A 72089-nucleotide genomic window follows, 5' to 3' on the forward strand; every position below is an offset into this window, starting at 1 on the left:
GAGAATTAATTATGCATTTCATCAGCGTGATGGATACCGCACGTTCAACTCAAAACTATATTTCCCCCGAGAACAGAGAGGAGTCTGCTCGTTCCTTCAGTTAATCCTCAGAGAAATGCTGTCAGTTCTCACTCTCAGAACATGAAACTTTTCTGACATAAAATAGAAAAACAGTGATAGGACTTTCTCAGTACGATGGCTAGTGTAGGTGGCTTTTAGTCAGCTTGAGTGCTGAACAATGTGAAGACAAATCTCAAGAATGGTGCATTATGACTGTGAGTAAATGGACAACAAAATACTCAGAAATCACACCTCAATTTTGAAATCCACCCTCAACGGTTCAAATAACATCATAACTGTTATGATGTCTTGTGCTATGCATAGATGTTTTGATCCTGCATTCATGGAAAAAGGGTGTAAAAAGTATTATACATCCGCTTGGAGGAGGCACACATGCACCGTAGATCGCCATCTGTAGTGGCTACACAGACGAGTCTGTTGACCAGTCCGTTGGGTGACAACAAACTGGGAGTACAAGGATGTTCGCACAGACATACACCCTCTGATGACAAAATTTATGCCATACAGACGCCAGCAGATCCTTGCATACTTGTGGACGTGGGAATGTAACACTCCCTTAATGGGAAAATTCACTTGAATGCCTCCTCAAGTCTGAACAAGGACTCAGAAAGACTTGACGAGTTGTTTCATGTCATAAACGCAGAAATGCGATAGTAAATGTTTGGTTCAGTTGATAACTTTTTATGAGAAAAAACTATTACCATTAATCCCAATAACAAGAGAGGTAAAGCAATATTTTAGTGTTTTTAGGAAATGTACAAAGTCACTTTGAAAGATAAAGCTTCAAATGGTTTTAGCACACTTGAACAGCAACATAAATTTTCACGATGATGCTAGTCTCAGCAAATCCATCAGCTAGATGCTACAAATACAACAACCCTAACCTACCCATTGTAGTGTCCATGTTGTTCACACATTATGTCTTAATAACTCTCCAGTATAACAGAACTAGAACTAGATGGTACTCAACTTGTTGTGCTCAAAGTGCCCTGCAAAAAAGAGAAAAGTTTTAAAAAATGATCAGCAGTTTCTCCTTCCAGAAATCACGACCCAGTTACCCAAGTTAATCCACGGACCCTGTTGAGAGCAGTTTGATCTTTCTACTGAACTAAACCTGCCAAGTGTATCACCACACAGAAAGAAGCATTGATCTACATATGGATTAGAGACTTGTGCTCACGATGGTGCAGGGTGTAAACATTAATGGTGTCATCCACAGCTGAGCTGCAACGTTAGAACCACCGAGTTAGCTGGCATGGTGATACGGTTGGTGGCTGTAGTTCTGTTGAAAGAAAATAAATTCCTCCATAAAATTGTTCACAGCGGGGTCTGCAGAGTAACCGGGTCATGATTTCTGAAAAGAGACATTGCTGCTGAGTTTTTTAAATGCACTTTTTGTCACTTCGAGCACCAGAAGCCGAGTGCCATTTAGTTCCATTATGTTCGAGAGAAGGCGGACATCTCTATAGCTGATATCTCCAAAACTCTGCAACTCACACAAAAACAATCTGGATGGATAAAGAGGAATACAGGTGGGAGGAAAAGAATTTTAGAATTTTATGTCCCTCCACGAGTGGACGAATGACTTCCCAACTCTCCAATCTGAGAGCCCGACCCTGCATGTTGTAATGTTGAAACGAGGATGTTTAACCTGCTCGAGTCTGTTGTTTCTGCAGCCTGGGGGAGTTTGACAGATTTGTCATTTCTCTCGAGGTAGTTTGTGATTTTGTATTATGTGTTAAAGCTAAATGGCACGATGACTTCCAAACTGTTATACTGTACAAACTGGCTAATCAAACTATTTACACTCTTGAGATCATTTCAGTGTTGCTCGACTCAACACTGTTGTTCTCCTGGCAGCTGTGTTGTATCATTTGCTAAAAACAAGTCTGAGTTGTCACCCTTCTTCTTACACTGGCCCTAATCTGCCATATAAATAGACTCCACACACTCTTCTGAGTAAAAATGGCACTCCCCTGTTATTTTTTACATTTTTATATTACATCTTGGAGTGTGTTATTGCACATAGTTTCAGATGGAAAATAGGTAGAGTTATATATATTTGGTAATCACTTTAACACATCATTATGGTTTGAAGTGTGGTGTGAACTGCATGGTAGTGTATGGGATTAATGCTGTTGCTATAGTTACCTTCATGTTAATAAAGTTGCGAAATGGAAAGGAGCTGCCGGTTCCAGAAGTAATTTTCCCCTCTCTAAATTCACATTCAATTTTTTTTTTTCTTTCGATGATATTCTCAATATTTCTCAACATAGAAGTACAGGCGTCTCCTGGAAAATTACACCATCCCTCAGGTTTATGTGATGGTGACCAGTTTTAATTCTCTGAACTTTATTTCTGAGAAAATGTTTTGTCTGTTAGTTGGATATATATGATGATACTCTGCCTCTGTTGTTAAGTGGAAGAAGCACGAATATGAGCTGCAGCAAAGTCGATGCATTGTTGCAGGTAGCAGTGGTGGGTAGAGTACTTAAAAGCTATACTCATGTAGTACAAATACAATTAAAAGTGAAAAATACCATTTAAAAAACCTACCCAAGTACAATTAAAGAACCTCTTGGTTAATAATTTATTAAAAGTACAAGTTATTCTTTATTTTTCTTTTAGTTAACAATGACGTTAACTGCTTCTTGCAAAAACGTAGAACATTATGCATGAAAAATGACCACAGCTAACTTGAGCTAGCTACATTTTCACCTACGGTATGTGCAACTTTTCAATGTGCTTGTGGAGGTTAGAGGAGTTTTTAAAAGCAGAGATTTTGGTGGAAAGTGTCCATGGTTTTACATTTAATCCCTAAGATATAAATGGAAAATGTGGCAAAGTGAAATTTGGTTACTGTCTCAAAAATATAATGAGTGATAATAAAGGTATTGTTTTATTTTTACTCATCTCTGTTACTTATAACTAACCTACTCCTGTGCAGTTTGCAAGAAAACACTGAGTCAGTGTTGTAAAATTGACACCGAATCTAAAACTGAATAAGTTTATGAGACAGATTTTATGATCAGTTTTCTCCAAAATGCACTTTTACAGTCGCAGGGAATTCCTCACCTAATGTTTTTTTATGTTTATGTTTTGCAGCTTTGATTATTCTTTCCCAAAGAAGCCGCTGTTTTCTTACACAGTTGTTCATCTTTTGTTCAGATGATGCACTCGGGAGATTTTTCTATTCATCCAAGCTGTAGAAGTGCTCCAGACTTCATATAATTTAATTTAGAAAGGTGCTTTAACTGATGTTTGAGGTGACAGTTCTAACAGACAACTGCAGCCAATTGCAAACAAGTAATTTTAACGTAATTTCTGGTAAATTTAGAGTTAATTTAAACACTGTTGGGGAACTTAACACATTATATTGGAGCTAACCCACATACATCATGTATGTAAACACTTATTTTCAAAGTATCAAGCTGATAAATATAGACATAAAGTTAAGTATAAGTACCTCAAAACTGTATTTAAACACATTACTTAATCTATTGCTCTTAATTACTTCCCACTTTGAGCTATATATTTTATGAACCACTTTAAACGTTTATGTGAACAAAGCATTACCGTCTGGTTCCAGGAGATTTCCCCAGCTGCCCAGCAGAGCAGAGTTAGTGCTCATTTGTGGCAGATTCCTGGAGGATCTATCTCACGAGTGATCAGCCAGCAGCTGGTCCACAGTTGGCTGTCGGCCATCGGTCGGCTGTCTGAACCGTTGGATCTAAGATTACTACAAACAGCTACAAACATATCGATAAACAGTGATGCATGAAGCTGTAGTTGAGCATTTCCGGACAAACTGACCAGGATTTATGTTAGTCCTCATGCACATCATCATTTATCAGGTGAAGATGTTTGTTTTCGCTTGGATCTCTTCTTAAGAATAATGTTTTCACTTCCAAAATGATTCTTCCTGGAGGGATGGGGTTCTAGCCAGAACCATTTGTTTTTGAAGAACCCCTTTTTGAAGACAGGGTTTGTTAAGTGTTCCACAAATAAATGTTTTTATCCAAAGAACACTATTTTGGAAGAAAGAGTTGTTTGAGGATTGATAAAAGCACAAGTGTTAAAAGATCCTCAACCTCAAATATTCAAATGTTCAAATCCGTGTTTCAAAAGTGTTTTTAAATGTGGACTCAAGTGTATGTGAGACCCACTTCCTTATCTGTGGAATATAATATGGTTCTTTGTGGAACCCTCAGGAAACAAGAGGGTTAAAGGTGAAACCCTGACAAAATGGGTACTTTTAGATCCCTCTTTGTATCTTCTAAATGGAAACCTCTATAATGTAAACGGGTTGTTGGTAGAAACCTCTGGGTGGGTTCTAGATGAAACCCTTGTAATATAAAAGGTGTTTTGGTAGAACCCCCATGATGGGTACTAGTTAGCACCCTTAGAAGGTGTAAAGGTTCTTGATAGAAACCCAGTCGGGGTTCTAGGTGGACGTATAACTCTTGGTTGGGTTCTATGTAGAACCCCCTGAATGGGCTCCACGTGGCACTTTTATAAAAGTTTCTACCAGGAATCAAAAAGGGTTCTCCTATAGGTTTTTCTCACCAACAACCAACCTGCCCCCGTTCTGGTTCAAGCACCAAATTGGGAACCATTTTGAGCATCTCCACCAAATATAATTTGGTACCTGAAAAGTCAGTTCCCTAATGTAACCAAGAAAAAAAGCAGGTTTTCCTTGGGAACCAAAGTGAGCATGTATCATTCTACAAGTTGTCGTGCATTGTGCAATGCTATTGACGACATCCTTGATTACTGTGGTTCCACTCAGTTCTGGTGGAAATGTGAACTGGTTCACTAGGTCCAAGAATCTTGAGTGGAACTGGCTTTAGAACCAGAGCTAATTTGGTGGAAAGCGAGCCTCTGGGAGAGGGTTCTGGGTGGAACCATTTCACCCTATAAGGGTTCTCTGCATGTAGTACCTCTCTGGGTGGAACATTTCACAGATGGTCGGAGGTGTAACTCTTTATGTTGCATTTCTTCGTAGAGCCTCGCCTGGAACGGGCTCCAAAAAGGGTTCTCCAATGGGGACAAGCCAAATAACCCTATATGTTTCTTGTTAGCACCTTTATTTCTAAGATTGTGGATTGAACCCTCCATAGAAGGGGTCCCTTTAGAACCTCTCAATAGATGCCTTGGGTGAAACCCTTAACAGATGATTCTAGGTATAACCCTTTATGTTGGGTTCTATATAAAACCCCCTGAATGGGCTCCAGTTGGAGCCTTTATAAATGGTTCTACCAGGAAGCCAAAAGGGTTTTTTCTCCTTGAGGCAGACAGAAGAACCCTATATGGTTCTAGTTAGTACCTTTATTTCTAAGAGTGCAAGTCTATGTAACTTTGTGTTGTGACCCAATTTCTTTTCCCCTCGATCAGCCCGGGCGGTTGACAAATGCACGGTCTCATGTGGAGGAGGCAGACACTGGGAGAAGTCGCTGATGTTTCCTGTCGAATAGAGAGATCCACCTCAGGCGGCGTCAGCTTCGTCCTTATTTGTCATAAGTGTCCGCTGTTTCCCATGGCTAAAGACAAAGGCCAAAGAACGTATGAGGAACATGCATTTTTAATGTGACATTCTCATCAAATTCACCACAGTGGACTGAGCAGAATGCCAATGACGCTTTATTCTTCTTCCAATTACAGCGAGGCGATGCAACAATATGAATGTAAGCCGTGAAGGGCACGTCTGCCTCTAACATGACGAAGTCTGAACAGTTCATCTCTTGTGAGTCCGAACTTGTGAGTTTTATATTGACATTGGTGCAGTGTTTTATTAAGAAATTCTTTTTCAAAGACGTATTCAGAAGCATTAATCAGAAGAGCACAATAGCAGGAAAATGTTGAGAAAAGCAGTGCATGCCTGTGTAGAATCATCAGTTTAATGTCAGAGCCACATTATCCTCCCTTTGTGCCCCCTGTCAAGAAAATGATGTCTCCACTGATGGTGAATAATACAGGACATAAGTGAGCAGTATATCACCATTATAGCTTACATTATTTATACAACATGACATCCTGGTGAATGCTGATTTGACCAGACTCACCTTTATCTTGTTGCAAATATGCTGACCATTACTCTGTGCCCGTTATTTGACAGCCCTGAAATGTCACCGGAGACTGAGAGATAGTTGGATTCACTGGAAGAGGAAAGAGTGCGAGAATGTAAATAATTCTTGCCGGCACCAAACCGTAGCTTTCATCCGTGATGTTCTTTTGCGGTAGTCGGTCCACACTCCATCATTATAATGAGGGAGGCTCAATTAGACAAGGTCTACAATGGGGGTTTTAAATGTCACAGTGCAGGTCCTGACATTTCTCTGTTTGATATGGAATCAGAATGGGAGCGCCGGAGTTCACAGAGAGAACTAATCTCAACTTCCCAAATAACAAATTCAACCCTGTCACAAAGCGGCGAGGGAAGGCTGGCGCAGCCACTTTGGAGACATTTACACCCAACAATGCTAGCTCGCCCCTCTCAGAGCGCTCTAATTATTGAATTGAATGTATTAGCATTGTTCAGGTTTGTAATTAGCCCTTGGAGGTTAGCATGTTTACGAGACGCATGTAATGAAGGCTCTTTGGGTATTTTATCTAAAAGGTTATTTGGTCGTCAAATCAAATCTGATTAAAGAATGACAAACTTTAAACTTGTGGTAATTGGAGTGACCAAAATTACCAGCAGGGATGTAGCGGAGGGTAAATACATGTAGACACAGTTTATTCTCAAACAGTGTGCCCCATGTTAGCGTTACGTAAGCATACTTTACACTAGAGCGCTAAAACCCTCTCGCAGTTCTAAATTGAGAGTTGTATCCTCGTGTTAAGAGAAAATATACATATGACATTATCTGAAACCTGCTGCATCGAGGGGGAACTTTTCTATTTTGTTCATTTTGGAGGCCCCTGTGAACAAAATGGCATTATTTCCATCGCCATAACCACTAAATACGCCGTCAAAAACAAATACATCTGAATTAAAGTCAGTGGCGAGTGCAAAACTTGGCCTGGTTTTAGTAAATGCTGTGCAACATGGACCTGTAGCGAGTTGAATTTTAGACATTTCACCCATGTCTCACTCATTTCCATTGTTAGATCATCAGGACAAGTCCAGGGGAGAAATTAATAAATTACTGCATAATCACACTCTTTTGGGACAGGTTTTTTTTTTTTCAACTGACAGCTCACACCTCCTATTATAATATTCCTCTGCAAGCTAACAAAGCAAGCTAATGGAAAAGTGTGATTTGCTGGATTAACGGGTCACCCTGGATCACATTAGACAGGATAAATTTATGCATACGCCCCTGAGTTCAAGATGACTATTCAAAACTATTAGTGCAGGGAGAGATTTTTAATATAAGAAACTGACTCAAAAATGAATTTCAGACTTTTTTTTTTTTTTTTTGGCAATAAAGGCCTGAAGAATTAACACAGAGCCCTATATGAAAAGTCAATTATTATCACTCATTATTTGTGTGTTTTTCCCTGTTGTTTGTTGTTGTATACATCTGTTAATATAATTTCCTATCACCAGCTGGCGTTTAATATAGTTTTATAAATGATGTTGCAAACAGCATGACTGCTCCATGCGTCAATGCATAGAGCTACGTTCACAAACATCAAACAGCAGGGAAAAGGAGACAAATAATAACCTCATCAGCATTCTGTAGAATTAAATCTTGGGTAATTGTTTTTTTCTGTTTAAGTGAGCCGAAAGTCCTGTTATTAGTAGTTTAACCACCCGTTTTTATACTTCTCTAAAAGCCTACTGTAGTTTAAATTACCATGAATGTCACTCAATAGCCTGTCAACTCCCCCAGCATTACAGTGGCTACAGGAAACTACTGTGTTGACTTCAGAGGCCCCTGTGGACAAAAGTGGCAGGGTAACCGGTTAAAAACTCCTTTGCACTGCTGCAGTCAACACTTTTGAAGTGAAGGGGTTTTATATTTTAAGCGAGTGGACAAAGGGTTAAAGAGAGAGGAGACAGACGTAGGGGAGAAAACTCTGGATGTAATATTGGAGACAGTGAAAAATGGAGAAAGTAGAGAAGGTGTAACTGATTCAGGGTCCAAGAAGAAGATGAAAGAGGCAAAGAGAGAGAAACTGATTCAGAACCAACCCTGGAGTCAGGTGATGGAGAGACCAATTGTGTGGGACAAAAAAAAAAAAAAAAAACTTCTATAACTTGTAGTTTTTAGAGCGTGATCTAGATCCAACTAAATTCAAAAGGCAAGATTGAATCCTGTTATAAAATGTAGATGGATCTTTTGATAGAAGGACTAACACTACTCGACCTCCATATTTTTTGAATGATTATTTTCTTATGCTGACAGAGGCCTGTTTATGTCAAAAGAAAGAAAGAAAGCAGCAAAAGTGTTTTAGTTATGATCATTTGAGCAGTACATGTGTGAGTGTGTGTTTTCATATAGCCTGAGTCAAACTGTCACTTTATATGATTTTGCTTCAACAAATCCACATCTTTCTTTTTATTTTAATTCTGTTATATCCGAAGCATTGATCTATTATTAAGGCCGTACAGATTGTGACTGTGTCAAGACTGTTATTTGACACAACAGATTCTATTTAGATTTATCGCACATAGTCTAAAGTGCATTGTGTGTGTGCGTTCAAGGCGTGTCCAACTCCACTTTGCAATTTAAGTGGCACATTATCTGGGCTCAAAGAGAGGGGTTCTGTTTATTCCCTTGAATTAATCACTGCAGGTGGGTGAAATAGGGTGACGCATCACCCCATTAAGAGAGATGCTGTGTGTACATTTATGTACGAGGCACAGCAGCATGACGATGTTACCACAGTTACTGTTGAAAACAGCCTCAACACTCATACATCAGTGTAAAGAAATCATCTGGAAGGCTTGCACAGCTCGACATTATTTAAAAGATGGTTTAATGATCAGAGAGGCTGCTTTCAGTGATTTTAAACATCTCCATTTATGCAGTAATGTCACTGCTCCATTAATAATTGAGCGGCAAAAGAAAAATCTGTAGTTATAAACTTGACAGCACAGAAGAAACTCTCCAGAAGAAACAGAGGAAATAAACTTTTATAGAGAGCTCTGATGGAAGTCAGGATTTATATGGCTGCTTTATTCCAAACAATTTCACTGTAGGAACTTTGACTGCATGTGAGATATTTGGGTTTTGCAGAATAACACAGGACATTAATTGACATGAGAGCTGGAGTTACAGCTGCTGTGCCTTGTGCATGAATGCACACAGCATCTCTCTTAATGAGGAGACACTTCATCCTATTTCACCCACCTGCAATGCTATTAATCAGAATGTTCATTTTTATGACCCAGAGATGAACTATAATGCCCTAGAGTAGATGCATCGTGAACCTTATGGCACATTTCACTGAATAATGTGCCCTTTAAATATAGGAAATAGGAAAATACTGCGGCTTTGACTTTAGACTAGCTTATGGTTGGTTAATGGTGCAATTGCTTTCTGCTGCCATTCGGCATAAAAATGACAACTGCATCGGTTTGAAAACAGAAATGACAACTGTGATTTACACTGAGAGGAAGGTCTTGGTCTCATCTTGTTTTGGACATATTTTAACTCTGTCTTGTTGCCGTCTAGGACAAAGAGGACTCAGAATTTACAAAGTCATAATCTTGATCTTGGTCTCAATACCTCACAGTCTTGGTCTTGACTTTAGGTGGTCTTGATCTTTTGAAAGGTCCATCTTTTCATCCATCTTGGTCCTCAAGTCCCATTGTAGCTGCATTAACATAGGGTTAAACTACCCTTTATGTACAGCTGTAGCCCTGATTACAAGCACTTGCAAACAACCGAGTGAATGTGGAGGACAAAAAACATCTTGAGTGATTTTGCATACTGGGAGTCATGACAGGTCAATTTTTAGATGTGACCATATCGGGACCAGGCATGCAGGGACAACATGCTGCCTCGGCTTGAATGTCAAAAAACAGACTGTTGCCTTCCTATCACTAGCAGAAATAGTGGCCGTACAGTGGATAAATTACCATCCGCGCCATGCTCCAGCTCGACTCTAATAAGCACCGGATTGTTCACGAAAATGGGGAGAAAAAACCAGAGAGGGTGAAAAGATAGAAATCCATTTGTAAGTCTGGGCTGTGACTATTTGCATGGCGATGAAGGCCCCGAGTGTTCTGCAGTGTTCAGATGTGAGTCCCAGACAATAGAGCCTGTGTTTGTTCTTCTCCAGGAAGTTTGAGAAGGGCAGAAAAGGGGAGAGAAGAAGAAGAAAAGGGGAGGTCGTCAGCAGAGGGGATTACGCATTGTGAGAACCACGCGTATTCGCTTCTGCTATTGTGGTGACTGAATTGCTTTCCAGTACCAGGGTATTTAGTCAAGCAGATTGTGTTTCTTTACGCCCCGCGATGATCTCTCTTGACAACGGTTGGTGACAAGTGGCTTTAGGGGACGGCAGCATCACACAAACAGGTGGGTGTGTTGGTGGTCGCTATACATCCCATAAGTGGTGATCTTTTATCAGGCAATAATTAGATGCATTTTTATGTATTATCCAGGAAAGGATGTATAGAGGAATACAAAGAGTAAAGAGGTTTTCAATATAAAAACAGCACCAGAAAGGCTGAAATTACAAAAAACGCAATCACGTCTACATGAGTCCAGGGGTTCTTTGTATTTCTCACAGCAAGAAATGTTTTTGCATCTTTTAAGACGACTGCTGGATTTTTCATAGTGTTGTGCCTTTTGAAAGAACTGACGATGATGTTTGAAATTGCTAAAGACTCGCTTTAAAGTGTATTTAATGAAGTGTAACAAAGTGATGTAGCTGTGTCAAGGTTTTTTTTTTTTGTTTTTTTTTTTTAGGAAAAGTTTATTTAACAAATAATAAACACTTTTTGCGCCCTGTTGAGGAGCTGTAACTACTATAGTGTGACACTAACTTTCAGGGCTGTTCACCTTTGGAAACTGAGTGTTAAAAATTTCCTTCAAATGTGGCTTTATCAAATAATGAATTGACAACTGCCATGACCTTTCTTGAGGTGGGTCACTTCTTAGCGTGGTAACATTTGTGACATTTATCCATTATCCATTATTTTGTTCAAGTGCAGTATTTATCTGTAACTGCAGAACATCCTCAGTATATGAGCAGAAAGCCTTGGCAAAACAATGAAGTGGAATAGAAACTGTCAACATGACAGGGCATCACAATGTCTTTTCATAACAAAGGCCCACAGACACTTGAACTGAAAAGAGGAGTCAACATTGCAGCGTAGTAATCGTGTGCTCAACTTGGGTTCTGCTTTTAAAATAAGTAATTTTTGTTACCGGCCGAGATGGTCTTGTGGGTAATTTGTGTATGTGACATTGTCCAACATGTTTGTTGTGGAAAATATCAATGAGTCTTTTCTGGTGTGTCAAAGAAGTACCATGACTTTAGAGGTAGTTATGCTGCTTTAGGTCACGTGCATTCAAATTAATTCTTGAATCGGTTAGAGTTAGGGTTACAGTGGCACACTGCCTCTGTGTGCTGTTATAGAGATAACTACCCAAGACAGCCTAAACTCGGGTGGAGCACATGATGACATGATGTCATGATGATGTAATATTATATACATTTTTTGGCCCCCATGTTTAACCCTAGTCAGCACCCATGGCGTAGTAGTAGTTTGAATTTTCTGAAGTGAGGCTGTATGAGGTGAGGGTCATACTGCCCTGAGGTTGGAGAAGCAGCAGGAGAAAACTAAGCAATGTATCGCTGTGGAGAGGGTCAGCAGCAAAACGTGTTGAACCACCTAAAAAAATCAAGATCGGTTTAAGTGTACGCTATATTCAGAATAATTTCACTACTTTATCTTGCCGTGAGCCAGCTTTTTCTCAAGAGGAAACAGCTGTTATGTAAACCAAATATCTCTCTCTCCAAAGCAACCAAGCTCCTTCAGCAAAAACAATCATTTTACCTCGCAGAACACACAAGTTGCTGGTCTACCACCACCTTGGTCGGTTAATTAGTTTGTGTAATTGTGTGACTTCTGAGTTTTTAAGGCTTAGTTCGTACTCATGGAAGTCAAACAACAACACAAACAAACAAAACGATTAAGGCAGTGGTAGACCAACAACTGGTATTCTGCAAAATGAAATTACTGATTTTGCCTCTGGAGTTTGGTGGGTTTGGCTTATATAACGAGAGTTTTCCATCAGAAAAGGTTGTCTGACGGCAAGATAAAGTTGGGAAGATATTCTAAATATAGCGTACATTTGAACTGATTTTTCTTTTTTTTTTTAGGTAGGACTTTTTTTTAGGTTGCTGAAATACATTTTGCTTCTGACTCTGTCCAAAACAGTACATTGCTTATCTTCCTACACCAGTGCTCCTGCTGCTTCTTCAAACTGGGGGCATGTTGACTGTCATCTCCTACATGCAATACACTGCACTACACTATAGATAAGTACCTCATACATCCCCACTTCAAAAAATCCAAAACAGTCTCTTTAAGATGATCGTCTGCTTTCAGTATGTTGTCCATGTCTGATACTTCTTTGAAGCTTAATTTAAAACTTTGTCAGAAACTTTTATCGCCATAATTAAGTCTTTATAGATAAACTCCTTTAGTTTAAAAATCCACTCATCTCTTTTTTTTATTCTGGAGCATCAGTTAATTGTTTTTAATGAAAAAGAAAGAAGACAAATTATAGGATGTAGTCCTATCTGATAAATGTCAGTGGAAATTCGTGACACTTGCTAAACAGTGATGATTTCCACTTGCGCACGCAATAAAATCAAACAAATTACTCACACGAAGGCTTGACACTCCCCTGTTGTTCTCCCTCAGTCTCTGGACTCATTTGAGGTCCTGATTTAGGAAACATAAACTACATGTCAGCGTTATTGTTTTATGGAGCTGAACAGTAAACAACAAGTCCCATGATGAGCTCCCACATGACCAATTAAGGACATTTTGTCTTGGAAGGGTGAACTTAAAGACGTGAGGCTTAGCAGATGGATTTGTCTTCAAGATTGCAAATAGCTGCGGTTAAATGAGAAGTGTGAGCCTACAGTTTATTTACGCCCATTGTCACTTATTCAAACATAATTTCATATTTTTTTCTGTCTTTTTTCAATTATCCTACATAAGACCAAGACAGAAGATTGATGCATAAAAAACAACATAATTAATGCTAATATAAAGTTAGTGTCACGTAGCACTTAACGTTGGCAGCGCGTACTGATATTGATTGTGTCATCCACAATGTCAAGTAGGAGCTGCTTTCTCTTTATTGCCGCATTTCAACATTTGCGTTGGCACATTAGACACATTTTAACATCATCCAGGAACCATTTCTACAACAGAGCGACATTTTATTAGCTAGAACACATCACCATATAGGAAAATAATGTGACGGTCTCAGCGCATCTAGTGCTTAACATTGTGAGACTGCAGCTCATTGTCATTCTGTCATGTGGCAGACTAGCGTACTGTACATACAGGCTACAGGAAGTCTGCTGGAAATGGGAAGAAGGCCTATTAGAGGTAATGAATGGTTGTCAACCTCAGGGCACTCTGCATGTACTGCGTGTCAGTAAAAATGAGAATTTCTTTTGAAAGGAGAAAAGTGACCATGGAGTTCAGTGGTGTTTCTTATATGTTTTTTTAGCTTCTCTTGATTTTTTTCTCATGACTTAAACCCCATGTAAATGATAAAAGATGGATCGGTATTATAAAAACGCTTATATTGAGCAACATTTTATCATTTTAATCCTTAAAAGGGCAAGCACATATAAATATTTTAGAAAACTCATTCTTGAGAATTGGGACAAAACTGTATTTTGAGGGTTTTTTGATTTTTACTCTGTAATTATGCTTGGAAAACCTTTAAAAAATACTTCTTACTATGACTGTACCATGAAATTAAAAAAATGGGACATTTTGTCAACTCTGTCAGACCAAGTTGATGTCTACATTTAATTAAAAAAATGTAATCACTATGGCGCGTATCTTTTAAAAGATATTTTTAGCAGTTTAGCGTAATTGAAGAGTAATAATCAAAGCCCACTCAGTGTACAGTTTTGCCCAAATGGTCAAGAATGAGTGTGTGATTGTCTCTGTTTTATACCTTTATCCTCCAGGATACAAACATTCAGTGTCTGATAATCCAAGCTATGTAAATGTAATTTATTATTTTTCAACAAGAACATTGGGATCATCCTTGGAAAAGGAAAATAAACAGAAAAAAATAGCACCTGTCTTTGACACTATGTATGATGTCATTTTGGATTTTTGATGCAAATTATGAGTATATTTTTGAATGTTGTCATGAAGTCACATGACCTGCATCTTGACCCTCCTCCCCCTCAGTATTTTTATGTTATAAAGTGCAGCCACCTAATGTCCCCCCCTCCCACAGCCTGTCAAATAACTGCATCTCCCAGGATACAAAAACCATCAGACTTTGGCAGCAGGGTCATCATTATTATCAAGCACAATCAAGATACCTGTCACACATGGACTTGCTCCCTAATGCCTTTGCTATTTACAGACATGGGGCTGGCATACCCATTATTTCCCCTGAATTTCATCACTTATTTCTAGAAAGGTCCATCTTGTTAAATTGGCACCTAAACATCTGTTGACCTGTGCACTATTCCAGCCACATCAGTGGTAGGCTGATACCCCCAGGAAGATTTTTAGGCAGACTCCTTGGCATGTTGGCAGCTGAGCAGTTGCTCAGAGTAACATCATTGAGGGCTGTTGTCTAGCTTTGGCTCAAGGCGTTCGGTTCGGGCGCGTGCTTGGCAGCCCTACGAAAGACCATAACAGCTCACGATTCACTGGCCACTAATTGGAATGTCACTCCGCAATGCTCGGAGATATGAATACGGCCCGTAAAGACATACATAAGCACAAACACGTACTTTCATTCACGTGCTGTATTGAAATTGAATTTCAGAAATGAAAGCCTGCATCAGTAATTGATTTTACCAGCTCATTACAAATGGGTCTTGACGGCTAATTTACTTTTACAAGATTAAACATGAACATGAGCTCTTAAGGCATTAATACTGCAACTACTCGAAGTGCTGAAACAACTTCCCACGGTATATACGGTATGTTTTAAATTTCCACCGGGACCCCCAAAAAAACGCATGCACTTGTGTTCCTGTGCAGCACTTTGGATTAAAGCGTCCACATGGTGGGACTGTATTTGTTATGTGCTGATATTACTGTGTCAAAAAGCTCTATTAAAATGGTTCAGAATTATGGCTGTTGTGACTTCTAGCCTTTAATAACATCTGATCCCACTGAGGGCTGATGTACGGTTTGCTGCTTGACTGGAGAGCAGTAAAGTTTGGTTCAGGGTTTCACGTCTGGACAAATAATTTGTGCTGCCTTTCAAAGTAAACGACCATAAGACAGAAAAGCAAAAGAATGTCCCCGGGTTTTGAGCCAAACACACCTACGCTGATACACAAAGATAATATAGGGGAGACCGGGGGCAATTGTAACACACTCAGTACCTCCAATCACACCCAAGCTAGAGTGTTGACACTCCCTCTGCACGTGCTCAGTAGGATTCTCTCTCTGCCTGTGTTAAAGGAGCAGGGTCATTTCACTTCAGCAGAAGTTACTTTTTGGACATACAGAACTTTTCTTCTGCTGTCCAAAGTTTAGATGACGGTGAATTTGAACTCACATCAATGTTATCTCGAGGTTACTGGTTAAGTTAACATGAACTAATTATAGTAATATATGTCTTGCTAGTATGTAAGACTTTATCCACGCCGCAAGATCAGGAGCAATTCTGCTACATGCAAGTAGGAACCAATGTAAGCACCTTGTTTCTCTTAATCAGTTTGAACATTAAATATCTTATCTTTGTCATGTATTAATGGGTCAAAATGTTTTTGCAAATCATTGCATTCTGTTTTTATTTACATTTTACACAGCATTCCAACAACTGTGAAATTCGTAGTTAAAATTAAATCTAGTTGCCACTGAAATAGTTGGCTACTCTTCTGCAAAAATATAAATATATTTGGCTTAGAATGTATATTATGCCTGACATCTAACAGAACTAGAACCATATAATATTAATAGGTACTACGGCAATAATGTGATTACTTTGACGTGCGCTTTTATTTGACATACAGTGGGTTAATATTACTTTTCACAGTCTCATTAGTTAAAATATATAAATTATGTTATTGATTAGTTTTAAAGATAACTAGTGTATTTCAAGTAGTGTGGGAATTATGAAGGAAAATGTAAAAAAAACAATGTTACAATTGCCCCCGGTCTCCCCTTCATATAATTTCAAAGGGAAAATTGATCAAGAGGAGGTCGCCAAGTCAAACATGCCATGTGTTCACCCTCAGTATCACGGGATGACAAAGCCGTGATGTGAGTGTTTTTGACATGTGGAGTTGAGATGACAGTGGATGTTCATGGTTGCTAGGAGAAACAAAAGACACCAAAGGCAAGCTGAAGTCTGTTAACTTGGGCGGGGTTGCCAGTTCAAGCTATTTTATTTGTGTTGTCCTAACTAATTTGCTGTCTAGGCTGACTTTTCATTGTCCTTACACTCTCGACCCTGATCTCGGTGCACATTATAATTGGTGCATCGATTCGACTCATACTTTGTCAGAGGCATGTGTGTCTCTGTTTTCCATGTCCAGGGAGACATTGATCTAATTAGAAGTCTTCATTAGTCAGCGCCAGAGTGCAGTGTCATGCTTAAGGAATGATGTTCAGGCCCTGCACCCCCCAATGAAACACAATGCAGGGCCTTGTCTGAATTCAAAACAGAGGGCTGTTTTCAGCCGCCCGTGCAGGACAGCAGGATGCAAGTCAAAAAAAAAAAAGAAAAAAGAAACAGAGTTCAAACAAAGGGTTTGTCTTTCTCTTGTAAAATGCAATCTGGCTTTCTGCTCGAATTTGTTATACATTGTAATTGTTGACGTGCAATGGATTTGACGTATCTGTTCAGATAGTCAACAAAGGATCATGTCAAAATACAGCTCATAGAGAACAGTTGTTCCCAACCTTTTTTTTTTTTTTAAATCAGACACTGTCAGATCAACTCAGCGCCCCCTCACTGACACCAGCTGCCACGCTGAATTGATTTTAAACTGGATTTTATATAAAAGGGGATATTGTTACCCTGCAATGATATTTTCATTCAATTTGACTTTTGTGGTTTGGTAAACTTTGCATCTGCACTATAATCACTACAGCGGCTGATGCTGCAGTTTAGCTAACGTTACCTAATTAAACCCAAAATGGTTAGAGTTAACGTTTGTTAAACATAATGGATAAATGGTTGAGATAGTTAACATTAGCTACAGTAAGTGTACTGGAAGTACTTAAGATAATAACTAATTCAAATTTCAACCATTTAGGCTACTTTTTACTCTAATTTAACTGTTTATCTATTTTAGCTATCTCTTTCAGTCATTTTTCCATTAGCCTGCATTTGCCTAAGTAGCTTTCAGCACACTTGCTAGCTAGTTTTCTAGTGGTACAGCTTTTAGATATATTTAAAATATTAGGCCTACATTCTCAGGAACAAGTTTGCCTGGTTAGATTAGAACAGCGTGTAAACTCTTCAAGTTAGATTTGCCTATCAGCCAGAGCCACAGTCTTTAAATGTAACTTTTTAATTACAAAAAAGTCCAAATACTTCACATGTATTTAAAGCTTTGTGTAATTAAACACTACTCTGCTACAGATTTCAGTTTCCCCATTTTGTAATCTCTGTGCGCTGTTTGAAATTTCTCACTGCAGCCATTAATTAAATTGTTACCTTTTATTTCAGAGACATGAGCTTGCATACAAACCACATCATAACAAGATGGGATACTGCACTGCCGGGATCATGAATTATTATGCTGTCGAATGAAGGCTTGGTAGCACCGGACCAGTGATACCTGATAACTGCATCTCCTGTCCACTAACCATGGGAAGTACAGAGGAAATGCACCGATGGACAGTAAAAATGAGCATGCCGGGTGTTTTGGCCATGGTGACGGTCTTTTCTATGATTCCTGGCGGGGTGCTGAGCGATATAAGAGGTACTCAGGGTCTGGAAGCCCAACAATTGGCCCAGGGGTCCACTCATCTGCACCGTCGCCTGAAGAGAGGCTGGATCTGGAAACAGCTGTTTGTCCCCGAGGAAGATCCCACTCCTCGCGTTATTGGCAAGGTACCGCTTCAGATTGAATGTCCTCCATGTCCTTGATACGGTACTTCCCTTTGAAAATGCATGTTTTCTGGTTACCTCTGAGAAAATTGTTTAAAAACATCGAGCTTTCATTTCTCCCCTCCTCTTTTCTGTAGCTCAAATCCGACTCTGACCGGGGCGAGTTTTCCATCAAGTACATATTATCAGGAGAGGGCGCCGGAGACGTGTTTGAGATAGATGAGTATTCTGGAGACATCCGGACACTGAAGAAGCTGGACCGTGAAGAAAAGGCCTTCTATGTCCTTCAAGCCCAGGCTATCAACAGGAGGTCTAATGAACCAGAGGAACCCCAGTCAGAGTTCATCATCAAGGTGCAGGACATCAATGACAATGTCCCCCAGTTCCAGAACGAACCATATGTGTCCAGCATCCCTGAGATGTGTGAAGTCGGTATGTTTCACAATGGGAAAGCACTGACGCTAACAGTAAGAATTGAAAGTGCAGGCGCACAGAATCGAATTTAAAGGGTCAGTTCATCAAAATCTATCAGATCAGTTCAACAAAATCCCCAATCCACAAAATACATATTACATCACTTACATTAAGCAGCACAGTAGCCATGCAGTTGGTACGGTTTTACCCAGAAAACAGTTTAACACCGGTTTTGATAAGAGATGGTGATGTTGATTTTTTAAACTCATGCAAGCTGTGGGTGGAAAAGTCAGTCTGTTGGGTCAACAGCTCCATATCTGTTCCCCGTAAGAGATATTTAATTAATTATTTGTGAATCACTTTGGTGATCACCTGACTTTTCAGCCATCCCCATCATCAGGTCAAATTTTAATTTTGTCCACATGGTTATAAACTCATGACAGTCTCATCAACCTCACCTGCACCTTTCTGTTAATTAGCAAATGTTAGCATGTCATCACACTAAAGACCCTAAGCCTATATCAGAACCCTATAGGCCACCTGCTAAAGGGACACCCCAAAAACTTGGTATTTCACCCGGGGGCTGCACCTTATGTCAAGACTGTCGTGTGCCTGCATTTTCATTCGCTCTCATTGGGTCATCTCTTCACTTTTTGCATAAGCTAGCAAAAATGTAACCTAAACTTAATGCCTAATTGTAACTTTTCACTTTTTTGTCATCATGGATTTATGTTGATAGAGCTGAATTTTTACTCTTTGAAATTCGGCAAGGCTGCAACCGCATTCAGACTTTCCTGCTGACATTTAGATGCACAAAATTATGTCCAACAACACGTACTCAGAGGGGCGATATGTATTCTGATATCAGTGTGTTAGTATGTGCATCAATAGATAACGAAATGAGCTCACCAGACAGCCTATCCATATACATAAGTGTGAAAAAAATGCAAAAAGAATGGAAAGACATGAGTAATATTTTCTGTATGTCTTTGTTATTGACATCCGTTGAATAAACTGATCTCATATTATATGAGTGAACTCAGACCATAGGCTGTTGCTAAACATCAGCATATTAAAGGGATAGTGTGACATTATGGGAAATATGCTCAAATATGCGAGATTCTTGCCAAGAGTTAAACGAGAAGATTGATATCACTCTCGTGTTTATGGTAAATAAGTAGCTGAAAACAGTAGTCTCTAAAGCTCACTAATTAACACGTAACATCTGAGAGGAAGTAACTGTAGCCATTGTTGCTAGGCAACCAGCGCAGACCCCCAGGGAGTTACTGCTCCCAACCAATGTTTCACCAACTGTGAAACTGTCATTTGTATGTGGATTAAAAAAGCAAGACATAATGTGTTAAACAGTGAGCGCTAGGAGGATTTTGAACCAGTGTAGCTGCTTCCTCCTGTTAAGACTTTGCATGCTAAGCTAAGCTGTTAGCTCCAACCACATCATCATGTTTTTTTTTGCTTTCATATCGCATTAACAGCAACACTTTTACTAATGTTAGACCCAATTTACCACCTAATTAACCACAGATGAAAGCTTGACTTTGCCCAAAACTAGCAGTTGGTCCAAAGGTGAGGTGTCGCTATTGGCTGGTTTATCAAAAACACTCGCAAAACAACACAGTGCATAAAATAAGCACAGCACGAATGTCATCAGACCACATCTTTAACTATACATCTTTAAATGTTACAGTTACGGCTGAAATAAACAAATTTGCCACCATTTGCCATGGTGTCGTAATATTTGAAATAAGCCAAACAGGGGCATAACTGAAGATTCATTTATGTTCCAGTGAATTGTGTATTTTAAATATTCATACAAGCAATTGGTGAGTTTTGTTTACCAATAAAAGTTAAACATTTGCATTTAACAGATAAAAACTTGCCCTTTCGTTTCTAAGGATATACTTTTGAAATGAATTTCTTAACGTAAATCTTGACTGAAAAGCAATGAACAAAAGGTTATATTAAAGTCTGTCATCTGTCCCCATTCAGGAAGTCAAAAGTATTGGATTCTGACTCATAGCTTGGATGCCTTAAATTTCTTAAATAATGTTATTATAACCACTGCCCTTTCATACCACAAACATTACCATTTCAATTTATATGTAATCTGCTTTTGCAGCATAATATCTCACTCGTAATAAATCATAATGCATTTGACTCGGATAGGGGAAAGTGAGAGGGGGAAGGTTGGAGTGAAAATAAGAAATGCTGCTGTAAATCTATGCCTGTGAGAGAAAAACAGAGTGCTCTCTGGGAAAAAAAAAATGAGATAGACAAGAGGGCTGCGAGAGGGAGAAAGATACTGTTGAAAGCAAGGTGAGGAGAAGGATATGGTCAGCGGAGAAAAAGGTTGTGAGTGTGAAAGATAGAGAGGTGAAACTGAATCAGAGTGTGGAGGAGAGAAAACGAGGGGCAGGTGGATACTGAGAGAGATGTCGCTACAGGGCTGGAGAGGCTGTCACACACACCTGCACAGCCTTACTGAGTTGTGAAAGGCCAGCGCTGCTCCCCTCCCCCACTTCCCCAGCCCTCACCCCTTTGTCAACATCCCTCCTCTAACCCTACCTCCCCTCCCTTCTTCCATTTCCACTGCTCTCCCCCCCTGAGCCAGACAGACAGACCCTGCGGGACTGTGGCATAATCACTTTATTTCCCCGTCGACTGGAACTGCTGCCTGAGCTAACTCTGACTGTGTGATCCGCTCCCCCCCACAGGGACCACAGTGGCCCAGGTGACAGCCACAGATGCTGATGATCCTATGTTCGGAAACAACGCCAAGCTCATCTACTCCATCCTGCAGGGGGAGCCCTACTTCTCTGTGGAGCCAAAGACGGGTATGCCACTGACAGATTAAGAGGCTTTTAGTTTGAACTGTCCTTTAGTCGTATACAAATCTCCCTGTGCTGTTAGAGAGGTGCAGCAGAGATTCAGCTGTGCAGAAATACTGTGTGACTTCACAACAAGTGGGCTTAATGTGCTATGTTTTAGGGATTTCTGACCATTTTTATTTATTCTCTCTGGTTAAAGACATAATTAACCCTATATGTGCCGCTTATGGAACCTTAGTCAACCTTCTCCTTTCCTGTTTCCTGTATTCAAATATGTTATGTGCTTGTCTACATTGAAAAGAAAGTCAAATGTTGAATATTGTGAAAAGATGTTGCTGGGGGATTTGCTGAAGAGACATTTATAATCATATCTTAAATTACATTATATATAATAACATTAAAAAGGCAGTAGTTACCTAGCTAAGTAATCTACATAAATTTTTAACTAGGTCGTTACATCTGATAGACAATGATGGCCAAACAGTAGCTAACTAGCTTGTTAATTTACATCAATTGTTAGCTAGCTTGTTAGCTAATATTTTGCTGACATTAGCTAACTTCAGATATGACTATAAATATATGTCACTTTTACAGGTCACCCAGCAACATCTTTTGAACATGCATCTTCAAAATTTGTTTTTCTTCTCGACATAGACGAGCTAAGCACGTAGCAAATTGAAATACATTAATCATAAGCTTCTAAACTTTGAATAGGCACCAAACCAAAAGACAGTTTTTATTCCCTATTTATGCTTAGAAAAACTTGAGAGAATTTTTCCTTATTTGGTATTACGGAAACAAATCCTAACGTACTCAGTCCAACATTGCTTATCAACAAGTCTGTTATCTTGCAACCAACACTACTTTTCAGTGAAATGACTTTGTAGGTTAATGTTTGTTTTTTATAATTGAAACATACAAAAAAAAAAGAAAAAGAAAAAGCACAAAAATGGGCGCTTAACTTCAAAACAGATGAGTTTGAGGTGTTCATAAAGAAATTCACTAAATACAAAGGAATTTTCAACACTAACTTGGGAGATTTAAAAAAAAGCTAAGCTAGCAGACTCCACCATATCTAGCATCTTTTGTGTAAAAGCAATAAACGAGCAGCCATACTGATTAAACATGTTAGCTGATACTACCATTAGCCACTGTTGGCAAAGACTACCATAAGCCATTTTTGGCAAACACTACCCTTAGCTACTGTTAGCTAACACTATCATTGGCTAATTAGTAAGTTAGCTACTGCTACAGGTGGAAAAGTGAAAATTAGTCCTCAAGTTAGGAGAGTTTCTTTAAGATTTTGGGGAGTTAGGATGGTTGTGTTATTAACATTGTTACCAAACAGTTAAAATACGGTAAGAAGTTTCTGAAATTCGGCGCCAGGTTCCCTGTTTTTATATGATACATCACTTTGATGTGCCATAATACTGTTTACCTGCTACGTCCTTCTAAAGATACCATGCCCCCCATAAAACGTCAAAAATAGGCGTATGGTTGGGAGGGCAGAAATGTTTCCAATTTCAGGCTGTTGAGACAGGAAGCTGTCTTGTCTTTAGGCTTTGTCCCTCAGGTCCATGTCACTTTTCTCAAGTCAGACACTATTTCTCACTTTGAGAGTTGTATTTCCCCTGGCAACTTGATCTCTTAAAACAACTATTCACAGATTTAGCTGCTCTGTCAGACCATTGGGAGAAATGCGAGTCTTTACTGGTTCAACTGATGCCAATGCATGTACATTTACACTATATACTTGTGTAATACAGAGGTCAGCTATAATACTGCAATACTGCCCACACACATTGTTGACCTGAACTGTGAAGAGTTGGGGGATAGAATTATTGACGTTAAAAAAAAAAAGTTTAAATGCAAATGAATGCAATATCTAAAAGGGCAAATCAGACTTCTTTTTTAGGGAACCGATTGTTAGTTTTTACTGAGGAGTGGGCAGCAGTTGACTCTAAACCACAAAGTTGTCATTGCTCATGGCTTCAGTTAACCTATAAGGATAAATCTGTAGGTGTTCTAAATGTTTCTCATTGTCAACAAATCCCACGAACACACCAAAACCCAGCAATGAATTCATCTTATAAGCGAGTACTGTCTGTATAGCCCAAGTCTGACATATCTTATTCTTCTGTGCCTCTCAGTTATAGTGTAAAACCTCTATCAGCCATCAACAATGATGCATTGTGGAGAAAAACATGCACTTTTTAAAATTATTTCCACTTTCATTGTCCTGATAACGTGAAATACTAATTACACTAAAGATGTATTAATGCACACCTGCAAACATTCCCCAGCAAACATGCTATTTTGAGTGATGTTTGCTAAAAATCACACTGCCCAGGTGTTTAATAAAAAAAAAAACTAATAATAATAACAACAACAACAATTAAAAAAACACCTATATATTTGTGACCTGGTTGTCACTTTTCAGAAGGAATGAATGGACAGACAGGAAACTATGGACAGGCTAACAAATTGTTGGTTTTGTTTTTTGGTTAAATTATTCAACTTTTAAAGCCAGCAATGCAGTTTAGCATCAGCTTTTCAACATCTAGCATTCACATGCAGTTTCCTCATAAATTGGATTCTTTAGTTTGGCATTATCTAGCAACGCGGCTAACACAGCTCTACTAGCAAGTATTGCTTCTGCTTCAGCTGCTTCTTCCTGCAAAGTTAAGCCAGCACTGCAGTTTAGCTCCCAGCCATTATTCATACTCCTTAAGCAGATTCTCCATTAAAATTACAATGCAGTTTAGCTCTAGCTTACACTCTATTTGGCAGTAGTATTTGAACTGTAGTTAGTAGTTAGTAGTTAGTATCAGCTTTTTAAAATTCAGCATTCACATGCAATTTCTTCAGCACATATTGCTACTGCTTCAGGTTCTTCTTCATACAAAGTTAAGCCAGTGATGCAGTTTAGCTCCAAGCCATTATTCATATTCCTTAAGGAGATTCTTCATAAAAATTGAACATTTACTACATTAATGATTTCTGGTATAAACCACAGAGTAAAGACAGATAATTTGTTGCTTGAACAGTTGCTCTCATGATGAGAGTTAGGAGAAAATGATTTGTGCATGTACATAAATTGATAGATTTCATTTTGTGACTGTTTGGCGAACTGCTGTGACACCGGGCTGCTGCTGGTAAGTATCTGTTCAACATGAGTCAGATGTGTTCGAAACACAATAGTTATTTGACTGGATAGTGTAGTTAGCAAAAGGTTGCTGAAAAGTTCACCTCATCCAAACGCAAGATTAAATGTCTAAAGGGCTGAAATGATCCAGGGCAAAAATCGCATATAAATTCGCCCGGTCGATATAATTATTCTCTTTATTCAAATTGTTCTTCTGTTTACTGAAGCTTTAAGTCATCTGAAAGCCCTCCTGATATTTATCTGTGTATTGATAATATTTGCAGACTTGAATTTTTTTTGTGGCATTCTCCGAGACAACTTCAGGCAAAGTTTGTTTACTTACATTTGGTAAAAGGGAAAATGGATGGATAGAAAACCACCCACAGACAGACATGACGCTGTGTTAATGAACTCCACTTGCCTCTGTGCCCGTCTGTCTCTTCCACCTGCAGGGATTATTGTAACATCCTGGCCGAACATGGACCGAGAGGCCAGGGAGCAGTACCTGGTGGTGGTGCAGGTGAAAGATATGCTGGGCCTCAGCGGCGGTTACTCCTCCTCCACCACCGTCACCGTCAGCCTGACTGATGTCAACGACAATGGACCCACATTCCAGCACCGTGAGTCACTTTAACCCACAGTCTGAGTCATAGTGATGCAAACACCGGGCCATACACACTCGGGGAATCAATGAAAAAGTACAAAGCATTGCAGACTGCTAGGAGATGTTTGATATTATACCTAAGAGGTATTTATTTGATCACACTTCTCCGGTTCGGGTGGGTGGTTTTGTGCTGCCAGCGCTGCATTCGTCCGTGCACGTCTTGTTATTCAGACGGCAGCGAAAATTAAAAGGAGACAGTCGAAGAACGAGACGGGGAGGGAGAGGTGGAGGGAGCGGAGGAGACGTGAGAGGAGGTGGGGATGCTGTGTTCATCTGCGTGTGCACACGTACATGTGTCGCCCACTGGATGAATTTAATCATTCACACATGAAAGGACATTTGTCATGACCTTTGGAAACAAACCTAGCCTTCTCAGCGATAAACCTCACTAAATGAATGCCCAGGGAGGAAATCAATTCTGCAGAAATGAGACGGCAAGGATGATACTTTTAACTATTAATGTCACATTCGCATTCATTGCTGGTGCTACTGTATCCCATGGATGCTATGTTCAGTCAAAAGGCCTTATAAATATTGTATGGCCACACTTCACTTTGAACTGTGCCCTCTGTTTTGTCACATAATTGCAAATTATTATCAGCAGGGCTTTATTTCTTTTTTTTTCAGGAGCAGATGGTTGCTGTTGAGTTGCTCGCAGTTGTGGCCAGCCATCCAAATAGAGTCCCTCAAAGACACAATCACATTTTCTCATCTTCTTATTAGAGTTAGGCTGGGATTATGTTGGAGTTGCCACAATTTATCTGTGACTCACACAAATTGACCCTCCACCACAATGTTCTCCCTTCTTATCACTTTACACACTAGCAGACTCTCTTGACTAGCTATTAACAACTTACTGTCAACTTCTGTCGAAGATGTTTTAGTCAAGAAACTTTTTATTTGTTGCTTTTCTCCAAACCTGAGGTATCATTACGCGCTGTAAAAGAACCAATCATCCGGATTCTGTATTCCTTTTGATATCCTATTCCAGCGTTCAACTTCTCAGGCTAATGCTGTCAACACGAATCTTTTTAAAAGCATTTCTTTTTTCTTCAGACCTGTACGCCTTTGCCGTCCCTGAAAATGCAGCCGTGGGAACCACAGTGGGCAGGATTATGGCAGAGGATGGAGACACTGGCATCAATGCTAGGATGACCTACAGTCTGGAGGATGACCTGGAGGAAAGCTCTACTTTTATCATCAAAACAGACCCGGTGACACAGGAGGGGGTGATTCTGCTAGCCAAGGTGAACACATGCACAGTGTTTATCTCCCTGGCTGGTTCATTTTTAAAACTGATTAAATAATGCTTAGTTAATGCATGTTTAAAATATCACTTAACTTCAAGTTATGTTGTCTCAAATATTAGAACTTAAACATGAATAAATATTACATTTAATCCTAACTCTCTTTAGTTTAGTGTTTACTCTAAATCTAGATAACATTTAATTCTGCTGCACCAAAAGTCCAACTTACAATTTATCCATTAACTATAAACTTACACTTGAGGAGGTTTAACTTCTAAAACTTTCAGAGGTGGACTGAGCAAAATAATCAAGCTCTGTGAAGAAAGACAAGACTCAACCAAACTGAATTTTTTGATGTGTCTCTTTTTTTTTTCACTTGTTAGTCTGTTAAAAGTCTGCCAGTAGCTGCCAGACACTCTTGTTTTCTTACTGTGCTCTTGTCCACCTTTTAATCGTCTGTTATTAGACCATATCACTCCATTAATTCAGCCAACAATTTCTTCTCAAAGGAGGAGAAATGAAAGCGCCTCTGCTACACTATCACAGGCTAACGAGGCTAACTAACTGTTTTTAGCTAGCTACCAAACAATGTAACATTTTGTTTACTTTTTAGCTTGTTAGCAAAACAATGTAAAGTTTGTTAATTTTTTACATGCCAAGCACAAAAATTGAGCATTTCACTAACTTTTTATAATGTGTTATTAACTTTTTAGCTAGCTAGCAAACAATGCAACAATGTAGGAGTACAGAGTAGACAAAAGTTAATTCCCCCCCCCCCTCTCTTTTACGATTACTACTAGTACTAGGTCAAGGCAGCTTTATTTTTTTAAATTTATTTTAATTTAGGTAAGTAATATCTCCATGCTGATTAAACTGTATTAGTTTACGTCACTAAACTTAGATTCACTAAATGCAGATTAGTTTTTAGTTGTTCAACAAAACTCTCCTTATCTGAATGTACTAACTTTAAACCTAGTTTTCCTAAACACTGACTCAGAGTTAATTAATCTTTGTTGATGCAACCCAGCATATGTCTAATATATGAATTTGTAGATATTACTTTTTTTTAATCTGAGATTTCAAGGGCTGTATTGTAACCAGACACCATAGTGTTGTTAGGCACAGAGGCCATTAGATCTGGAATCATTATTTTTACAAAAACTATAGGCAGTTATTGCCATCTTTGTTAAGTCACCCGTGTTTAAAATTTAATTAAAATTACAGACACCACCGTGAACTAAATGAAAAAAAAAACAGCTGACAGAGGGCATGACAGCTTATCCTGACACTCCCCAATAATCACACAAGCATGCTCCAGACAGACAGACAGCTGGCAGACCGCAACAGCATTAACGTTAAAACCACACAGATACACGGGCAAACAAGAAATAAATAAATATATATTTGAAAAATTAATGAGGCTACCAGACGCAACAGTGTAACAGCCTGGCACCGAGACCCAATAATCACACACAGTCACACACCTGGTGGAAACAGCAATATCACCGCCTTTCCAGGTCACGGGCATATAAAGGCCCATATGTTCAATGAACTACTCTGTATCTGCGCTGCGACGACAGCGAAAGAACAAAGAATATAAACGGTTTACTTTTGATGATGTCTCGCTGCCTGAGAACTCACAGCGATGACAAGACTGCAGATAGTTAAGCGAGTCCCAAAAACCGAACTGTTGCTTTGAGCAAAATGCTTTGTTTCGCCGTTAAATAAACTTGAGGCCCATGAAAGGCAGCTAGTTTGATTCTAGAGGCTCCCGGCCCTCTGCTGTACTCTGTGTGACAGAAGAAGATAATGGGCCAATTAGCTGCTACCTTCAGAAGCTGAATTATCATCAAACAAGACCCAACAGAAAAAAAAAAAAAAAAATTAAAGACCATCTTTGGATGAGATCACACCAGCCACGATGACTGCCAACATGTTGACAGTCTGACCCACGACTACTCAGTAATAATATCTGCATTTGTCTGAGCCCGTTCTTTGTACTTATTCTAAACGGAGCCGTTCTAACAGGGCTCTGCATCTTGACTCGCATGTTAAACAGTCCAAATCACAGTCCAGACTGCAGTCACTGCACTGATTCTGTCGCTTTCATTTGGCTGATTTTCTCTCACTTTGAAGAAAAAAAACAAAAAGAAAACAAGTTCTAGTCTAACATGTGGTCAAAGGCTGTGCTTATGCCACATTTTACATGTCTGTTGAAGAGACGGAGACTCACGCTGCGTTCAGTTTACGTCAGTTATCGGCGGTCAGACCTGGAAACAACATCACACTTGACTGTGTTCAAAACTGATCCCCATGAAAATACAAGTTGGACAATTTACTGGGACACAAAAAACAGAAGTGCTAATAAACCACATGTTACTACAGTGTTCACGACTGTCGATGTGCAGGGCAGCCATCTTGGATTTTGAGGTCTTTCAGAACATCATCTTATCATCTGATTAATCACAACATCCAAAAATAATTGCCCAGAATATAACTGTGCATTTGCCATACATTTAACATTAATTCATAAATCAAAAGGAAATATTTGTGTCATCTCATTAAATTGGCACATTGTGAGAATATAAACACAAGAATAAAACACAAAGAACTGGCTCCAGCAGCATTATTACATGTGTTGGACCACATTTTGAATACATCTTTTGTGGTACGCTATTGTGTAGAGAGAATCTGACTCCAGACACATATAAACTACCTGCCAAAATAGTCATACTTTCCAACCTCGAGGCCTCAAAAATAGGGAGGATTTTTTTGATTTTTTTTGATACCAAAATATTTGAGTTTCAAAGGAGAATTGTGATCCCAGGAGGAAATAAGGGGATGGCGATGAAAAACGGGAGTCTCCTGGGAAAATCGGGAAGGTTGGCCGGTATGCTTAAAACTTCCTCTGTGGTAGTTCCTGCTACAGTCAGTGGTTCACACATTTTGCCATGTTGACACACACACACACACACACACAGACTGAAAAAGGTTAAAACAATGCCAGCCACGCACTGTTGCAGCTGAAATTGTATGTTGTTTATAGGTACAAAATCCAGACAATATTTAACTTTTACTAATAGACTTTATTCACTGCAGTATTGATATGAAATAGTAGGTAAATGCAGGTGTTACCAGTGATTCTAATTGAGGTCCTGTTCCATTTATTGTACCAGAGCCTGCATGCACAAGAACAGCACGCTGACTCTGTTTGACCTGAATGCAACAGGTCTTGAACGGCTTTGATAAACTGAATGGGACTGGACCTTACTCTGCTTTTTAAAATACTCAATTCTGATTGGTCGGTTGCATCATTCTAAGGCTTGTTGCTATTGTATAACAGCTCGTTGCTATGAAGAACGGACCTTTACTATAGTCGCAGTTTTGATTGTAGATGCTGGAGGAATGATAAAATCATTTTTAAAGTACTAAAACCATTTTAATATAAATATTTTGTGACATTTTGTTGTTTTTGGGGGGAAGTAAACATATAGTAAGTGGGATAATGTACAGTGAGCGGGTGATTTTAAAATAAACCCCTTGAGGATGATTCACGTCGAGGTCTGCATCACCTGCATCAAAATGGCTGCAGTGAAAAAGGTCCATAAGACTGCAAGCTTTGATTCTTGGTTTGACAATGAGTGTCAGAAGCTCTGTGATTGGGCAGGCCTGAGCTTTATATAGTTCAAGCACCCACTGATTTCAAAAAGTCAAAGTCCTCAATCTATTTCTGTTAGTTAAGAAGACTCAAATATAGATCAACGCTGAATGCTCTTGTAATCCTGTTGGACTCGTACTTTATGTTTTCCCACATTCGGTATGCGTCTGCTTTATAGCACAGGAGATTTCAATTTAGATGCCGTGATAATGAAAAAAAAAACATTATTGACTCTGTCTCTGAATCATTTTGGGAATGCGGTAATGGTTTGCATGCTGTTTTCTTATTACTAGCATCATAATGTTAATCGAAAACGCAGCATTATTTAAGTGCGTGCTCACAGCTGGTAGCTTATTGACATTGACTAAACAATTTTAAAATCCAGACTGAGTCATCCTGCCCTCACAGGAATAATCATCTATCTTAAGTACAAGTTGGCAAAACATATTTGAGAAGCTGTTAGTCTTTAATCTTCCTTAATTATGATGAACAAGAAATATTCTGCTAATAACAGCCACAGTATTAAAGGAACAATATGTAGCAGTTATGTGAGCAAAGATGAGTACTGCAGTCCAAATAGCAAGTTGATGACTCAAGACGGTATATTAAATAGATTTAAATCCTACTTAATGCATGATCTATGATTGAAGCGATTTGTTCCCACCTGCCCCCTCATTTCCAGACTCAGGGAAGCTTGGCTGCAGGAATACTGCTGGGGTCCAAGATGAGAGCAAGACATTGTAATTTGACAATAACAGGCAGGGGGCGAGGGCGACATATCGTCACTGGGAGACTCAAGCGGGGGATCGCCCCCTCTGGTGCACACGTTTGAAAAAAAAACAATGCAAAAGTGCCCACTTGGATGCCCCTATGATGGATAAAATGTGCCCTTCCCATAGACAAAACATAGTAAAGTGCCCTTCCATTGGGCAAAACATGATAAAATAACATCTGGGCTGCCCCTCTAGTGGACAAAACATGATAAAGAGCCCTCTAAAGTGCCCTTTGAGTGGAAAAAACATTGTAAAGTATCATCTAAGGTGCCCCTGTGGTGCACAAAACATGGTAAACTGCCCTCTGAGGAGAAAATATAATGCAGTGCCCTATGTTCTGCCCTACATACCAGCAAATTATTTGGCCTCTATGTAACTTTAAATAGTTAAATAGTTCCCCGTGTGTTTTATTACAGAGTTCTAGTAGTTGTTGTATGATGAAACAAACTGTTTCAACTTAAATGCATAATGATTTTCACCGTGCTGGAGCCCCACCACATACAGGAGATGCCCCTTTAATTTTTTCGCCCCTGCCCCTCAGAAAGCCTGAGTGCGCCACTGCATATTGTGGTAATTTCATTATTTATTACAGAAAATAAATCACAGATTTCTGCTTTAGTTGTAAAAAGCTGTTTCTTTCCTTCACAGCTGTTGGACTTCGAAACCAAAAGACGTTTCGTCATGGCCGCAGAGGCGGTCAACGATCACGTGGACACCCGTTTTCTGCCTCTGGACGAGTTCAGGGACAGGACGACGCTCAAGATTGTTGTGGAGGACGTGGACGAGCCGCCCGTCTTCCTCTCGCCGGTCTACGAGTGGAAAGTTCCCGAGAATGCGGCTGTGGGAACAGTGGTTGGCAGCGTTAGTGCCAGAGACACTGACACAGTCAACAATCCCATCAGGTAATGTGAACCGTCTGAACCAGGAAGAATGGCATCTGCCATCCCAACTGCCAGTATGATAATGACGAGGTAGATACCCAGGCTGGTGGGGGCGTAACGTCCCTAGACAGCCTGCCCTAGACAGCTTCCTCCACAGGGTGAAAAATCATTCCATTTCAAATAATGTTACTGGCTCGGTGCATCCATTTTTACCCTTGATCTCTGGATACCCTGTACATGGTCATATTTATCTCATATTACTTTAGTAGGAAATGAGCCCTGCTGAATAAATCATGACGATTTTTTTTTTTATACCTCACAGGCTTTTCTATCTATTGCCGTGGTATTATCACAAAGCGACGTGGCTAGGACGTGGGAATGTAATAAAGCACCATACGAGGTGGCATATGGAATTGAGATTTGCAGTCATTTGCAAGTGGGGCACGTTGCAGAGGAGACAGCAGCGGTACTGGTGCCTGTAGTCCATCTCAACAGAGCTTAAGAGTGGCAGGTGCTGCATATCATCCTCAGCCTAGCGTCTATTACTGTCCCTTTGGTGACAGTGTCTCATTGATTAATAAATTCAGGCTGACATTTTAGGGGTTTCCACAGTTCTACTAAATATGATTAAGTTTGCTTTGGTCAAATTGGCTTATTTTCCATGTCGTTATCAGCAAAGTGGCTCGCACAAATGATTCATTACTTGGCCTGTTTTCAATCCCGGTTACTCTAATTCACCGTGGTGTTATAATCACTTGTATTAATGAGGGTTAAAGGTATGGCGGTGTGACAGACATGTGCAATAACTAGCAAATATTTCTAATAAACAATTCTGCTTGCTTGGTCTGTGGATGTTAGATGTATATTATTTTAAGTTTTGGGGTTTTTTTGGTCTTTTTTTTACATTTAAATGTGCTGTTTACGGCATTTCCTTTAGAGCAGAGAACTGAATTACATTACATTAAAATATATTGTGTTTTATAGAAAATTTTCACTCTAAATCTATAATACACATTTCACAGCATGTTGTTGAGGGTGAAGTTTAGCTAGCAAATCACTTGTCTTTTCCTTTCAGTCCCTGCCACTGTGAAAAAACAAGCAAATATTTTGTTTCGTAATGATGACAGATATTATATTCTTTCAAAACAGCCACTCTGTCTGCAAATGAGGCAAACTGCTGTCATTTCAGAGAAAAAATAGTCTTGCCACTTTTTTCCAAATGTTTTTTTTAACAGTATGCCACTGCCTGGACGGACGTTAAATGACGTTAAATTGACGTTAGATTATGTGCTTTTTGGCTGCTCAAAATATATGTTTTGCAGCCATTCACTTTCAAAATAAGGTGAATAAAAGCATGAGCTTGTCAAATGCCATGCTTGGCCAAAACAAAGGTAGTCTGCCGGCCCCAAAATGGGTGGCTCTGCTTTAAAGGTCACAGTAGACCACCAGCATCTGGGATCAAAACAAATGCACGCTTCGTTTACTCAATTAAGTTTGGAAGATCACAAAACTCGGATCAAACTGTGAAACTAAGCAGCGCTAATTGAATATGGATCAAGATTATGTTACTGCATTGCTCATTTCTTGCTTAAAATGTTTTAAGAAACATGTTTTAATGTGCTGTTTAGCTGTCATAAGAGACATATTGTGACCGGGCAGCTGCCATTTTGGCTCTGGTTTCCAATGGACAGTCCCAAAACTAAGATGATACTGTGAAACCAGGCAGTGCTGATCAAATATGGATCAAGATTATCTTACTACTTTGCTGATTTCTCGCTTGAGGTTTTTTCAGAAGCACATTTTAGTGTACTGTTTAGCTGCAATACGAGACATATCGTGATCAGACGGCTGCCATTTTGGCTCTTCTTTCTAATGAAGACTCCTCTTCTACGCTCTACTGCGTTGCATAGTTCAGAAACAAATTTTGGTGCACTGGTTAGCTGTACTATGTGAAAGTTACCCACTGGATGTGGGGAAGATGAAGGGACTCACATGTACAAACATGCACGGGCCGCCGTCCTGGATAAACAGAAAAGTTGGACAGCAACTCACACTTGGAGGATGATGTCATTCTTTACCTGGGATGCCATAAAGCTACTATATTTTTACATAGCAAATAGTTGTTTTCTGAGCTTGTATGTTTTATATTGGACCTTTAAAAAGTGCAAGCAGTAACTTGTCACCCACGATCAGAAAAAAAGGCACAAGGATGCGTATTATGTCAGTGCCGCTGCACCACCTGTGTCATTGTGAAGACAGACAATTGTTCATTTCCAAGAAGCTTCAAAAAAGTTTCTCTGCTCCTGCATGTTTACAAGAAATCCTGTCTCATTGTCTTTAAACAATATTTTCTCACTCATGACAAATAAAGAAAGTCTGCGGTCAGATTTGAAATAACATTCAATTAAAATGGCGGAAAAAACACACACACACAATTGTGTCTATGCCATCTGTGTGAGACGCTTTGTTTTCACAGTTCTGTTGTAGCTGTGTCACTCGAGCTCGTGTCTGTAGTCTCTTTGTTGGCTATCTGTCAACAGATTAAAAAATTGAGCAGTTTGCCTAATTAATCTCCCTGTGGTATCACAATGTTTTGTTTGCCCAGAAAACAACCTTGCCTGCTAAATGTGTGTCTCTGTGATTTTTCTTCCAGATATTCAATCGACAAAAGAAGTGACACCACAAAAGCTTTCAAAATCGACCCAAACAATGGAACTATAACTGTCGGTAAAGCTTTGGACCGAGAGACTTCAAACTGGCATAATTTGACTGTTGAAGCAAAGGAAGCAAGTAAGAAGAATTTCATGTCATGTGCAAAAGCATTGTTGATGTGGTGAATTTATTTCATATTTATCCTTACTTAGACATGAAACCCGTCCAGGATATGTTCACAGCAACGTGTTGGTGGCAAAACTTTATCTGGAGCAGTGATTCCCAACCAGACATGCTAAAGGTTACGTGGAAAGATTGTTCAGCAACTTAACTAAAAATGATCAAAACATTATTCTGAGTCAGTAACACAATAATTACAAATTGAGAGTGCTTTAAAACTGGCAGCAAGGTAAAAATCGGCTAGAGAGGTTGAAATAGATGCTAAAATGAATGAATAAACAGTTGAAGCCATGAGCTATAAGCAGAATAAACTGTTGAAACAAGTACAAACAATGAATAAATAGTTGAAATTGTCAACCAAAAACACTCTGATTGTTCCTTCTTCCTCCCACAGTCCAAACTAACGCAGGTCAGATTGACTGGTGACCCTAAATTACCTGTAGATTTCAGTGTAAGCATGAATCGTTGTTTGTCTAAATGTCTTTGCCCTGTGACGGACTGGCGACCTGTCCGGATTGTACCGCCACCCTCCAGTAAATAAGCAGTTATAGATAATGGATGGAAGGATAGTTAGTTACAAGTGAGCTAATAGAGGAAAATGGAAAAATTTTAGCTAAAAGTATTAAATAAATTGTTGAATTAATTAGCTACAATTAAAATAGTTAACCAAAAGGAATGAACAAATGGCTAAAATTGCTAAAACTAATGAATAAATAATTAAAAATGGTAAGTAAAGTAATCCAATGATAAGTTGAAATAGCTATAAACAAAGAATATGCAGCTGGAATTAAAAGAAATGATTAATGATTGAAATACTTTGCTAAAAGCACTAATGAATAAATGTTGAAATTGCTAGCTAAATTTAATGGATGAACCAGTGAAATAGCTAAAATTAATTGAAAAAAAAAAAATAGTAATGAATAAACACTTAAAATTTCTTATTTAAAAGCAATTCATCAACAGTTGAAATTGGCCAGTCACCAGCTAAAAGCAATGGATAAGTGGTTGGAACGTCCAGCTTCAGCCGCTTGAAGTGGCCGCAGCACAAACACAAACTTGATCAAACCCACTAAACACTGACAGTTCGAAAAACATTAAAAACATGTATCTGTATCCAGTACGGATACAGATACAAATAATTTAGTTGATTAAACAGATACAGATAATAACATCCATTTTAAAGTTAATTAATAATGAGCATTGTTCAGAAAGGGGTACTTGAGTTCATCTTACTGGGCTTTGGAGGTTAAAGGAAGAAAAAGTTGGGAACCGCTGCTCTAGTTTTTACTTTTTTTTGTTGTTTTTTACTGCTCAGTCTGTCCTGGTCTGGAGAAAGCAGTGAAATGTTCATGCCCCCTTTTTTTTGTGCTCCACAGTCTAGTTTCAAGACGAAGAAACATTTATCAGTCTTAAGTATTATTTTGACAGAGCTTTTACAAAGCATTTATGATACATGCACCCAGTGGACTCCAGCAAATGTCTATCTTCACTACTGCAGCGCAGAACCATTTATCCTCCTCTGTGGTGGTGTTCATCAAAGTGCTGGACATAAACGACAATGTGCCAAGGCTTGCAAGAGATTACCAGCCATATATCTGTGAGGGAACACAGGCGGGAGAAGTATGTATATTATGATGCACTGATGTTTATGATTTACTATATAACAGTTTGGCATTGAGAATTTCCATGAACGTGGACAGTAAAAGTATTATTATATTGTATTAAACAATTCTACTATTCTGTACATCTTTTTAAACGTTGAAGGACTCACAATGAAGCCTTTGACTATTGCACAACACTGTAATATTTTACATTCATAACATTGTCAGCCGCTGAATGAGATTCTGTGTCGTATTTCCGAGAAAGGAAATACGACGGGTGCATATGATTACGTAGACTTCTCCAGGAAATCTGTTGTGTGTGTGCGTGTGTGTGTGTGTGTATGCGCTTGTGTTGCTCATATTTCCATTGTAATGTGTCTTTGTGTCTCTCAGCTCATTCAGCTCCTCAGCGCTGTCGATCCGGACGAGCCCGTGGAAGGACACCACTTCTACTTTTCCATGGTGCCCGAGAAACACATCAATCCCAACTTCACTATCAGAGATAATCAAGGTTACATTCAGTCAGATAATTGTTCATTGTCTTGAAAGGTTTAGTGTGTCAGATTTACAAAAGATTTAGAGGCAGAATAAGGCAGCAATGAAGTATAATATTCATACCTATGTTTTCATTAGTGCACAATCAAACTAAAACAAGAATTGTTGTTTTCTTTATCTTAGAATGAGACATTCAGATGTACAGACGGCGCAGGTCCTCCTCCATGCTGCACCGCCATTATTTGTATCTGTATCTGTCCAACCAACAAAAGTATTTTGTTTTGTGTCACTACCACCTCCCCTTTAACTGTGGGACGTTGAGCAATCAGAAACTGAAAAAGTTTTAGAAATCAAAAAATCCTTCAGAAATAGAAACTCGTTGCCATAAAGATCTAAATAGTTGAAAGGGAATAATCTGAATTTGCAGTGATACTGCTTTCATGTTTCTTGATGTGATCATCTTACTGCAGTTCACTGTACTAGATTATTTTACACATATATTAATATTATAGAGTATTCTCCTCTTTACTGCATTGCATTTTGGAAAAAAAAAAATCCCAGATAATAACATTATTGCATTATTTGTGCTTTCCTGAAAAAAAATATGTATTCAGTTGCATTTCTACAGTAGCCCAGAACAGACAAATCCAAACACTGTTTTGAGATATGACCTTTCTGGTATTGTACAAGTTTTGCAGCCACTGCAGTTTCTCCTACACATTTGAAAAGGGACAGTGAGACGAGGTGTTTGGAATCTGCAGACTCACTGCTGGATCACAATCAAAATCAGAATCACTTTATTCGCCAACTGTACAAAGTACACAGGAATATGAACTAGTGATGTAACGCAGTGGGACAAGAAGATAAAAGGTTCAAAGACATTAACTGAAAAGTTTTATGTACAAATAAGAACACTTTGAATTGTTGAAAATAAAAGGTATGAATAAGATATGAATAATAAAGTACAGTCTGAGTTAAGAATAAGGAGTACAGAACATGTAATATCTACGTGCCACTAAATCCTACACACTGGACCTTTAAAACTGAAATACCATAACTTCTTTAGCTTTTTTGTGCTTAAAGGTATAGTTCAACATTTTGGGAAACACTCTTGTTTGATGTCTTGCTTCGAGTTAGAAGAGAAGATTGATAGTCTGAGAGTTGTATCGATCCTCTCATTTAGCTCTCGGCAAGAAAGCAACAAGCGTATTTCCCAAAATGTCAAACTATTTCTTTAAAGGCACACAGCATCCCAAAGTAAGACTCACATGTTTAAATAATACTGCAGAACAAAGTTTTGTTAGACTGCTGGTGATGATGATGATGACAAATCTCACAGACAGTGAGGATGATAAACAATCATGCTGATGTTGATATGAGAGTCTGATGCTGATTCACTGCCACAAAGAAGACAGTAACAAATTCAAATTCAATAAAATACAGTAGGAGAATTGAAAAATACGTGAAAAAACGATAACTTATGTTATGCATAAGGCATAACAATACAAAAATAACAAGACGAAAACAACGTAAAAGACCAAAAATGTGAAAGATGTAACAAGATGAAAATTATGTAACAAGACATAAGAAAATAAAAACATTGTAAAAGACACAAGATGAAAAACAACAAGATGTAACAAGATGAAAATGACGTTAAAGACTTGAAACAGAGAGAGAGACTCGACAGTAGAAAAAAGGTTCAGTTGCCTGTCAAACGTTTAAAATCAAGTATTAATGCCAAATTATGTTAAATGTTTGCTGAATGAGTCAGTAAAAGTTTTTGAGTCATAATAAATCATTAATAAGCTTTAGGAGGCGTAGATGTTTAACAGACAAACTGAGCAATATAATAAGAATATTTTTGAGTTCTAAAAAATCCACATGAGCTGGTTCATAATTTACAAACAGCTAATCACCTTGTTACTTATCCTTAAAAGCATAATGTTGCACTTGTCTTGAGATTGTGTGGGTTCACTGTCCCTGGTACTGGGGCGGAGGGACGGGGGGAGTCAACTCTCTACAATATTTAGAATTTGGACAGCGGGATCCATTTTAAACGCTTGCAGTGTTACATATTTCTCCTTTAAGTGCAGTGAACCAGTTGCTGAATGACTCACTGTGTGAATGAGACCCTCAGCGTGAACTAAATTTGTATTATTATACCTCTCGCACCAAGAAGTTTCATCTTACCAATTACTGACTTAAAGCTGTAGGGCAAAAATGAATACATGAAACGAGATGAAGTCATACTTAAAGTCCCATTCGGTGTCAGGAATAATGATGGTGAACTGCGGCTAAACCATAACGGGTATGAGCGGTGGGATAACTGTGTGAAAAATGGAGAATGAAAAGATATTCTTTATGATAACAAGAACTTTAGTTTAAAGGGATAGTTCAGATTATTTGAAGTGAGGCTGCATGAAGTATTTAGTGATAGTCAACAACAAAATGTATTTTAGTCATATCGGTTTAAGTCGACACTATATTTAGAATATTCTCACCACTTTACTTTGCCTTCAGACAGCATTTTGAGACAGGAAACCACATTTATTTGAGCCAAGTATTGTTCTTTCCAAACCCACCAAAGTCCATAGTTAAAATCAGTTATTTTACCCTGAAGAAAATAGGAGTAAATGGTCTACTGCTGCCTTGATCAGTTAGTTTATTTAAGTCATTTGTGACTTCTGCATTTTAAAAGGATTGGCTTGGAATCACTGAAGTCTCACAATAACACAAACAAATGAACAGATCCAGGCAGCGCTAACCAGCAATTCATGTGTTCTGCAAGGTAAAATTACTGATTTTGCCTATGGAGTTTGGTTGGTTTGGAGAAGGCAATATTTGGCTTGTATAACAGCAGTAGAAAAGTTTTGGTTTGACCTTTTTTTAAGTGGCCAAAATACCATTTTTTGCTGACCCTGTCCACAGCAGTTCATGGCTTAGCTTCCGGGCTCGTGTCCTTCTCATTAACCCCACAATAAAATCCCACATCGAATAATCCAAACTATCCCTTTAAATGAACTTTATGTACCCCTGAGTGTTTTTGCAACATTTTGAAATGAATTCCTTCAGCAGGATGTAGTTTTTTGTGGCTGACAGCCTCTCAAGTAAGTAAATTGAAAGAGTGTTTGCCTTGTAGTCAGTGGGCAGTCAATCCTTTTCCCCAAGTTTATAATGAAAATGGGCAGTAAAAATCGAGCAAACAGTGTTGTTAAAGTGTGCAGCGGGGGGATGTTTGAATGTGTCGAATAAGTTAGAATGAAATGTATGCAGGTGCAGTGTATGGGTGGTTAGCCACGCAGGCACAGCAGTCCAGTCAGCAAGCAGGAAATGAATAATGAATCAAGAAGGAACACATTTAATAAAACACATTTCCAGACGCCACAAGGCATATTTGACTCCCAAAAAGTTATTGTTCAAGTGCCTTGATTAAGTCTTACGGGTGAAGCCAAAACTGAAAGAGATTTTCCAAATTTGCTTTTGAGCAGAGTGAAAATTAGATTTGACAAGGTGTTGAGGCCTTTTCCGAGAGCTTAGATTGTGTTTTAAATCACATTTCGTGTGTCAGTTCACTTGTTATTCTGCTTTGAATCCCCCCCCCGAAAAATATCAGCGCTCGCAGTGGAGGAGGTACTCGTGTTTTTTTGAAGATTACTGAAGAGTGCACCTCTCTTGACTTCCCTTTTTAGACAATACAGCCGGCATCGTTGCACGCAGGAGCACTTTTACCCGCAAGGACCGGACCCAGTATCTCCTGCCTGTCGTGGTGAGAGATAGTGGCTCTCCAGCTCTCTCCAGCACGACCACTTTGACCATCAGCGTGTGCACCTGCCAGCCGGCCGGCCACTGTCCCACTGGCGGGGTGGAGGCCCTCGCTCTGTCTATGGGGGTCAGCCTGCAAACCTTGTTAGGGCTTTCCGTCTGTCTGGTCACACTCACAGGTGAGCCAGGGTGGTCTCTGCTCGTATTCACATCCCGTCTCGGCCCAGAATATCAATCTGTGATGTAATAAGGATGTAGGAATACACTCACTTTTTGGACGCTTGGTCTCTTGGAAGTCTTAGCCATCTGGCATCGAAATCAACTCATGGTCTGTGTTCATAATGAGAAAATGAAAATTAGTTTGATTAAACGAAAGATGTTAAAATAAGAAGCCCCAAAACTGATAAAATGTAGTATCAGACAAGTCACTGATGTATCACAATATATCAGTAAACAATGTTGTTAGTTAAAGAAATAAAAACGGGTTCTAAGTTTTCTTTCAACTCCCAATCATTAAAAAAAAACGTATAACTTAATATAACAGTAATCAGTTATCTTTTTTGCACACTCAACATTTCACTTGCCTTACCACATTTCCCTAAATTTCTTTTTAATTCTACGCAAATTTGAGGTATCTAAAAAAGTTGCACTTTGTTTGGTTTTGCTCATCAGTCACCACAAGCCATTTAATGCAACATGTGATTAGCAAACTTTTGCAGCAGCTGCAACACACACCGTCTCTTTACGCCGCTAACGGGTACCGACTGCATCTGTATGAGTCACAGAGAGGCGATGACAAAGCGTTGGTATTTGACAAGTTGGGAATGATAACAGGCTGGAAGGCCGACTATCATATACTGTATACAAATATTGTACACTGTTTTTTTTTTTACAGTATTTTTATTGATGTATTCAGCTGTGGTTTTTTTTTTTTTTTGAGTTGTCTGGTAACCTTTTGCTTCATTCTGTCAGTTTTTGGGCTCCATATATACAAGTTTGTTTTGTAGATTTTATCAGCAGAAGAAGATCTTTCTTTCATAATCCTCCAGACCCTTAAGACCTCTGCAAGGTCAGGCACAATTCAAGCACGGCAAGCTGTTGCTACACTTCAAGCCCATGACATTACACTTGGGAGGAAAATTAGGTTACAAAGATTTGTTATTTACAGAAGATCATCCAAAGGTGCTGCTTGTAGAGTTTGGCATCTTCACACATCTTTCAAACAGCCAATAAAAAGGCTAGCGAAGGATTACCAAAGATCTTCCTCTGCCAATTTTTTTGGCAAGAGTTTTTTCAGGCCTCGGTGAGATTGACAAGACAGACATCTAGCTAAATAAGAGTGCTCTTCTGAGAGGCATATTGTGCTTTGTTTATACAAGAAGAGTCAAGTGTACTCGAGAGCTGATTTTTGCACTGTGGCTTCACAAAAGGTTTCACTAATGATGCAGACTGAAATATTCAGAAGAGAGAAACCGTTGCCAACTTTGACGCTAGACATCTATAATTACTTATCTCAGAGTCATTAGTTATAAGGTGACCAAGGATCAAACTACCAAAAAGTCAGAATATTCCTTTAGGAAATTGGTAATTACAGGGCCTAATGAAACAATGACAATCTCACTGATATTATGTTATAAAAAAGTCATTCTTTTTCAGCGGATCTGTTGAGCTAGAGCAGTTCCACCTCACATCACTTTGGCAAGTATATAAACGTGTGTTAAACAGCAGGATTTTTCATTAACAAATTTGCACTTTCATTTGAATCCCCTTTTTAAAACTCACCGGCGTGCCTTTAACACACACTTTTAAAATGCTGAGAGCTTGCAGAGCAATGATGTCAGGTAATGAGCGTATTGGTTGCAATACATCAGTAGCAATGCCATCCAGGGACATTGATGGGTTTGCATAGTGAAGAGCTTTATTATGACCTCGGCTGCTTTGTGTCCTCCCTGTGCCCATCACATGAAAGATTAATGACAATACCTGCTATGCTAACATTCTGTCGGATGAGCACAATGCCCGCTGAAAACACGGCAGAAAAAAGATAAACACTCCTTTTGCATTCTGTGCCTCATGGAGCAAATAAAAGAATGCTTTCTTTATGTGAGCTGAAATTAAAAATAATAATTTACAACAGACAGTCTTAGAAATAAGGGTTCTAAAATGGTTCCTGCTGAGGGCCTGAAGTTCTCCTGATATGAAAGGGTTCTCAGCAGAACTGTCTGGGTGATTTCTAGATAAAACCCTTGGAATATTTAAAAGTTCTTGGTAGAACTCCTGGGTGCGTTCTAGATAAAAACCTTGGAATTGTTCTAAGTATAAACCACTGGGTGGGTTCTAGATAAAAAACCTCGGCGCATATAATGGTTCTAGGTGAAACACCCTGATTGTGTTCTAGGTAAAACTACTGGAATATAAAAAGGCAAAAATCATAGAAACCTTTGTATGTGTTCTAGATAAAAGCCTTGGAACATAAAACGGTTCTTGGGTGGGTTCTGAATAAAACTCCTGGAAATAAAAAGATATTCAGTCGAATGACTTTGGTGGGTTCTAAAACCCTTTGATTATAAAGGCACCCTTGGTAGAACCAGGTCAGGGGGGTTGAAGATACAGCCATTAGAATATAAAAAGGTTCTCAGTAGAACCCCCTGGGTGGGCTCTTGTTAGCACTCTTAGAAGGTGGAAAGGTTCTGGATAGAACCCTCAGGTATAGGTCTTTTCCACCAACATGGAACAAGACCAGTTCCAGTTCAAGCACCTAATGTGGAACTTTTCTGAGCATTTCCACCAAAAATAAATTGGTTAGGAACTCAGGTAGAACCAAAAAAAAAAATCAGTTTTTCCTTGGGGACCACAGTCTAAAAGGGCTCCAAGAGGAACCCTTAGAAACGGTTCTATCAGGAATCTTTGGGGACAAGCCACAGAACCCTTTATGGTTGCACCTTTATTTCTAAGAGTGCGTTTTGCTCCTTTTTTTAGTTTTGCATCCACAATAATTCACAGAAAAACAAGCGTGGCTGCTGTTATTTTCGGTGCACTTGTACTTTCTACATGCATGCTCCATCAGGCACCTAGATGCTTTTTTCCTCACTAAGCTCATGCCCTGGTGTTTAACTGTAATGATCTCCCACTGTGTCGTGTCTGCAGTGCTGTCAATTCTAATGCTGATGGTGAGGAGACACAGGCGGAAGCAGCAGGAGGGACTGGAGGTGGAGGCGAAGGAGCTCGAGCTGCCTGAGACGGTGTCGCAAAAGGTGCTCTATTACGGAGAACCGGGGGGTTTAGGAGGAGACCTGGACTTCTGCCAGCCCGTCGTCCCGCTCCGCCCCCACCCGAGGAGGAGGGAGAGGAGGCTGCGGAGGGAGGACGTGAGGGCCAGCATACGAATGTCCCTGCGAGAGTCCCACCTCATCGGGCCGGAGGACGAGGTCTTCAGGCAGTTTATTCTGGACAGGCTGGCAGAGGCCGATGAGGATCCTTACGTTCCCCCATTCGACTGCCTAAGAACATATGCTTATGAAGGATCAGGGTCTCCCACAGGCTCCCTGAGCTCACTGGAGTCGTCCACTCTTGATCTTGGACCTGAGCAACCTGTCTGTAATCCCAGACCTCACTTGGTTAGACTTACTCCTTGGTACGGGGCAGGAGAGGAAGACACCGTCTTTTAAGAGGCTCTTCTTCTTCTTCTTCTTGAATGGCTGTCCTTGTAATCTTTGCATGGTGGATGAGAACTCATCAATGACATATGGATGGAAAACAAAAATTTTGTGTCAAGAGTCACACAAAGAAGAAAAAAAATGCTTCTTCTCTTCTTTGCGCAGAGTCAGATGAGATGATTGATATCACTCATGCCTGTGCGGTAAATATAAATCTACTAGGGGTGTCACGGTTCTCCAAAGCCACAGTCCTATTTGACTTTCAATTTCAGTTTGATTCAATTTTCTATACATATTGCACATATTCAGTGGGCTGTATGCCCAGGAAGTATGCTAGAAAACGTTTGTACTGAAGTAAATGGGCGCCATCTTTGCACGCTGTATCTAGTTCATTATAATAGATCTAAGGATGTCAAGTGTGATATAATTTTCTTTTTTGCAAGGTTACCACAGTAACAGCATCATGTGTAGCTTTTGTGAAGAGCTACAGATTTGTTACCTGCAGGAACACTGAGCTAGCTGCCAGATAACCATAGAAACGGTGGAAAGCGAGGGTCAATCAGAGGACTGGGTACATCTCCGACTCCCTCAGTGAAAATGCAGCTGCAGCTTACCAGTAAGTGAACCGATAAGTAACCGGTTGTTGTTATTTTCTTCTGGCATGCACCAGACTTGTGCAAGAAGGCAGGGAGAGAAAAAAATACTCTGCTTTCCATTACAATCCATTTTCAATTTAGAAGTGGCGCCCTAAAAGCTACAGATAGCAGCCTTTTCGCTTAGCTTCCCTTGTGTACAGACTGGAAATAGAGTTAAACAGCTAGACCGACTCTGTCTTTGGATGAGGCAGTTTTCTTGCTTTCTTCTTTTTAGTCTTTTCCCCTGTTCCCAGTCTTTATGCTAAGCTAAGCTAAATGGCTGTACCTTCATATCTATCACACAGACAGAGTGGTGTTGATCTAACTCTCAGAAAGAAAGCAAAGTCTATTTCACAAAAAAAATTATTCCCTTAAAGATAAAATCAACCCTTAAATAATTTTGATTATGCCTTCCATATCTGCACTGCAATTTTTATTTGCTGTATTTTCAAAGTTTGAGAGCATTACCAACTATGAATGTCTAATATGAACGGTTAGACTTTGCCACGGTGCCTTAAAATCAAATGGCACTGAATGCTCACTCTTATGCAACAATCATGTCATCTATATCACACATCAGTTGCAGAAGGGATGATATGGGATATATTTTTGTATAAATGTTTAAAACAGCTTATTTTTTTTAACTGACAAGCAATGTCTCATGGTTTGCGCAAATAATGACTGTTCACTCGCTTATTCCATCTTTACTGCGCAGAGAAGACAAAGTATAACTTAAATCCAAGAGATGGCAGTTTGCATCTACCAAAAGTCATTGTTTGTTGTGTTCAACCTTAACCATGATATTTCCATAAAACTGCATTATTATTTATTTTAAAACTCAGTTTTACAACCTAAGGAAGTTGTTATTGAGAACAATTTAGCAACACTTGCCTTTTTATACATCAAGTGCACACAACAACATAAGCATTCATTTGTGGTCACGGTGCAATATTTGCTCTCCTTTTAGCTCCATTTTGTTCTCAACCAGCTCCTCAGAAAAATAATAATGTGACTCTTAAACTGGTAGCTGCACCACTATGTTAAAGTCGGAGCTTTGTCTGTGTGTTGTGTTGTACTGGGCAGGTAGTGCACAGTGGGTTTATTATAGTTTTGCTGAAAACAAATAGATTGCTGAGAGAAGTCTTTGTTGGCTGGAAAACCAAAAACAATGAGTTTAAAGAAGCTAAATCAAAGGTGAGGGCAAATGCACAGTTGGTGACAGTTTCCTGGTTTGGTTCATCACTAGCAGACCCTTAACATTGCACATTATAATGTTGATTTATGCAGCTTTGATAAAGTATTTTGTAGCCTTAACCAGCAAATAGCTTATGCTGTTGCTAATGGGGATGCTAATAAAGACATAAAGACTTAAATTTAAAAAGGTGGCATATCAAAAATTCTATGACTTGTTTTTGAATCGGTCATATTGGTTGGTTGCATTTACAACTGACTTGTTTTTTTTGTGTAGGTACGAGTTCTTGTTGCTTGTACAGAAGCATCTAATGTGATCCAGACACAACGCAGGTTATTGTATGCAAAACTTCACTTTCTCCTGGCTGGATGAACTCTTGCTACGATGTTTACTGTATAGTGTTTCCATGACCCACCCACACTCTAAATTTGTCTCCAGAGAGTTCAGTGGTTACATTACTCCAGCTGTTGAGTCACAAGCTGGTAAAAGTCACTTTGGGATGTTTGTAACTCACAGTCTGAGGCAGGAAAAGCAGGGTGGGATGTAGGGGGAAAGTAATGAGACCAAAAATGTATTGACATAACTGTCAGTGACATAATGAACAGGTTATGGAAGGAGGGAGTCTTAAGTGCAACAATGTGCTTTAATTATTATAGTTATTACAGTGTGACAGTTTTACACTCATTCTATAATACCTACAGTATTACTTATCTGTAAAATTTACATGTCTGATGCAATTTGTAATAGTCTTATGTTACTGTTTTATATTTGGCTTTTTGGCTCATAACAGTTCGTACTGTGTATTTGTATTTTACATTATGAAATTAAATTAATGTATACTTTCCTTGGGTCTGTGTTTGGCCACATATTCATTAAAACCAGTCCGGTGCTTGTTAAAAGAGGGCCGAAAGCGTGGCCTCTGGTGTTGCTGCTTGAAATTTTTCAGCTTCAGTTGACACCGCACTTCCTTGGGTCCTCGGCAATACACCTGCCTTGACATAGTAGTGTTCCCTTGCAATGCTATTGCCCCATTTTGGGAGGAAAAGCTTGCAGAAAACAAAGCCAGCTGATTGAATGATGAAGCCCAGGACACAGTTGACTCTTAAGTCCTGCCCCTTTTTGCCCTGGACTCCAGTAACAGTTGACCAACCCGGCAGAACTTTTGTCGACTTGAACCTTTTCCGTTTCATGTACTTTGATGCTAGGCTCCTAATGAAATGTCGGGGAACCTGTAAATTAGTCAAGTTAATTAGCTAGCTATTTGAGACCAGGCTATTTCCAGGATTAAAAGCATTTATTCCAAAAGCTGATGTTTGAGTTTAGCACAAAAAATGGCATTTATAAGTGAGTGACAGAGAACAAGCGCATGCCATTCAGCAGTGCAACACATAATAGGTCTGTTATTTCTTTACAGCAGACTGTTGCTATATATAATAGATCCTTGCTATGGATGCAGTTCTGAGTGCTCAAACTTGACACAGAACGTCTTTGGGTCCTGAGCAATACACCCGCCAAGCATGAAGTCAGTCAGACGAACAGTTGTCAAGGAAAGGACTGACAGACTGAGTCCTTCCATTTTAGTTAGAGATTTTGTTTCCTGATGTTCTCCCAGAAATTAAAGTTGATACACTGTTTGACATGCATTATGCGGTATGATGAGACTTTTTGCTTTTCTTTGAGTCACCAGAGAGCACTTCACACTACTCATGTAAGCCAATCAGCGGCACAGAGAGAGCACATGGGTGACTGGGAGTGAAACTTCGGCAAAGTAAGGTTGAAAGAGGAGAAGAAGTTATCCAAGGCTTGATTTGAAATGTATAAAGGAAGTAAAACTCTTGAGAAACACAACAGCTGGAGTGCTGTGAAAAAAAAGTGCATAATATACAGCGCCTGGCTGTATCTCTTCTTCTTGCTTCGTGGTCATTTACTGCATTACTGGCAAACACTACATGCTCACTGTTAGTTGTGTGGGTGGCTGCTCAAGGGGTGACTTGAGGTAATTGCATGGGGATGAGGTCCAGCCCTCTTCACCTTCTCAACCACTAATTGGGCTGTTTGCTGTCTGCGAAGGTCAGCGTTTGGACCAGAGAGAATATAGTTCTCACTGAAGGAAAAAAAAAAAAAGCTGGAGGAATTCATACACAAACCTGTTTGGAAAACTAGCTGCAATGCCTCTAGGTAAGAGACAATATGAGGGAAGGAACTAATTGCTTGAATCTATTTGGCTTTTCCTTCCCCGCCGTGGTTACTTGTGTGAGTGCGTGCACCGCTCAGCAGGACAATTTCCAGACATCACTGCAACTCAAAGTGGGCTTCAAATAGCTCCCACCGTTGGAAACAATCTATCCGGCCAGTGCTTTTTAGACTAAATCATTGTCTCACAATGGCTTCTAAAGACACATGTGTTCACAAAAAAAAAGGTCTTTTTTAAGTCCTTTCAAGCCAATCTTTGCAGTCCAACATGTATGGTATTGGATTTGCCCATAAAGGCTCTGTTCTGATTCCTTTTTCAAAAGTACCTTAATGTCAAAAGTCATTCAGCTCCTGGTGTCATTTAACCTTTTGAATTTCTGTCATTACCCATGGTGAATATCACGGGTAATTTAACCTAACAGCCCTTTTCTTTGTGTAATTATACCCATTACAGCCGATGTGAAGGATTTCACTCCGTCAACTGTCTCTGTCCTCTGCTCTCCTGCACAGGTTATAGATTCAGCTCTTCTTTTCAAACACAGTGCCAAACCCATCACAAAGCGGCACAATGCTCACTAGAGGGTCTTTGAGAGGAGCTCTCATTTGGCAGACAGCGAGCTGATTGAAAAGATGCCTGAAAGGATTTTTGAGACCCATCCTTTTTAAAAGAAATCATTAGCAACATGTCTGCCTTAAGGTTTGGCTGGAGAGAAGTCAAATGTGAAATGTAGGTAATGTGAACATAATTATAGAGTATAGAGATTAAGATCTGGATGTGATTCTGAGCAGCATAATAGTGTATTAGTGTACTATACATGTCTACATTTGAAATATCACACATTTTGTCCATACTGAAAGCAGTTTCAAACAAAGATGGTGAACAAAGTGAGTAGAGATGATTAAGGTTTCAGTGACATGTTGCTGGTAAATTACGCCCTTGACATGCCGTCAGTTGAAAACGTCAGTATTTTGTTCAGTCAGTCTGTTTGAATCAGACTCAGGTTCATTTCCTCCTTGGTGCAAATGGTTTGGCCAGCTCTGAACCCAGCAGACACGCTTGGGTGTGAACCAAAACAACTGTGAGGATGTGAGGACATTTGGGGCTTAGCCCGGACCTCTGTAGGCGATCCTCCTATTCTGTTTTTTTATGCACTCTGTCAGCTTATCTACATTCAAAGTACATGCCTCTGTCATCACGCCGAATTCATTATTAATAAGAGGCTGTGGTGGATGAATGGGTTAAGTACAGGGCTTCATTCTGGGAAAGCAGGGTCGGGTTGACTACTGTTCCTGGACAACTATTATTTGACAGTGTGAAGTTACATGTCAGCTGTACCTGCAGCAGCTTGGTCACGTTTTGGCAACAAAAATACTTGTTTATGTTTAGATCATGGTTTGTCTCAGCCATGAGAATGTAAATAGCTACACTGGTAATTTACACCCTGGGTGCAAATAGCATTGTTGGTAACAGACACGCATAGGTGCTTGCTTCTGCCATGCTAGGGTATATACACCCAGGTGCAAATACCCGCATCGGCTATTTCATCTTTGGTGCAAATAGCATCTGCCTGTTACTTTTCACTCCTCCCTCTCTTCCGTCATTCATCCCGTTGAGCAGGGGAGGAAGGCTTAGCTTTTTTACTCTAATAAATGAACAAAACAAACTCACAAAGTGTCAAGAAAAGAAATATTCTTGCTGCTGTTTCCCCTTTTAAACAGACAAACACGACCATACACCCTCTGAATTTGTTGTTGTTAGACGGACCAGTCTGCCGAAAAGCAACAGGTATTTCCAAGTATTGGAAATCCTCAGTGCCCTGGAGGGTGACACCCATGACTGAGTCACTTTAGAGGAAGTGGTTCTGCTTTGTTACAAAAGAATTGTGGACCGGTTCATTGTGGTGGGAACGTGATCCGACCTAAACTACACTGGTGGAAGAAGTGCTCAGATCTGTTACTTAAATAAAAGGACTTTCCACTTGATGTCCTCGGAGTATAATGCTAATGAACCAGTTTCGAACAATTCTGAGCAACTGTTTTGACTAACTTGCTGTCAGAATAGAAAAAACAGTGGGCTACCTGTCTCACATGGCCACCCAGCCTCAGAGAGGAGCTCACAGGTTGTCAGACAAGAAACTCTATTAATGTGTCATTGTAATAGCAAAATAATTCAGTGTTTTAATGACAACTGACTGAAAGAAGGATGCTGAAAAGTTCAATAAACTAAACTAAGTTGTAAAAAATGTAAAAGTCCTTCATCTAAAATACCATTTGAGTAAAAGACTAAAAGTATCATCAGCAAAATCCATCCAACAATGATTAAAAATAAACAAAGTTTAGAGAAGAGATGTGTCTTTTGTGGGAATGAAACGTGCCGCTCTTTCCCACCCCAGACACATTTAACCGACGAGTGGAGTGAATATTCTCACCTGGCTTTTAGTGACGCTTTATGTTTCACTTGATAATTCTCTGTGTGTGAAAAGAAGCTGAGCCAAGAGGAAAATGCAACATGTTCACCTTCTCCTCCACTGATTCAAACCAGAGAAAATGAACTATAGGTTTGAAAATACCCTAAATCCTGCCCAGACCTTCCTGCCACAACAGATCCACACTGACATTCTCTCTCTAAGACTGCAAGACACGACAAAAATACAAAATATTTTATGAATTGCTCTAATGGAAAACTGTTTTCTTATTGCAGAGCTGAAAAGTTTCGAAATCACTTTGCAAATTTTTAATGCAGGCCAAATGTGTGCTATAAATACTAATGTAGGGAAAAAAAATGATTAAATTTAGAATTTAAATAGATACTGGGTAATAAAATTCAGAACCTGGGAAACAGAGACTGCCTGCAATGTGAAGGAATTAAAAATACTCCTGCACTGACAATCAGAGTTAATGAGTCCTCTATATCATATCCTGAATATGATTAAAACCAGCGTTAGTCATAGACACATTAGTGTGAGTAATACTGTATACACACACTAACACCTTAGGAGTCTCACAACATCACTCTGGTCTGAGTGAAACCAGGGAATCTGGCAGTTGCCGATACATTATCTCTTGAAAAAATACTTTAATTAGATGGAGTTTACGCCATTATCTTGCCTCAACATCTGATTTAAAGAAACATTTACAGGTGAGACCAACTACTAATGTTGGCTAAACAGAACAACTGCTAATGTTAGCTACATAGACCAACAGCTAACATTAGCTGCATAGACCAACCACTTAGCTTAGCTACACAGACCAACTGCTAATGTTAGCTATATAGACCAATCTGAAATTTAAGCTACAGAGATGAATCACTAACATTAGCTACACAGACCAACTGATTGCTACAGAAACCAACCAATAGCTACATGGGAAACATTTAACGTTAGCTACACAGACCAAGCACAAACTCTACCTACACAGACCAACTGCTAACATCAGCCACACAGACCAAGCGATAGCTACACAGGAAAACAGCTGACATTGGAGGTAATTCAAAGATAACAGGACACAATCAACATACATTACATTACTTCAATATTGTTATTCTTGTATTAGGATTAGATAAATGCCAGGTAACTAGTGTGTCAGTGTGTCGTACTTGACATTTTTAATATAATTTGTGTATGTATATATATATTTCAGAATATTAGATTTTTCATTGTGTGTGCATAAGAGCCATGTTGTACACCTACATTATTTATCCTGTGGGAACAATGATTATTTCATTTACTTATTGTACTATGCTACAATTCAGCATGAAGCTTTCAGATAATAAGTTACAGTTTGCATCCATGTCTGTATAACATATGTAGTGAAGGATTTTCATAAAAGGTATTAAGTGTATTTTTGTCACTATATTGACGTGTGATTTCAGTGAATAATTTCCAGTGAGAAACATGCTGTCTTCACTTAGAAATGATTTTTACAGAGCAGTACAGAAGACTGATGGAGAGCTGAGCATTATAATTATTATTATATTATATATATATTATGTTCATCCTAGAGTCCAAGCGGACATTTGCACCAAATTTGAAGAAATTCTGTCAAACCGTCAAAGCTTAAGGTGTTGCATGACTGGGACAGATGTATGGACAGATGTATGGACAACCCAAAAACATGATCTCTCTGTCCATGGCTGTTTTCAGCATAAAAAATATGATAGTGCACACATCTATAACTGAGTAGATTTTATAGTAAATAAAAAGTAAAAACACAGATGTCAGAGGTCTTTTGAACATGTTCTGTAGGATTTTAAGGAAGATGTGATTTTAACTAAATGATAAAGAGTTTCATGAGTCAAAACCCCTATATCTTATATTTCATCTCTGCTGGAACACTGAGAAACTTCTGGAGATGGAGATTAGATGACTAGTTGAGTAGACAGATCTGTGAATACTGTATAAGGTTATACTTTAAAATATTTTATTGATTAACCAGAGATCCCAGTGAAGTCAAATTGTGAGCAGTTAAGCAGGAACAGAATGTGGACAGTCATCCTAAACATCACAATAATCAATATTAAACCACAGTACACTATAATATTTAAGCAAACTGACTGCCATGTGTGAGCCCTAACTCATAATCAGGCTGTTATCACTGCAGCGTGTGTGCTAGAGTCAAATCTGACAGCAAATGTGTTAAAAGATTATGCAAACTTTAATATTTTAGGATTTACAGAATACATTTCCTGCAAGTTATTTCATGTGAACCTTTGCTATTCTGGTCCATTAATGAGCTTTCCCACATTGCGATGAGACTTGGGGATTGTCAGACTTTGAAATGAAATTAATAAGTAATAATGCCGTGCAAAAACTTTGGAAACTTGTTTTGTTGCTCATCAGAGGCTAATTGGTGGCTGTTTGGGGGGATAATATTCGGCCCCGTTTACAAGACAGTTGATAGTTTGATATCATGCCCCGAGGCAACTGGATTATTATCAAGACTATTCGTGCTCAAGCTGAATTTTGTTTTGTGTTGATGGATCTGGCTGAAGAAACTGTTTTACATTGCAAATTGACCATTTCCTGAACGGTTCATCCCCAACAGCAGTTGTTAAGTCATAGCATAGCAACTGGGTGTCTCTCCACATGCCAAAGTGGTGTGGTGAGGGGCAGTAAGAACAATATTCCACATGTTATGAGCTTTTAACCCTTTTCAAACACTGGTTGAAAGTAAAAGGTGAAAATGTGTCCTATTGCACTTCAGGCTGTAGTTGAAAGTGAAAGGTGACAAGTTCATGTTGATGAAAAGACAATAAGACAGACTGATCACAATTTTAAAGTCTATATTTGAACCAAAGTGGACAGACCAAACAAGGCCCTAATTTTAATTTCGTTTGTTGGGCTAAATTTGGACCAAATCAAAAGGACTAAACATAGTCCAAATTTCAATCTGTATATTTGGGGTCATTTTGGACTGAATTGGACAGACCAAACAAGGTCCAGATTTTCAACGTCTTTTGTTGGGCTGAAGTTGGACCAAAGTGGACGAACCAAACAAGACCCAAATATCATTGTCTTTTGCTGGGCGAAATTTGGACGACATTAAAAGGAATAAACATAGTCCAAATTTCAATGTGCGCATTTGGGTTCATTTTGGACCAAATTGGACAGACCAAGCAACTACCCGATATCAACATCTATTTTTGGGTTACATTTGGACCAAACTGGACAGCCCAAACAAGTCCCAAATTTTAATGTCTATTTTTAGGCTACATTTGGACCAAAACTGGATGAACTACACATAGCCAAATTTTCAGCGTCTTTCGTTGGGCTAAAATTTGGACCAAACTGGGTGCACCAAACAAGGTCCAACATCTATTTTTGGGCTACCTTTGGATCACACTGAAAGGACTAAACACAATCAAAATTTCAGTGTCTTTTGTTGGTCTGAAGTTGGACCAATTCAAATGGACTAAACACAGTCCAAAATTCAATGTCTATATTTGGGTTAAGCCTGGAACAAACTGAACAAACAAAACAGGGCCCAAAATTCAACGTCTATTTTTGGGCTACATTTGGACAAATCGGACAAGCTAAACACAGCCGAATTTTTAATGTGTACTTTTGGGCCAAATAAACATGGACTGACCAGATTTAGCCCAAAAGACAATACTGAAATGCCATTGGTTGCTTGGTGGGCTGTAATCATGAGCATTGTCTGGCCACCCAACTAGCATTGTGTTGCCCAGGAAGAATACTGACTTTTAGCCTGGGACATGCAGCTTTAGTCTCATTCTTTCAGCATAATATCACGTTACCTTAAGAAGCCATCAAATGCATATTTAAGATCCCTTTTAGAGGGTTCTTGTTTTAACAATGAGTCAGCTGGAATCATTAAAAAATAATCCATAGAGAGTATTTTCTAGCCCCTGATAGGTCATGGTGGGATTTTATCTCCTCAGTTTCTTTTGTGTTACCGTGTGTGTGCAGACATGCTGGCTGAGCGTTGTACTGAAGCTACTGTGTTCCTGAACTCCTGTGGGGAATCGGTAACACATCTGTCATGTGATAGAAGCACCGTGAGTTCAATTCCCATGTGGCTTAACTGTGCTATCTTGGCTGAAGTTAATAGGAGCATTAAAGGGTTGTCACAGTAAAGCCACCATGGATTCAGCCATAAGCTACTGTAGACCAATCAATAGCAAAGTTTGTGCGCAGTCTTAAAAGTTTAGAAACAGTTGTGTTTTCAAGGTTGAGGATATGCATGCATTCAAATACAGTCCTTGAAAAAGGCTTAATTTTTAACACAATATTGTGTTTCATCAACACAGTCACTCGTACTGCAAAATTATTTTAATATTTGACATGAAATGATTCCTTTGTCATATTTATTGTCTCCTGGCATGAAAATAGGTGCACATTAAATAATCAGCATCAAGTTTAAATGAAGGTCTGTTCATATAAACTTTGATTTATGTATGTTTCATTTAATAATGGGCATGTTTTCATTTCGTCATTACAGTTATTTTCTGTAATGCGATGGCTTTTAGTTGTTGCTCCTCACACACATATTGTGAGGTAACAAAGAAAGGATTTCAGAAAATAAAATCCCAGTGTGACCTTTCAGGGGCTAGAAAGAAACGCTCTCCCCGGATTATTCTTTAATGGTTCCAGCTGACTCATTTTTAAAACAAGAACACTGTTAAAAGGGATCTTAAATATGCATTTGATGACTTTATAATATAACACGATATTATGCTGAAAGACCGAGGCTTAATGAAAAAAATATCAAAAATAGATTCAAAATAAAGAAAGTGTAAAAATGCATTGAACGTCATGGGTATAGTTGCATATAATTGCATTTATAGCAACAATTTAGATGTGATTATAAAGGCCTCGAGAGATTTTTTTTTTTGGTTTAGATAACTTGAGAGGGCTATGTATTAAGTGGCAGTGGCAGTATATTAAAACACAACTGTTCCTACAGATCAGGGGGTCTTAGATGGTATGGTAATGCTATCTGGGGCGCCTTAGCATGGAATTGCCCCCCCCCCCCCCCCTTTTGCAAGATGTCTTTAAAAACCCAAAGTCAACTGTTTTTTTCCCCTCTGCTCTGGGTGCTTTTGTTTCAAGTGATGCTGAATTTTAGACACTTTTAAAGACTCATTTGAGGATTTTGTGCAGCTGAGCTTTCGTCAGCTGATGCTCTTTTTCAAAAATGTGTCTATTCTTTATGCGTTAGCACTACCTAGCTGAAAACTACTTAACTGGCAGGCAATTAGCAAGATGGGCATCTTGATATGTTATATATAAATGTAGAAGATTATATTTTATAGTAATTCACATAATGACAAATTGAATTTTTTGCATTCTGCTGAGCTTCCCCCTGGTGCCCCCTGGACCCACCACCTTAAGAATCACTACTACAGATAATGAGGAAAACGAAACTTATTGTGAAGGAAGACAACAGCCAAATAAAATCTGCCCGCAGCAGTGGTCATTTTAGCTGGCAAAATAAGTGATTGCCAGGGTGGTGATCTTTTCACTTTTGTAACTACTTTATATCCAAAATAACCCATAAATTAATATGATTCACAGTGGAAAATAAGTGTAAACTGAATATTTGCTGTGAGAAAATGGAAAGCGGAGCAGCAGTAAGGGGAATGTAGTTCAATGAACGTTCAATCGAATGATGACTTTAATCATTTCTCCGAGTGTCCATGTTCTACAATGTATTTATTACTAAGAATCACATACAATCAAAGCTAAATGGGATCATACAGATACTGTGCAGCCAAGGAAAACTTACATACAACATGCTGCTGTGACACTGTCGGCATTTACTGAACATACCACAATTCAACGTACACTTAAATTTAGGCATTTCCAGCTTAATAGGATACTAATGATGATGATGTGAATTTCGGAGGCAGCCATTTCTAAGCACCCACCCGATTAGAGGCTTCTTCCTGAAATTAGAGGAAAGCTGTGTGACTGTGTGTGTGACTGTGTGTGTGTGTGTGTGTGTGTGTGTGTGTGTGTGTGTGTGTGTGTGTGTGTGTGTGTGTGTGTGAGATTGTAGAGTTAGTGAGCCTGTTGCTAATCACCAATCATCATTTTGACTCCAACATAAAAAAAACATGCACTGCCATTTCCTTTGACAAATCAGATTGCAGTTCACCCCGGCTCATGTGAGGAGTGCTATACAAGGTCTGATAGAGAGGTCATCCTTCAGCTAAAGACTCGTCACCTCGTCATCATCGCTGAGAGACTGCGCTCGGTACAAACTGTGGTTCTGTAATTTCCCGTTTGTCTTTTATTGGTTGGGATACACATTTTTTAGAGCAGCTAACTAACCTTGAACTCTCATAAAACACACAAATAAATAAGCTGTCCAAGCTGTTAGCCCAAAGTTACACTGATGTTATTCGTTTAAGATGTTAAACGTAGCAATTCCTTGACATTTGTTTATTAAACTTACTATAAGTGATGGGATTCATGAACACCTAATTTTCTACCAAAATCAGGACAGGTTATCTTATTTTACAGGAGAGATTTCTGCATTTCAATGTGTTCTTTTTACTGGTTGGAAGTGGGCGGGGCTTAGCTGGCTAGCTCACAGCAGCCATATTGATATGAAATAGTAAAAACACAAGTTTAACCAATGATACTAATTTAGGTCTTGTTCCATTTAGTGTAGTCTTTCCAGGGAGCCAACATGCACAACAGCAGCACCCCTGACTCTGTCTGACCTGAATGGAATGCGACCCTAATTAGTAACATTGATAACGCCTGTGTTTGCTGTTTCATGTCAAAATGGCCGTGTGAAAAAGGTCTGTAGGTGACATGTTTGGTTACTGTCAGTCAAATCTGATCAAAAACTCCCACTCAGTCATGATGAAGAAGATTGACTGAGCTTTTTAGCGTTAAGCTCTTAATAAGAATATCAAAGGTGTTTTTTTTTTTTTTTTTTTTTTTTTTTTACCTTTGATGTTGCTTAGTTAGTCATGAATAATTAAAGTTGCATCACCTGTTAAGTTGATGTAGTTAACAGTTGCTTATTTACACATCCAGGAGATAAAGGAGCAACATTAGCATTCATTAGTCTTGCGTCTTGCAACCTGAATGTAAAGTTGTGTTTACTTTTGGTAACAGATACGTTTCTCGATTTTCCACTGCAGATGGTCCTTCAAGGTTGGCTGGATTCTTAGCTGATCCTTATAGCATCATCACGTGAAAACTGCCACCATCTGCAATCCGACACAAACACCGGAAGAATGGAGGATTGTGTGTCACACCAAGGAGACAAACTATGTTTCAGAAAAGGCTGAATGCATCGAGACAAAAGAGGTGAGTCTGGGAAATCCTGCATCAGATCATATGATGACAAGACGACACTGGTTGCTTGTGTCACTCAGATCACTTGAAACCTCAAGTGAGGAGATACCAAAAAAGAAAACAGCATATTCACTTTTCTTTTAGCTCTGTTTTTGGTCTCCACAAACTCACGAGAAAAATATCTGGTTCTTAGTTTTGCACCTTTTTACTCAGAGTTTAGAATTTAAAAAAAAGGGTTAAGGTATTAAGTGCTTTATTTTCTGAACTTCATCTCTGCTGTTTGCTGTTTTGGTAGTTTTTTTTTTGCAGAAAACAAAACCTTTCCACCAACATGGAAGTGAAAGAAAACCTAATTTTGAAACTTCTGGAGCTTTTGATCAAATATAAATTGGTTCAGAACATGTTTCCAGCTGGAACATAAAAGTGATGTGAAGTGCAAACCAAAGTGGGCGCGTCACATTGTAAAGGTCATTGTGCTTTGTGCAGTGCCCAGCGTTAATGACGCATCCTTGATATAAATGGTTCAGTTTAAAAACGATGGAAACACAAGCTGGTGTGCTGAATGGCGCCAAGGTTCCAAGATCCTTGGTCCCTGACTAGATCCTCGCTTGTGTTGTATCAGCTGTCAGATGTACGTCGCTTTGGATGAAAGCATCTGCTAAATGCAATTGTAAATTCTAAGTACGTTGAGTAATCAATGGACTAGAAAAGCGCTGCACACCAATCAGTTCAAGCTCTGGTCCTCCCCTTCAAGATTCTTAGAACCTTGGTGTTATTACCCAAGTTTTAAGCGTAATTATTGTAATCAAAAATGTCATCAACTACTAGGGTTCCAAGTTTTGGGGTGCTAAAACTGGAATGGGGCTGGTTCCCTGTTGGTTCCATGTTTGGTGACTTCATGACAACGAACCAAAACAATGACGTTGTGGTCAGAAAACCAAAATAACGAAAAGCTGTGTAGAGCTGCGAGGAACTGCAGAATCTGATGCTTGTTGGTTCTTCACTATGAGCAGTACCTTTCACATTACACATAGTAATTGGATCCGCTGTTAAAGTATTGATTACGGTAGCTTTATGATTTAAAGCCACGTTTTCAGGGGCTTTAATACTTGTGTTGCACGGTTGCATGCTGCAAGTGTAAACTTGATTAATATTTTGAGATTGTTATCGAGTTTCTGGGTAGGAAGAAGGTCAATCTATATTTCCAGCAGAAGTGTGGAAGGAAGAGGCCTTTGCCCAACACCCTGAAAATGTTGCTCCACTGGACGCCTCATGGACTCAAGCAGTGAGGAAGGAACTCTTGGAACGGACATGAAAAGAACGCAGCAAGTCAGGGGTCAAAACAAGCTTCTGACAGAAATCCTCATACGCTGGATCCATGACTGAACTACGGGTTTACATCACCTTATGTTTGCTTTTCTGGTATATGTCAAGAAAAAGTAGTCACACTTCATTTTACAGTACATTAATAAGACATAATAAGCTGTAATTAAGATGGAGAAAAGCTAAAAATAATGTGTTCTTTATCAGACAGAATTAGGTTCTTTATTACACCCTTATTACACGTTATTAGAGGGTAATTAGGGAGGCATAACAACAGAACTGTACTGTACACTAAAGTGAAATCACATATCTGCATCTTGCTTATTTAACAACAAAATGTGCACCAGATCTACCAAGAAAAGGCCAAAATTATTGAGATAAAGGCATGATTTGTCATTAGGTGACTGCACAGAATTACTGTAATACTGTAGACAGATAATGTTGTTTGATTAAATCAGTCTAGAAGTACAAGCTTTGTGATTTCACTTTAGTTAGAGGACAGTTCTGTTGTAATATGTCCCTAATTACCTTCTAATAAAGGAGATATTATTTCTAGTTTTTGTCTTATTTGATACAAAGTAAGGCTTGTCACGTCTTATTAATGTACTGTAAAATAAAGCAAGGCAGAAAATACCATACAAGGAGTTAAATCATTGGGTTCTGAATGCAGCTTTTACCTTTCGAAGACACTGCAGCAGGTATCTCATGAAGACCGAGGCCCTTGAACACGTTCTTAGGCAGGATTATCAAATTAGACACGAAACACAAACGAAATTAACCACCGGTTTTAAACCAAAGCGGTTAAATAACGTGTTTCTCTTTGTTATGTCTCATCACAAGAAAGGTTTTCCCTCGCCGCACACGCCACAAGACTTTTTTCAAAAATACAAAACACACAAAGTACCTTAAGCTATTTTCAGAGTTTGGCTTTTTACGTCTCATCTTCCTCATCCTTTTTTTTTCCCCATTTCCACGTCTACTCGAAGGACGCTGGTGAATATAGAAGGAAATACTTTCCACTTATCATACATAACACATCCACTTGATCTGATTTCATATTGTTCTTTCCTTAGGTCTGTAGTATGAAAGTACTATTATGGAATACCAAAGGCCTCGGGTCCAAAGTGAAAAGTCCCATTAATAAAGAAGAGATTACTTTCACTTGCTGTCAAGGCCCTGCGCTGCTAAAGGATTGATGCTCTCACATTAAATCAGCCCCTTGAAAGGTCCTTCCAAAACTGTACGAGTGCCAACTGTATAGGTAATGTTTTTTTCTCTATTATGTTTCACTTCCAGGGCATGTTCAGTTTTATTATCAAGGCACTGATATTGGGATTTTTGCTTTGTTTGTTTTGCTGGTTTGGTCATTTTTTTAAAAAGTGCATTTGTCATTGATGTTTGCTTGGTTGTATCTTTCTTTCTGTCTTCCTTCCTTCCTTTCTTTCTTTCTTTCTTGTACTCTTTCCCTCTTCCATCTCTCTCCTCTCCAGAGCCACAGGGTTTGTTGTTCACTTTTTGTTGTCTGAGCCATCATTCAAAATGCAGGGCTTTCTTCTGACAGGCACTGAAGCAAGGAAATGAGAAATGACTTACACAGTTTAGCTCCTCTTCATTTTCACTTGCCTTATTATTATCAAACACATGCACCCCGCGCTCACACACACACGCAGACACGCGGACGTGCGCGCGCATGCACGCCCCGCTCCCCTGCACGCACTTTCACAGATGATTAGTGAAGTCTCCTCAGAAAAAAGACACCCAAATCTGTAAAGTGGTGAGAGGTTTTTTGTCAATGTCCACAGTCCATGACATACAGTACATTCAGTCGACTCTGACACTGCAGAGAGCGATGGCCCCTGCACACCACTAATTAGCTGTCATTCATAATTGATTAAAGTCCGAATGTAAATAATAAATGGAAATTGAATTTTATTTGGGGCGTCTTGTCAACTACGTTTACCTTGGGCCCTGCTGAGACTGGATGTAAACATGGCTGCATAATTGAAAAATAATTAGCCAATCAGATTTAGATAATTGTGTTAAAGGGCAAAGAGAGGCTGGAGGTGTCAGCTCCCTTTTTCATGTTTTTTTTTATTCTGTTGTAACTCCAAATTCAGGGCATCAGGAAAGGATGGACCAGGGTCCTGGTCTTGCTTTGAAGACAGCATGTTAAATCAGACACTTAACCGATCTCGACTCGACTTTTTTGGAGGATCTTTTATGTCTTCCTGAGAAGAATGCATTAATAGTTTTACTGAGGGTATTTTTCATTTTCCAGAATGTCACTTCTGTTTTCTGGTAGGCAAATGATCCAGTCAGTCACACAGATGTCTCACTCTTATCTTATCTTATTTTAAAAATGTATTATTTGTCTTGTCTGATACAATAGTCATTTATGGAAAGTAGCTGAGTGGATTTACCCAGTTACTTCACTGTGCTATCATTTTGATGTACTTCCACAGACGTAACAGTTAGTTACTTGTTAATTTGATTGCAGATGTGCAGGGGTGTAAATATAAACAGAGTAGGCAGCACAGCTGCACTGGGGCCCTGTGGGTTGGGGGTCCCGCAGAGAGAGCAGGCTCTCCTTGCCGGTGGTTCAGATTGCCACCTCAGAAATGTGCCTGGGTTCAAACAGTGGCACTGTGCAATGGCACAGAGCATTATCCATGGTTCTTCTCTTTAACGTTTCTTCCTTTCTGATAAAAGTAACTAATTCAACTGTAAAAGTTGGTCAAATATATAAAGGCCTGAGGATGTGTGCTTGTGTACATGTATACTTAATAACTAGTAATTATGGCCATCCTTAAAGTATCTACTGAGGCCTGTCATAACCACCACACCACTGGTTATGTGGCGGATTAGACCTGATGCACAAACATCTGCTTGGATTTATGTGAAGTCACCTTCTATTAATAAGAATGATATACTTGAAAAAGCATTTTTTTAAATCTTGTTGCACAAGAAAATAACTGAGCACAAATGATTATCTTTATTTGTTGTATGCATAAGATTTTTAAAAAAGTATATCAAGCTTTGGGGCCTTGGGGGCTCTATTATAAAAAGAAGTGGTCGAGCTCCATAACGAGGACTTTTACTTTCAGTCAGGGCACAAAATTAACACCAGCCTCCAGCCAAATGCTGATAAAATATGCAAGTGGGTGGTAGATTTGCTTCACTTAGCAGACAAAATGCAATGCCCAGTAGCTCAGGTGGTAGAGCCTGCGCCCCGTGTGCTGACGCTGACTCCTCTGTCAGTTTGACTCCCACCTGTGGCCCTTTGCTGCATAGCAGCCCCCTTCCTCACCTCAGCTCTCCTGTCCAAATGAAGGCACAAATCCCCCCCCCCCAAAATGTTTTTTAAAAAAGATAATTTACTGAGTTGCTTGTTGAATTTGAAAATTCACACTTCTTATTCTACTGGCAATAGTAAATTCAATATCTTTGAGTTTTAGACTTTTGGTACGACACATCAAGAAACTTGAAGACATCACAGCCACTATGATCAATTGAGAAAATAATCTGAAGATTGATTGATGAAATATCTTTTTAATTTTGGCCATAAATTTTATAGAATTATTGTGGTGTATTTGCTGATTTTCGTCTTCACACCTCTAATGCAGTGACTCACCGCTTTTATTTTGAAGGAGGCCTTGCCAGGCTTTATTCTGTCATATTGAGTGTGACCGTTGGCTGATGCAGGACAGCCTTTTCTCAGTGTATCTGACCCTGTATTAACCCACAGCATGGGGATATAATATGTACAGTGTGAGCATCAGTCTGTGTGCTTCAGTCTATCACTCCATGCAAGCAATTTTGGTAATCGTTAGCAGCCAGCCACCAGTCTCGACTTGCATTTCGGATGTCTGGGTGTCTCCATTGTGTATGCGCATATTGTGAGGAGTGTGCTCTTCGAGTCAGAAAAAAAAAGCCATCGATGCAGTCCTCAGAAGTAGCACATCATTAATAACGGAGGGACCTTTGAAGATCCTGCATAAATGTCTAATTAGGTTTGGTAACCTTTAGGAAACTCAAGTGGGTGAATACTAAACAGGCCTGGAGATCTTGTACTGCATGGCAAACTAAGCACTCAACATGTGGGAGAGAGCGCTGACATTGAGGAGGTTTGTTCCCCTGCCTGAAAGGGCATGCAATTTAAGCCACATTACAAGCGCGTCTGAACTCATTGGCCAATTTCTGGCCAATTTATCGCAGTTAACCATCCTGTGTATACACGTCATCATGGAGGTGGAACAAAAATATGCCTGTTTTTTCTTTCTTTTTTTCCCGTCCTGCCCTTCAAGCTGTGTGGATCATTGTTCTGCATAACTGTGACGAGCCTGCGTGGCATTTAGAAGAGCCACGAGTCTGAGTATTCGAGCCACCAGCCATGTTCCTACTGATACAGTGTTAAAAGGATGTGACCTAGAAAATACTAGTGTGAAAAAAAAGCACCGGAGCTGGTTTACATTACTGTCCTTGTCTCTGCCTTATAACACGTGTATTAAGAGCTGACAGCATATTAAATTACTGCCATGTTTTCTTTTAATACACCCAGTCTCCAGCTGACACAGTACCGCAGGTAGTTAAACTTCAACCTTTAGCTGCAGCAGGAATCCCTGGTAGAAATGCTCCAGTCTCACTGGGACTATTTTGCTGTTTCACAGCAAATTTATTCCACAAAGAACAAAGGAATGACTCTTAAACAAGTGGAAACAACTAGAAAGAGACATGCTACTTTTGCACATAAAAGGGTAGGTCTTCCATATTTAACTGACACTGAACGTAAGTAAAACCAGATTTATAATTTTTGGAGATCATTTAGATAATTCAAACTGCAAACTCGTGACAAATGATGCTGAAATCGAAAGAGTGTAGGAAACTGTTTCTTACAGTAATACTGTGTGATAAACTATACTGGAAACTGCAATATTATATACAGTTAAAGCTCCTTGTACACCTCGTACTGTTCCTTTATACTGACATACATAACTGACTGTGTGGAAGTGCTTCAAAAGAGATCCATAACAACTGTGACAGAACTATTGGTTGGCTTTGGAAAAAATCCAAATTAGAGCGAAAAAAACAAAAATCAAATCCAACACAATTATTACCTGATAGCTTTCAAAAGTTGTTTAAAAAGAGAGAAAGTTAATATGATTTTAGAGATACTTTTAAGTTAAAATAAAATAAAATAAAACATTAGTAGGGACCAATGCAAAATTACATTATTGAATTTATGGAACAGTAGTCATAGCGAGGAACTGAAAACACATAGGGCATCAAGCAAAGTTAAACAGATGTTTAAAAATAACCTAAAATGGATGATCACATAGTAACACAGACACAGAAGGACAGGATACAGAAGTTTGCAGCCTGCAGAAAATTACAGTATACTAATTTTGTTTGTTGATTTTCTGGCCTTGGTTGCACAATAAAGTTCTGAAGTTCTGTGCAATGTGGCTCTCTTGTTTTGAACTGTGGGCGAACGTTAGGCTAACTAATACTCTGACTAATGAAGAATGAATAAAGAATAGAAATATAACAACATGTAGAGTGATCTGGTGATTTAACGTCTAGAGCCTCCTGAATGCAAATGGCATCAAATTACCCCTTTTTTCATAAAGTATCCTTTAGGATATGTAGGAATACCAACGCCGCAGAGGTGATGACATTTCCAAGACACCTTTTTCCGTCGCATGTGAGGCTGAGACATGTTGTGACTGTGAGCCTGGAAGTGCAAACAAGCAAAAACAAGCTCCTGATTCAAGAGCTTCAATAAACCGTATCTGATACATTGTAAAATAACATAAATATTTACAGTAGCGCTTTAGATTACAGCCACAACATCCAGTATAAATTCTTTTTAACTTCTAACCTCTTATTCTCTTGTACCCACAAGTTTGTATCTATACGTACGGTGCACTTTTAGTACAAGAAATTACTCTGTAAATTTGGAAGAGTTACAGTTCGCTATACATCGCAGGCTGTAATCTAAAGTCTTATATATATATATTACTTTTTGTGTCTCCCAGCAGGCTTCAGCTGGTCCAGATTTTCTAAAAATAAACACAGACTGTCCTGGTCGTGATACCTCAAGCTCCTGACTATAAAGCAACATAAACATACACGTCCCAAGACATACATCACAGGCATACGCGCTCGCACATATTTATTATATGCAGCCACAGACACACATGCGGGAGGAGCCACACACACACACACACACACACACACGTACACAGGGTTGTCAGAGCACAGTGTAAAATCAGAGGGGCTGTTAATGGAGGCGGACAGCTTGGCTGCTGTTTCATCAAAGTGCAGAGGAAATGCAGATCTGTGTCCTGCAGGATGCAAGGAATTGGATCAGCTTCCTTCTGTCTGCTGAATTTGAAACACATACCAGCAGGGATTAGACAGCCTTTACCACCGAACAGTGACTTTCTAATGGTCATCCACGGGAAATATTTACTCACTGTCGCGCATGTGTTGATACGCCCATCAGGGGCCCAAACATGTCCCCTGGCCAGATAGCTTTATTTAGCTGCCAGCTATGTGGCAACCTTGAGGATATTTTTCTTCATTTGATTGATGCCGGCAGCCCCGAGCAGCTCCAACTTTTCTTTATACTTTTTTTCTTTCTGATCATGTTTGGTGTCTGGTTTATGATAATAACAGTACAATGCAATAACAATAGCCACGGTTCAAAATACAGGGGAGCTATGGGGCGCTTGGCTCCCTTTAAAGGGACAGTTTACCACAAAAACAAAAATAAATATTTTTCCCTGTCCTGCAGCGCTATTTATCCATCTAGGTTTTTTTCTTGGAGTGAGTTGCAAAGTTTTGGAGAAATCAGCCGTAAAGATGTCTGCCTTCTCTTAAATATAATGGAATTAGATGGCATTTGGCTTGTGGTGCTCAAAGATAACCCACAAAACTACTTTCTTTCTGCAGCAGAATCTACCAGAACTATTTTCTTTTCTACTAGAAACAAAGTAGTCCCTACAAGAAACTGATCGATGCATGATTTCTGGAGAGAAATGTGTGTGTCTACATTTTTTAATCACCTTAGTACTTCATGCTTTTTTATACCTTTTTGAGACTTCAACTGTAACACAGTTAAATACAACAGATTTTCACGTGTTCTTTATCTGTCATTCGTGTTGACAGTAATTTCTATACAGCACGACCTCGAGAAAGTCTGAAATTAGTTTGTTTACATGTAAGTGTTCATTAATAAGATGTTTAACAGAGAGTTTGACCTGTCTGTTGTCAACATGAGTGACTTTTGGGAAAACAAAAGGAATACATTTCATCAGTTAACAGCTAATATAAAGTGAATATTTGTTTATTCTTAGGGAAAAGGCTTTATGTTCTTGTTTTGTTTTTTTTTTATTGAAAGGTTCATCAAAAGTCTTTTAATAAGAATAAGACTTTTCTAAGAGAAAAACAGGCTCTGTAAGAGCAATAACAATGAGGGAGTAAAGCCAATGTTCACAAAACACAACACTTTATTGATCAATGTATTAATATTTAAATGAAAAATAAAAAGTCTACATATAGTAAAAAATCTTTCCCAGATTTACTCTTTTTATCCAACCAACAGCTCAAACTCCCAACATCACAAACGTGTAGAAAAGCAGCACATCTTTACTTTAAAGATGCAGAGACTCAAACATATTTAGCATTTCTAAACAATCAATTGATTGATTCACAATCTACTATTTCTTTCATGATTACTCCTACATAACACTGTGTGTTTACAGCCATTTTAAAGAAATTATGAAAGACCGTTTTTATGCTGATTGCAAAATATCTTTTTCCTGTTACTTTTCCACTCTGAAAATTTAGCAGAGAGTAGAGTACTAGCTGAAAAGACAAAATCAAGGAAGACAGGAAACACATTTTTTTACAGTCTTGAGTTTTAACAGGATGAATCTTTACATTGCAAGTGGTAAATAAATGACATAAGTGTAAATTAGAGGGACACGTGTTTCGTTTTTCTCACTGTTAATTAAAATCCAAGGATTTATTTGTCTTATACTTATGTAACATAGTGTTTACATCATATAATTAGGATTTGCCTTTGTATTCCTGGTAATGCACTTGACATATAAAACCACAAAAACCACACTGCAGACATCTATTTATCTATTAATCTGGTATTTATTTAGAATGCACTATGAGTAGTGCTCATTGTTATTCTGTTTTTCTCTTCTCTCCCTTAAACACAATCATTCACAATGCACATACTATAACAGATATCCACTCAAACGCTAATTTAAATTGTAGTAACTGCATGATGTCAATGTTATTATAGTTATTATGACTATTTAAATGTAACATGTCAAGTTCTGCATGTCACACTTGTTTTTTCGTTTATCTTTGTGTATTTTGTCCCCATTTGTTTTGCTTTTGCACGAGTAAAAGTACTTATTCACTAGTATTGCTTCTATATCGAACACAAATAATAATATGTAGGAGAGATGAGAGAGAAACAAAGAAATTGGCATCAGAAAAGGCACATATACCTTGCAGGTGAACACATAAACAGCCTGAGCCAGCGTTCTCCTCTTAGAGAGTTGAGGCGTCTATTTGGAATTAATTTTAACCTCTAATTACCCCGGAGAAGAACAGCTTCTCTTTACAGCAGCTACCTATTTAGTGTGTGAGACAACAACAAAAACAAGTTAGACTTCACACCATTATAGGTGTCAAAACAAGGTATTTACCAAGACTAAATGCCGGAGCTACAGCAATTCCATCAGAGCGCAGGAACAATCTGCCAGATGTTTTGTCATTAGGTATCAAGGCAGCGCAGTTCATCTCCACCATTCAACAAGGACGGGGGTTTTTACAAAAGCATTTAACGAATCACTTTAAGGCCGCTGTTATTTTAGGAGAATCCATGTCAGCCCTCGGGAACCATATATGCAATTTTATCACGTTCGGCAATCTGTCAGCAGCGCCTCGTTTATTTCAAGGTGAAGGTCAGGAGAAGAAAGTGTCAATTATGTCTTTTATGAAAAGAGAATGATGTTCCATCAGCTGCAGCCACCAGGGTTGGAAGTTTGTCTTTAAAAATATTTCAGTTTAGTTACTGGTTAAAAAAATGCAGTCAGTAACTTAATCCACGTATAACAATATTAAAATAATGTAACCTGATTTTTTTTGTTGTTGTTGTTACTTTTGGATCACCTCCAACCCAAAAATATATGTTTGTTGTAAGGTTTATTAATTATTCCTTCCTTTGTTGTGAATGAATGCACATTTAGATTTATATCAGTTATTATTCTTATTTAAATGTAGGCCAACTAAGTATGGTATTCACACTTCACAAAACTGACAAAAACTTACTCCCAAAATGCCAAAATATTTATCAGCAGTTGTAGTATTTGCAGGTGTATGTGTCTGTGTAGGTAACATAAGCGTTTGGTCTGTCTAGCTAATGTTGGAGGTTGGTTTGTGTAGCTAACATTAGCAATTAGTCTGTATAGCTAACATTAGCAGTTGGTCTGTGTAGCTAATGTAGCAGTATGCACAAATTCCACTACTTTTCAGATTGAGTATGAATACTAGTACTACTACTACTTCTGTTGGGGTACTTGCTGACACTGAGTACCAATTTGAGTACTTAATAACATCATTACAGTTCTTACAATGACTTTAAAAACTTGCATTTTCATTCGATGCTATGTTACATACAGTAATTATTTTATCACTAACAACAGTTTAACTATTATTTTAATTGCCTAAGAGCTAACTAGAACCTGCTGTTTTTATCGTATGAGTGTAGCAGAGTTTTTTCGCTGCTGTGAACCTGACAGAGTCAAGTTTGGTGTCACACCATTTTGGTGAAGATTAACAGGAGAACAAAGAAGAGCATACAAGGAAAAGTTGTAGCGTTTATTTCACAACCAGAAGGACTAGAATACATAAACAACCAAGAAAAGAGGATTACACGCTTGTGGCAGCAGTGTTTATTTTTTGTTCCTTGTTTTTGGATTAATTAGCCGAGTCATTCAACTAGTTTACGCCCGGCGGGACTTATTGGACAGCAACTCACTCTGCGAGATTGTTTCAGTTCAGTTTTACGTGGACTGTTTAACAATTTTACAGACAGTTGCCAAAGAGAGACACAGGCTGACAGTTAAAGTACTTTACATCATGTCACTGCAGTCATGAGTGCATGGCGTTAAGGACATTGTGTCTCTTACTGATAATGACGCCACATTCAAAAGATGGTCAACATTAGCAAGCTTGTTTAATTCTGCATCGTGTTGGTTCTATGGGTGGTAGTTTTATGAGTATGAGTACATGAGCACTGTATTGGGCAGATACCCAAAACTGGTATCATTACTGATACCCTTGATTTATCCCTGAATAGCACCTAGTCTGTGCAGCTAACTTTAGCTGCCATTCTGTGTAGCTAACATAATCAGTTGTTCTGTGTAGCTAGCGTTAGGGGTTGGTTTTCTCTGTCAATGTTTATTTAAATTAGATGTTGAGTTCCTGGATGATGACAGTATTGCTGAATTATGTGTGCATTGTATCATTCTTTATTTTAAAATGTATTTTAAAATTGTAATCCTCCAAATAATAACCATTTTTACTAAATGTCTCTAATCTGATTATGTTGTTTTTTTCTGTAACTGGAATAGAATACAGTTACCTTTTTTTCTATCCCAATTATATAATCAAATCACAATTAAGTTTTACTTATTAATATAATCAAGAACCACCTGGAACACCATTCTTACTCCTACGTCTCTCCTCATTCTGCTTCTGTCTCACGAGGACTACAAAGAGAAGGTGTCAACGGGTTTTGCCATATTGATGGAGCCGGGGGTCTATGGAGACCTCTAATTTTCTGAGTGAACGGTCCCAGAAAGAGCTAATGATATGTTAATGCTGAATGGCAGACATTAGGGAGGCCAAATGACGGCAATCCCAATTACCTCCGGGGGACGTGCCTTGTGTGTTTTTGTCACGCAAACAAACTCCGTAAATACAAATAAGGTGCGGAACATTGGCTGAAAGGACTCAGGGGTGGCTGACAAAATGTCATGGATCTGAGAGCGAAGAAGAATTGAGGAAACCGTAGACCATGCAACTTAAACTCCAACAATGCCTACGCCTCCGCACTTTGTTTAGCTCTGAAAAAATGGAGAAAAAAAGAACCTCGCTGTGAGAGATTTCGTCTCCTATGAGAACAATTATGCCGGAGCAGCTCTTACCTTTCCAGAAATGTCACAAAACTTGGATGGCTCTTTGAAAATATTGTTGAAAAACTTTTGATTGTTCCTTTTGTTTGTCCTTTTCATAACTTTTTTTTTCCGCCACTGACTCCAGTTTGGCAGGAATACGGGAATATCATCATGTTTATTTAGGCAGCAGTAGCTGTAGCTGCGTGGGGTGGAAGCAGTGGGAGGAGGTTAGTTTTGAATGGCACAAGATTGAAATATGCCACAGCAGTTTTTTTTTCTTTTTTTTTTTTTTTTTTTAATTCCCAAGGTTTCCCACTTGTACATATCCCTTTGTGTGGGTTTACCTGTGAATGCATCTGTTAGTATGTATGTGTTCCTGTTTGGCTAGGCTTAGCTGGAGATTGCTTTCCCCCATCCCCTCCTCTAGTGTGTGCAGCATATGGCCATTGTGATGGAGGGTAAAAGGAAATGACAGGCCATTTGAAGATGCTCTAGTCCCTGCTTCATGAATAATGCAGCGGGTGCAGCGAGCAGGTTCTCAGCGCAAGCTTCAAAGTTTATCGGCCTCCCCTGTCTCCCTGGGAGAGAGACTACAGTGCTGCGGGGAGATTAGACCGACACTGAGCAGGGACCTGGTCAAACTCAATTAAATACAACCAGGATAATTCCATCCTCTCATTGTGCCATTCGGTTTTATTAGGAAAATAAACCCGGCATGCTCGCACCTTGAAATGACAATAGAAAGGGGAAAAACAGCCAGTGAATTATTAAGCAGGGAGTCGACTTGCTTCATGTAAAAGTATGTAAATTAGTGGATGGCAGAAGACATGATCGATGAATATTTTCATTAATTATGTCAGACAAACAGCGTAAGATCAGCAGAGAGAGAAATCCTCCCCAACGGAGTCAAACTTTTTCTGTCTCGGACTGACACACGCTTAGAAATAAGGGTTCCGAGAAGGTTCCTCCTGAAGGGCCGAGGTTATACCCAGAACCATTTGCTTCTGAAGAACCTTTTTTTGAAGGAATTGTTTGTCAATGGCTCTTTGTCTGACTGAAGGTTCCATTAAGAACTCTTCTCATCCAAAGGAAACCTTTGTAAAAAAAAAATAGTTTTTCAAGGATTGTTGAAATCCTTGATGAACTCTTTCATCAACGGTTCTTTGTACCATAAGAGTTCTCGGTAGAACCGTCTGGGTGGGTTCTAGTTAAAAATCTTTAAAAATAAAAGTTTTTCTGGTAGAAAAAATAAAGAAAAAACCCTTGGAATATACAAGAGTTCTTAGTAGAACCTCCAGGTTGATTCTTGATAAACCCTTCGGAACAAAAAAGGTTCTCAGTAGAATCCCCTGGGTGGATTGTTAATAACACCTGAGAAATATAAAAGAGTTCCTCGTAGAACCCCCTAGGTGGGTTCTAGAAAGAAAATTTGAACTAGTAAGAGAACCCTCAGGGTGAATTCTTGGAAAAACCCATATAATGTAAAAGGGTTCCCCCGATTGGATTCT

The 72089-nt window shown here is 39.0% G+C and overlaps 1 protein-coding gene across 1 annotated transcript; it reads left to right on the top strand.

Moving 5' to 3' along the window:
• The first annotated feature begins 10422 nt into the window (after nucleotides 1-10422).
• On the top strand, nucleotides 10423-44707 carry cdh19 (cadherin 19, type 2). Its single transcript, XM_084747145.1, has 12 exons — nucleotides 10423-10556; nucleotides 17898-18284; nucleotides 18419-18713; nucleotides 21428-21547; nucleotides 25139-25306; nucleotides 26407-26597; nucleotides 31677-31930; nucleotides 34563-34699; nucleotides 36240-36361; nucleotides 36736-36853; nucleotides 40527-40778; nucleotides 43747-44707. Exons 2-12 carry the CDS (start codon nucleotides 18039-18041, stop codon nucleotides 44265-44267), a joined length of 2424 nt encoding a protein of 807 aa, XP_084603271.1. The 5' UTR covers nucleotides 10423-10556; nucleotides 17898-18038; the 3' UTR covers nucleotides 44268-44707.
• The last annotated feature ends 27382 nt before the right edge of the window (nucleotides 44708-72089 follow it).

The sequence above is a fragment of the Lutjanus erythropterus genome, chromosome 21 (genome assembly GCF_056507025.1).
Source record: "Lutjanus erythropterus isolate fLutEry1 chromosome 21, fLutEry1.hap2, whole genome shotgun sequence".
Lineage (NCBI taxonomy): Eukaryota > Metazoa > Chordata > Actinopteri > Lutjaniformes > Lutjanidae > Lutjanus > Lutjanus erythropterus.

Bases quoted from the DNA above. Each gene is read 5' to 3' on its own strand.
- cdh19 (XM_084747145.1), top strand. From the start codon at position 18,039: ATGGGAAGTACAGAGGAAATGCACCGATGGACAGTAAAAATGAGCATG. The intron at 25,307-26,406 runs GTGAGTCACTTT...TTTTTTCTTCAG, and splicing joins TGGACCCACATTCCAGCACC to ACCTGTACGCCTTTGCCGTC. The intron at 36,854-40,526 runs GTTACATTCAGT...TTCCCTTTTTAG, and splicing joins CACTATCAGAGATAATCAAG to ACAATACAGCCGGCATCGTT.